At 51.6% G+C, this 69545-nt stretch overlaps 3 protein-coding genes across 6 annotated transcripts in view; 1 reads left to right on the top strand and 2 right to left on the bottom strand.

Moving 5' to 3' along the window:
• Window positions 1-38600: 38600 nt before the first annotated feature.
• PGAP2 (post-GPI attachment to proteins 2) lies at window positions 38601-52571 on the bottom strand. 4 transcript variants are annotated; one of them, XM_073661116.1, is made up of 6 exons: window positions 52437-52571; window positions 46098-46275; window positions 44159-44399; window positions 43982-44088; window positions 43144-43252; window positions 38601-40206 (listed from the first exon to the last, which is right to left on the bottom strand). In XM_073661116.1, exons 2-6 carry the CDS (start codon window positions 46266-46268, stop codon window positions 40076-40078), a joined length of 759 nt encoding a protein of 252 aa, XP_073517217.1. In that variant the 5' UTR covers window positions 46269-46275; window positions 52437-52571; the 3' UTR covers window positions 38601-40075. The 4 variants fall into 4 exon arrangements, with proteins under 4 accessions (XP_073517217.1, XP_073517214.1, XP_073517215.1 ...); XM_073661113.1 differs by lacking the exon at window positions 52437-52571 and adding an exon at window positions 49231-49385; XM_073661114.1 differs by lacking the exon at window positions 52437-52571 and adding an exon at window positions 49231-49385 and having other exon boundaries at window positions 43994-44088.
• TAF10 (TATA-box binding protein associated factor 10) lies at window positions 49377-60636 on the top strand. The gene is made up of 5 exons (XM_073661117.1): window positions 49377-49615; window positions 57529-57686; window positions 57893-57957; window positions 60127-60241; window positions 60343-60636. The coding sequence occupies exons 1-5, from the start codon at window positions 49435-49437 to the stop codon at window positions 60430-60432; spliced, it is 609 nt and encodes a 202-aa protein (XP_073517218.1). The 5' UTR covers window positions 49377-49434; the 3' UTR covers window positions 60433-60636.
• A 6348-nt stretch (window positions 60637-66984) lies between these two features.
• The window catches only part of LOC141248948 (uncharacterized), a 15033-nt gene continuing 12472 nt past the window's right edge, over window positions 66985-69545 (bottom strand). The window contains exons 7-9 of the mRNA XM_073669504.1: window positions 67803-67935; window positions 67634-67730; window positions 66985-67525 (exon numbers count right to left, since the gene is read on the bottom strand). Of these exons, the coding sequence (XP_073525605.1) occupies window positions 67479-67525; window positions 67634-67730; window positions 67803-67935 (277 nt within the window). The 3' untranslated portion in view covers window positions 66985-67478. The remainder of the gene's footprint in view (window positions 67526-67633; window positions 67731-67802; window positions 67936-69545) is intronic.

The raw sequence follows: 69545 nt of genomic DNA, 5'->3' as shown, positions 1-69545 counted from the left end.
TATATACTGCTCCTCCTGTACCTGAGTATATACTGCTCCTCCTGTACATGAGTATATACTGCTCCTCCTGTACCTGAGTATATACTGCTCCTCCTGTACATGAGTATATACTGCTCCTCCTGTACATGAGTATATACTGCTCCTCCTGTACCTGAGTATATACTGCTCCTCCTGTACATGAGTATATACTGCTCCTCCTGTACATGAGTATATACTGCTCGACCAGTACATGAGTATATACTGCTCCTCCTGTACATGAGTATATACTGCTCGACCAGTACATGAGTATATACTGCTCCTCCTGTACCTGAGTATATACTGCTCCTCCTGTACATGAGTATACACTGCTCCTCCTGTACATGAGTATATACTGCTCCTCCTGTACATGAGTATATACTGCTCCTCCTGTACATGAGTATATACTGCTCCTCCTGTACTTCAGTATATACTGCTCCTCCTGTACATCAGTATATACTGCTCCTCCTGTACATCAGTATATACTGCTCCTCCTGTACATGACTATATACTGCTCCTCCTGTACCTGAGTATATACTGCTCCTCCTGTACATGAGTATATACTGCTCCTCCTGTACCTGAGTATATACTGCTCCTCCTGTACATGAGTATATACTGCTCCTCCTGTACATGAGTATATACTGCTCCTCCTGTACATGAGTATATACTGCTCCTCCTGTACATCAGTATCTACTGCTCCTCCTGTACATCAGTATCTACTGCTCCTCCTGTACATGAGTATATACTGCTCCTCCTGTACCTGTGTATATACTGCTCCTCCTGTACATGAGTATACACTGCTCCTCCTGTACATGAGTATATACTTCTCCTCCTGTACATCAGTATCTACTGCTCCTCCTGTACATGAGTATATACTGCTCCTCCTGTACATGAGTATATACTGCTCCTCCTGTACATGAGTATATACTGCTCCTCCTGTACATGAGTATATACTGCTCCTCCTGTACATCAGTATATACTGCTCCTCCTGTACATCAGTATCTACTGCTCCTCCTGTACATGAGTATATACTGCTCCTCCTGTACATCAGTATATACTGCTCCTCCTGTACATCAGTATCTACTGCTCCTCCTGTACATGAGTATATACTGCTCCTCCTGTACATCAGTATATACTGCTCCTCCTGTACATCAGTATCTACTGCTCCTCCTGTACATGAGTATATACTGCTCCTCCTGTACATGAGTACACACTGCTCCTCCTGTACATGAGTATAAACTGCTCCTCCTGCACCTGAGTATATACTGCTCCTCCTGTACATGAGTATATACTGCTCCTCCTGTACATGAGTATATACTGCTCCTCCTGTACATGAGTATATACTACTCCTCTCCGATCGCCGGACAACGTGAGGCATCAGCAAGATGGTAGAAATCCACTGCTGTCCTTCACCCTGTATACCGCCGTCTCCCCGTATACCGCCATCTCTCCTTATTCTGCCATCTCCACTTATACTGCCATCTACCTGTATACTACACACTCTTCCTATACCACAGCCTCCCCGTATACCACAATTTACCCGTTTACCGCAGCCTCCCCGTATACCACCGTCTCCCCATATATCGCAGCCTCCTTGTATACCGCCTTCTCCCCGTATACCGTTGTCTCCCCGTCTCCTCGTATACTGCAGTCTCCCTGTATATTTCCATCTTCCCGTATACCGCCTCCTCCCCGTATACCGCAGCCTCCTCGCATACTGCCATCTCCCAGTATACTGCAGTCTCCCTGTATATTTCCATCTCCCCGTACACCGTAGCCTCCCCGTACACCGCAGCCTCCCCGTATACAGCAGCCTCCCCGGACACAGCAGCCTCCCCGGACACAGCAGCCTCCCCGAACACCGCAGTCTCCCCGTATACCGCAGCCTCCCCGGACACAGCAGCCTCCCCGGACACAGCAGCCTCCCCGAACACCGCAGTCTCCCCGTATACCGCAGCCTCCCCGGACACAGCAGCCTCCCCGTACACAGCAGCCTCCCCGAACACAGCAGCCTCCCCGAACACAGCAGCCTCCCCGTACACAGCAGCCTCCCCGAACACCGCAGTCTCCCCGTACACCGCAGCCTCCCCGTACACCGCAGCCTCCCCGTATACCGCAATCTCCCCGTATACCGCAGCCTCCCCGGACACAGCAGCCTCCCCGTACACCGCAGCCTCCCCGTATACCACCGTCTACCCATATATCGCAGCCTCCTTGTATACCGCCTTCTCCCCGTATACCGTTGTCTCCCCGTATACTGCAGTCTCCCTGTATATTTCCATCTCCCCGTACACCGCAGCCTCCCCGTACACAGCAGCCTCCCCGTATAACGCAACCTCCCCGTATACCGCAGCCTCCCCGAACACAGCAGCCTCCCCGGACACAGCAGCCTCCCCGGACACAGCAGCCTCCCCGGACACAGCAGCCTCCCCGAACACAGCAGCCTCCCCGAACACCGCAGTCTCCCCGTACACCGCAGCCTCACCGTACACCGCAGCCTCCCCGTACACCGCAGCCTCCCCGTACACCACAGCCTCCCCGTATACCGCAATCTCCCCGTATACCGCAGCCTCCCTGGACACAGCAGCCTCCCCGGACACAGCAGCCTCCCCGAACACCGCAGTCTCCCCGTACACCGCAGCCTCACCGTACACCGCAGCCTCACCGTACACCGCAGCCTCCCCGTACACCGCAGCCTCCCCGTACACCACAGCCTCCCCGTATACCGCAATCTCCCCGTATACCGCAGCTTCTCCGTATACCGCAGCCTCTCCGTATACCGCAATCTCCCCGTACACCGCAGCCTCCCCGTATACCGCAGCCTCCCCGTACACCGCAGCCTCCCCACATATTATTTATTTCACAGGTGCAGCATTTGGGATCTCGCAGGAGAAACCTGGTCCCCATGAAAGCGAAAATGAAACATCTCCTGTGCAGTCTCTCTCTCCTGTGCAGTCTACTCTTCAGCTCCTTCCTGTGCAGTCTCTCTTTCTTGTGCAGTCTACTCTTCTGCTCCTTCCTGTGCAGTCTCTTTCCTGTGCAGTCTACTCTTGTGCTCCTTCCTGTGCAGTCTACTCTTGTGCTCCTTCCTGTGCAGTCTACTCTTGTGCTCCTTCCTGTGCAGTCTCTCTCTCCTGTGCAGTCTACTCTTGTGCTCCTTCCTGTGCAGTCTCTCTCCTGTGCCGTCTACTCTTGTGCTCCTTCCTGTGCAGTCTCTCTCTCCTGTGCAGTCTACTCTTCAGCTCCTTCCTGTGCAGTCTCTCTCTCCTGTGCCGTCTACTCTTGTGCTCCTTCCTGTGCAGTCTCTCTCTCCTCTGCAGTCTACTCTTCTGCTCCTTCCTGTGCAGTCTCTCTCTCCGGTGCAGTCTACTCTTGTGCTCCTTCCGGTGCAGTCTCTCTCCTGTGCAGTCTACTCTTGTGCTCCTCCCTGTGCAGTCTCTCTCTCCTGTGCAGTCTCTCTCTTCTGTGCAGTCTACTCTTGTGCTCCTTCCTGTGCAGTCTCTCTCTCCTGTGCAGTCTACTCTTGTGCTCCTTCCTGTGCAGTCTCTCTCCTGTGCAGTCTACTCTTCTGCTCCTTCCAGTGCAGTCTCTCTCCTGTGCAGTCTACTCTTCTGCTCCTTCCAGTGCAGTCTCTCTCTCCTGTGCCGTCTACTCTTGTGCTCCTTCCTGTGCAGTCTCTCTCTCCTGTGCAGTCTACTCTTCTGCTCCTTCCTGTGCAGTCTCTTTCCTGTGCAGTCTACTCTTCTGCTCCTTCCTGTGCAGTCTCTCTCTCCTGTGCAGTCTACTCTTGTGCTCCTTCCTGTGCAGTCTCTCTCTCCTGTGCAGTCTACTCTTGTGCTCCTTCCTGTGCAGTCTCTCTCCTGTGCAGTCTACTCTTGTGCTCCTTCCTGTGCAGTCTCTCTCTCCTGTGCAGTCTACTCTTCAGCTCCTTCCTGTGCAGTCTCTCTCTCCTGTGCCGTCTACTCTTGTGCTCCTTCCTGTGCAGTCTCTCTCTCCTGTGCAGTCTACTCTTCTGCTCCTTCCTGTGCAGTCTCTCTCTCCTGTGCAGTCTACTCTTGTGCTCCTCCCTGTGCAGTCTCTCTCTCCTGTGCAGTCTCTCTCTTCTGTGCAGTCTACTCTTGTGCTCCTTCCTGTGCAGTCTCTCTCTCCTGTGCAGTCTCTCTCTTCTGTGCAGTCTACTCTTGTGCTCCTTCCTGTGCAGTCTACTCTTGTGCTCCTTCCTGTGCAGTCTCTCTCCTGTGCAGTCTACTCTTCTGTTCCTTCCAGTGCAGTCTCTCTCCTGTGCAGTCTACTCTTCTGCTCCTTCCAGTGCAGTCTCTCTCTCCTGTGCCGTCTACTCTTGTGCTCCTTCCTGTGCAGTCTCTCTCTCCTGTGCAGTCTACTCTTCTGCTCCTTCCTGTGCAGTCTCTTTCCTGTGCAGTCTACTCTTCTGCTCCTTCCTGTGCAGTCTCTCTCTCCTGTGCAGTCTACTCTTGTGCTCCTTCCTGTGCAGTCTCTCTCTCCTGTGCAGTCTACTCTTGTGCTCCTTCCTGTGCAGTCTACTCTTGTGCTCCTTCCTGTGCAGTCTCTCTCTCCTGTGCAGTCTACTCTTCAGCTCCTTCCTGTGCAGTCTCTCTCTCCTGTGCCGTCTACTCTTGTGCTCCTTCCTGTGCAGTCTCTCTCTCCTGTGCAGTCTACTCTTCTGCTCCTTCCTGTGCAGTCTCTCTCTCCTGTGCAGTCTACTCTTGTGCTCCTCCCTGTGCAGTCTCTCTCTCCTGTGCAGTCTCTCTCTTCTGTGCAGTCTACTCTTGTGCTCCTCCCTGTGCAGTCTCTCTCTCCTGTGCAGTCTCTCTCCTTTGCAGTTTACTCCTGTGCTCCTTCCTGTGCAGTCTCTCTCTCCTGTGCAGTCTACTCTTGTGCTCCTTCCTGTGCAGTCTACTCTTCTGCTCCTTCCTGTGCAGTCTCTCTCCTGTGCAGTCTACTCTTGTGCTCCTTCCTGTGCAGTCTCTCTCTCCTGTGCAGTCTACTCTTCAGCTCCTTCCTGTGCAGTCTCTCTCTCCTGTGCCGTCTACTCTTGTGCTCCTTCCTGTGCAGTCTCTCTCTCCTGTGCAGTCTACTCTTCTGCTCCTTCCTGTGCAGTCTCTCTCTCCTGTGCAGTCTACTCTTGTGCTCCTCCCTGTGCAGTCTCTCTCTCCTGTGCAGTCTCTCTCTTCTGTGCAGTCTACTCTTGTGCTCCTTCCTGTGCAGTCTCTCTCTCCTGTGCAGTCTACTCTTGTGCTCCTTCCTGTGCAGTCTACTCTTGTGCTCCTTCCTGTGCAGTCTCTCTCCTGTGCAGTCTACTCTTCTGCTCCTTCCAGTGCAGTCTCTCTCCTGTGCAGTCTACTCTTCTGCTCCTTCCAGTGCAGTCTCTCTCTCCTGTGCCGTCTACTCTTGTGCTCCTTCCTGTGCAGTCTCTCTCTCCTGTGCAGTCTACTCTTCTGCTCCTTCCTGTGCAGTCTCTTTCCTGTGCAGTCTACTCTTCTACTCCTTCCTGTGCAGTCTCTCTCGCTGCTGTGCAGTCTACTCTTCTGCTCCTTCCTGTGCAGTCTCTCTCCTGTGCAGTCTCTCTCTCCTGTGCAGTCTACTCTTCTGCTCCTTCCTGTGCAGTCTCTCCTTCCTGTGCAGTCTCTCTCTCCTGTGCAGTCTACTCTTGTGCTCCTTCCTGTGCAGTCTCTCTCTCCTGTGCAGTCTACTCTTCTGCTCCTTCCTGTGCAGTCTCTCTCCTGTGCAGTCTACTCTTCAGCTCCTTCCTGTGCAGTCTCTCTCTCCTGTGCAGTCTACTCTTCAGCTCCTTCCTGTGCAGTCTCTCTCTCCTGTGCCGTCTACTCTTGTGCTCCTTCCTGTGCAGTCACTCTCTTCTGTCCAGTCTACTCTTGTGCTCCTTCCTGTGCAGTCTCTCTCCTGTGCAGTCTACTCTTCAGCTCCTTCCTGTGCAGTCTCTCTCTCCTGTGCCGTCTACTCTTGTGCTCCTTCCTGTGCAGTCTCTCTCTCCTGTGCCGTCTACTCTTGTGCTCCTCCCTGTGCAGTCTCTCTCTCCTGTGCAGTCTCTCTCCTTTGCAGTTTACTCCTGTGCTCCTTCCTGTGCAGTCTCTCTCTCCTGTGCAGTCTACTCTTGTGCTCCTTCCTGTGCAGTCTACTCTTCTGCTCCTTCCTGTGCAGTCTCTCTCCTGTGCAGTCTACTCTTGTGCTCCTCCCTGTGCAGTCTCTCCTGTGCAGTCTCTCTCTCTTCTGTGCAGTCTACTCTTGTGCTCCTTCCTGTGCAGTCTACTCTTGTGCCCCTTGCTGTGCAGTCTCTCCTTCCTGTGCAGTCTACTCTTGTGCCCCTTGCTGTGCAGTCTCTCTCTCCTGTGCAGTCTACTCTTGTGCTCTTTCCTGTGCAGTCTTTTCTTCTGCTCCTTCCTGTGCAGTCTCTTTCCTGTGCAGTCTTTTCTTCTGCTCCTTCCTGTGCAGTCTCTCTCTCCTGTGCAGTCTACTCTTCTGCTCCTTCCTGTGCAGTCTCTCTTTCCTGTGCAGTCACTCTCTCCTGTGCAGTCTACTCTTGTGCTCCTTCCTGTGCAGTCTCTCTCTCCTGTGCAGTCTACTCTTCTGCTCCTTCCTGTACAGTCTCTCTCCTGTGCAGACTCCTCTTCTGCTCCTTCCTGTGCAGTCTCTCTCCTGTGCAGACTCCTCTTCTGCTCCTTCCTGTGCAGTCTCTCTATCTCCGGTGCAGTCTACTCTTGTGCTCCTCCCTGTGCAGTCTCTCTATCTCCGGTGCAGTCTACTCTTGTGCTCCTTCCTGTGCAGTCTCTCTTTCCTGTGCAGTCTACTCTTCTGCTCCTTCCTGTGCAGTCTCTTTCCTGTGCAGTCTACTCTTCTGCTCCTTCCTGTGCAGTCTCTCTCTCCGGTGCAGTCTACTCTTGTGCTCCTTCCTGTGCAGTCTCTCTCTCCTGTGCAGTCTACTCTTGTGCTCCTCCCTGTGCAGTCTCTCCTGTGCAGTCTCTCTCTCTTCTGTGCAGTCTACTCTTGTGCTCCTTTCTGTGCAGTCTACTCTTGTGCCCCTTGCTGTGCAGTCTCTCTCTCCTGTGCAGTCTACTCTTGTGCTCCTTGCTGTGCAGTCTCTCTCTCTCCTGTGCAGTCTACTCTTGTGCTCCTTCCTGTGCAGTCTCTCTCCTGTGCAGTCTCCTCTTGTGCTCCTTCCTGTGCAGTCTCTCTCTCCTGTGCAGTCTACTCTTGTGCTCCTTACTGTGCAGTCTCTCTCTCTCCTGTGCAGTCTACTCTTGTGCTTCTTCCTGTGCAGTCTACTCTCTCTCCTGTGCAGTCTACTCTTGTGCTTCTTCCTGTGCAGTCTACTCTTGTGCTCCTTCCTGTGCAGTCTACTCTTGTGCTCCTTCCTGTGCAGTCTCTTTCCTGTGCAGTCTCCTCTTCTGCTCCTTCCTGTACAGTCTCTCTCCTGTGCAGTCTTTTCTTCTGCTCCTTCCTGTGCTGTCTCCTTCCTGTGCAGTCTCCTTCCTGTGCAGTCTCTTTCCTGTGCAGTCACTCTCTCCTGTGCAGTCTACTCTTGTGCAGTCTCTTTCCTGTGCAGTCTACTCTTGTGCTCCTTCCTGTGCAGTCTCTCTCTCTCCGGTGCAGTCTACTCTTGTGCTCCTTCCTGTGCAGTCTCTCTCTCCTGTGCAGTCTACTCTTGTGCTCCTTCCTGTGCAGTCTCTCTCTCCGGTGCAGTCTGCTCTAGTGCTCCTCCCTGTGCAGTCTCTCTCTCGGGTGCAGTCTACTCTTGTGCTCCTTCCTGTGCAGTCTCTCTCTCTCCTGTGCAGTCTACTCTTCTACTCCTTCCTGTGCAGTCTCTCTCGCTGCTGTGCAGTCTACTCTTCTGCTCCTTCCTGTGCAGTCTCTCTCCTGTGCAGTCTACTCTTCAGCTCCTTCCTGTGCAGTCTCTTTCCTGTGCAGTCACTCTCTTCTGTGCAGTCTACTCTTGTGCTCCTCCCTGTGGAGTCTCTTTCTCCTGTGCAGTCTCTCTCTCCTGTGCAGTCTACTCTTCTGCTCCTTCCTGTGCAGTCTCTCTCCGGTGCAGTCTACTCTTGTGCTCCTTCCTGTGCAGTCTCTCTCTCCTGTGCAGTCTACTCTTGTGCTCCTTCCTGTGCAGTCTCTCTCTCCTGTGCAGTCTACTCTTCTGCTCCTTCCTGTGCAGTCTCTCTCTCCTGTGCAGTCTACTCTTCTGCTCCTTCCTGTGCAGTCTCTCTCCTGTGCAGTCTACTCTTCAGCTCCTTCCTGTGCAGTCTCTCTCTCCTGTGCAGTCTACTCTTCTGCTCCTTCCTGTGCAGTCTACTCTTCTGCTCCTTCCTGTGCAGTCTCTCTCCTGTGCCGTCTACTCTTGTGCTCCTTCCTGTGCAGTCTCTCTCTCCTGTGCCGTCTACTCTTGTGCTCCTCCCTGTGCAGTCTCTCTCTCCTGTGCAGTCTCTCTCCTTTGCAGTCTACTCCTGTGCTCCTTCCTGTGCAGTCTCTCTCTCCTGTGCAGTCTACTCTTGTGCTCCTTCCTGTGCAGTCTACTCTTCAGCTCCTTCCTGTGCAGTCTCTTTCCTGTGCAGTCTACTCTTGTGCTCCTTCCTGTGCAGTCTACTCTTCTGCTCCTTCCTGTGCAGTCTCTCTCCTTTGCAGTCTACTCCTGTGCTCCTTCCTGTGCAGTCTCTCTCTTCTGTGCAGTCTACTCTTGTGCTCCTCCCTGTGGAGTCTCTCTCTCCTGTGCAGTCTCTCTCTCCTGTGCAGTCTACTCTTCTGCTCCTTCCAGTGCAGTCTACTCTTGTGCTCCTTCCTGTGCAGTCTCTCTCTCCTGTGCAGTCTACTCTTGTGCTCCTTCTTGTGCAGTCTACTCTTCAGCTCCTTCCTGTGCAGTCTCTCTCTCCTGTGCAGTCTACTCTTCTGCTCCTTCCTGTGCAGTCTCTCTCCTGTGCAGTCTACTCTTCAGCTCCTTCTTGTGCAGTCTCTCTCTCCTGTGCCGTCTACTCTTGTGCTCCTTCCTGTGCAGTCTCTCTCTCCTGTGCAGTCTACTCTTGTGCTCCTTCCTGTGCAGTCTCTCTCCTGTGCAGTCTACTCTTCTGCTCCTTCCTGTGCAGTCTCTCTCCTGTGCAGTCTACTCTTCAGCTCCTTCCTGTGCAGTCTCTCTCTCCTGTGCCGTCTACTCTTGTGCTCCTTCCTGTGCAGTCTCTCTCTCCTGTGCCGTCTACTCTTGTGCTCCTCCCTGTGCAGTCTCTCTCTCCTGTGCAGTCTCTCCTTTGCAGTCTACTCCTGTGCTCCTTCCTGTGCAGTCTCTCTCTCCTGTGCAGTCTACTCTTGTGCTCCTTCCTGTGCAGTCTACTCTTCTGCTCCTTCCTGAGCAGTCTCTCTCCTGTGCAGTCTACTCTTCAGCTCCTTCCTGTGCAGTCTCTCTCTCCTGTGCAGTCTACTCTTCTGCTCCTTCCTGGGCAGTCTCTCTCCTGTGCAGTCTACTCTTCAGCTCCTTCCTGTGCAGTCTCTCTCTCCTGTGCCGTCTACTCTTGTGCTCCTTCCTGTGCAGTCTCTCCTGTGCTGTCTACTCTTGTGCTCCTTCCTGTGCAGTCACTCTCTCCTGTGCAGTCTACTCTTGTGCTCCTTCCTGTGCAGTCTACTCTTGTGCTCCTTCCTGTGCAGTCTACTCTTCTGCTCCTTCCTGTGCAGTCTCTCTCCTGTGCAGTCTACTCTTCAGCTCCTTCCTGTGCAGTCTCTCTCTCCTGTGCAGTCTACTCTTCTGCTCCTTCCTGTGCAGTCTCTCTCCTGTGCAGTCTACTCTTCTGCTTCTTCCTGTGCAGTCTCTCTCCGGTGCAGTCTACTCTTGTGCTCCTCCCTGTGCAGTCTCTCTCTCCGGTGCAGTCTACTCTTCTGCTCCTTCCTGTGCAGTCTACTCTTCAGCTCCTTCCTGTGCAGTCTCTCTCCTGTGCCGTCTACTCTTGTGCTCCTTCCTGTGCAGTCTACTCTTGTGCTCCTTCCTGTGCAGTCTCTCTCTCCTGTGCAGTCTACTCTTGTGCTCCTTCCTGTGCAGTCTCTCTCTCCTGTGCAGTCTACTCTTCTGCTCCTTCCTGTGCAGTCTCTCTCCTGTGCAGTCTACTCTTCAGCTCCTTCCTGTGTTGTCTCTCTCTCCTGTGCCGTCTACTCTTGTGCTCCTTCCTGTTCAGTCTCTCTCTCCTGTGCAGTCTACTCTTCTGCTCCTTCCTGTGCAGTCTCTCTCCTGTGCAGTCTACTCTTCAGCTCCTTCCTGTGTTGTCTCTCTCTCCTGTGCAGTCTACTCTTGTGCTCCTTCCTGTGCAGTCTCTCTCTCCTGTGCAGTCTACTCTTCTGCTCCTTCCTGTGCAGTCTCTCTCCTGTGCAGTCTACTCTTCAGCTCCTTCCTGTGTTGTCTCTCTCTCCTGTGCAGTCTACTCTTGTGCTCCTTCCTGTGCAGTCTACTCTTGTGCTCCTTCCTGTGCAGTCTCTCTCTCCTGTGCAGTCTACTCTTCTGCTCCTTCCTGTGCAGTCTCTCTCCTGCGCAGTCTACTCTTCTGCTCCTTCCTGTGCAGTCTCTCTCTCCTGTGCAGTCTACTCTTCTGCTCATTCCTGTGCAGTCTCTCTCCTGTGCCGTCTACTCTTGTGCTCCTTCCTGTGCAGTCTCTCTCTCCTGTGCAGTCTACTCTTGTGCTCCTTCCTGTGCAGTCTCTCTCTCCTGTGCAGTCTACTCTTCTGCTCCTTCCAGTGCAGTCTCTCTCCTGTGCAGTCTACTCTTCAGCTCCTTCCTGTGTTGTCTCTCTCTCCTGTGCCGTCTACTCTTGTGCTCCTTCCTGTGTTGTCTCTCTCTCCTGTGCCGTCTACTCTTGTGCTCCTTCCTGTGCAGTCTCTCTCTCCTGTGCCATCTACTCTTGTGCTCCTTCCTGTGCAGTCTACTCTTGTGCTCCTTCCTGTGCAGTCTCTCTCTCCTGTGCAGTCTACTCTTGTGCTCCTTCCTGTGCAGTCTACTCTTGTGCTCCTTCCTGTGCAGTCTCTCTCTCCTGTGCAGTCTACTCTTCTGCTCCTTCCTGTGCAGTCTCTCTCCTGTGCAGTCTACTCTTCAGCTCCTTCCTGTGCAGTCTCTCTCTCCTGTGCAGTCTACTCTTCTGCTCCTTCCTGTGCAGTCTCTCTCCTGTGCAGTCTACTCTTCTGCTTCTTCCTGTGCAGTCTCTCTCCGGTGCAGTCTACTCTTGTGCTCCTCCCTGTGCAGTCTCTCTCTCCGGTGCAGTCTACTCTTCTGCTCCTTCCTGTGCAGTCTCTTTCCTGTGCAGTCTACTCTTGTGCTCCTTCCTGTGCAGTCTCTCTCCTTTGCCGTCTACTCTTGTGCTCCTTCCTGTGCAGTCTCTCTCTCCTGTGCAGTCTACTCTTGTGCTCCTTCCTGTGCAGTCTACTCTTGTGCTCCTTCCTGTGCAGTCTCTCTCTCCTGTGCAGTCTACTCTTCTGCTCCTTCCTGTGCAGTCTCTCTCCTGTGCAGTCTACTCTTCAGCTCCTTCCTGTGCAGTCTCTCTCTCCTGTGCAGTCTACTCTTCTGCTCCTTCCTGTGCAGTCTCTCTCCTGTGCAGTCTACTCTTCTGCTCCTTCCTGTGCAGTCTCTCTCCTGTGCAGTCTACTCTTCTGCTTCTTCCTGTGCAGTCTCTCTCCGGTGCAGTCTACTCTTGTGCTCCTCCCTGTGCAGTCTCTCTCTCCGGTGCAGTCTACTCTTCAGCTCCTTCCTGTGCAGTCTCTTTCCTGTGCAGTCTACTCTTGTGCTCCTCCCTGTGCAGTCTCTCTCCTGTGCAGTCTACTCTTGTGCTCCTTCCTGTGCAGTCTCTCTCTCTGGTGCAGTCTACTCTTGTGCTCCTCCCTGTGCAGTCTACTCTTCTGCTCCTTCCTGTGTAGTCTCTCTCTCCTGTGCAGTCTACTCTTGTGCTCCTTCCTGTGCAGTCTCTCTCCGGTGCAGTCTACTCTTGTGCTCCTTCCTGTGCAGTCTCTCTCTCCTGTGCAGTCTACTCTTCTGCTCCTTCCTGTGTAGTCTCTCTCTCCTGTGCAGTCTACTCTTCTGCTCCTTCCTGTGCAGTCACTCTCTCCTGTGCAGTCTACTCTTCTGCTCCTTCCTGTGCAGTCTCTCTCCTGTGCAGTCTACTCTTCTGCTCCTTCCTGTGCAGTCTCTCTCTCCTGTGCAGTCTACTCTTCAGCTCCTTACTGTGCAGTCTCTCTCTCCTGTGCAGTCTACTCTTCTGCTTCTTCCTGTGCAGTCTCTCTCCTGTGCAGTCTCTCTCCTGTGTAGTCTACTCTTCAGCTCCTTCCTGTGCAGTCTCTCTCTTCTGTGCAGTCTACTCTTGTGCTCCTCCCTGTGCAGTCTCTCTCCTGTGCAGTCTACTCTTGTGCTCCTTCCTGTGCAGTCTCTCCTGTGCAGTCTACTCTTGTGCTCCTTCCTGTGCAGTCTCTCTCTCCTGTGCAGTCTACTCTTCTGCTTCTTCCTGTGCAGTCTCTCTCCTGTGCAGTCTACTCTTGTGCTCCTTCCTGTGCAGTCTCTCTCTTCTGTGCAGTCTACTCTTGTGCTCCTTCCTGTGCAGTCTCTCTCTTCTGTGCAGTCTACTCTTGTGCTCCTTCCTGTGCAGTCTCTCTCTTCTGTGCAGTCTACTCTTGTGCTCCTTCCTGTGCAGTCTCTCCTGTGCAGTCTACTCTTCTCCTTCCTGTGCAGTCTCTCTCTTCTGTGCAGTCTACTCTTGTGCTCCTCCCTGTGCAGTTTCTCTCCGGTGCAGTCTACTCTTGTGCTCCTTCCTGTGCAGTCTACTCTTGTGCTCCTTCCTGTGCAGTCTACTCTTCTGCTCCTTCCTGTGCAGTCTCTCTCTCCGGTGCAGTCTACTCTTCTGCTCCTTCCTGTGTAGTCTCTCTCTCCGGTGCAGTCTACTCTTCTGCTCCTTCCTGTGCAGTCTCTCTCCTGTGCAGTCTACTCTTCAGCTCCTTCCTGTGCAGTCTCTTTCCTGTGCAGTCTACTCTTGTGCTCCTCCCTGTGCAGTCTCTCTCCTGTGCAGTCTACTCTTGTGCTCCTTCCTGTGCAGTCTCTCTCCGGTGCAGTCTACTCTTGTGCTCCTTCCTGTGCAGTCTACTCTTGTGCTCCTTCCTGTGCAGTCTACTCTTGTGCTCCTTCCTGTGCAGTCTACTCTTGTGCTCCTTCCTGTGCAGTCTACTCTTGTGCTCCTTGCTGTGCAGTCTCTCTCTCTCTTGTGCAGTCTACTCTTGTGCTCCTTCCTGTGCAGTCTCTCTCCTGTGCAGTCTACTCTTGTGCTCCTTTCTGTGCAGTCTCTCTCTCCTGTGCAGTCTACTCTTGTGCTCCTTCCTGTGCAGTCTCTCTCTCCTGTGCAGTCTCTCTCCTGTGCAGTCTACTCTTGTGCTCCTTCCTGTGCAGTCTCTCCTGTGCAGTCTACTCTTGTGCTCCTTCCTGTGCAGTCTCTCTCTCCGGTGCAGTCTACTCTTGTGCTCCTTCCTGTGCAGTCTCTCACTCCGGTGCAGTCTACTCTTGTGCTCCTTCCTGTGCAGTCTCTCTCTCCTGTGCAGTCTACTCTTGTGCTCCTTCCTGTGCAGTCTCTCTCTCCTGTGCAGTCTACTCTTGTGCTCCTTCCTGTGCAGTCTCTCTCTCCTGTGCAGTCTACTCTTGTGCTCCTTCCGGTGCAGTCTCTCTCTGCTGTGCAGTCTACTCTTGTGCTCCTTCCTGTGCAGTCTACTCTTGTGCTCCTCCCTGTGCAGTCTACTCTTGTGCTCCTCCCTGTGCAGTCTACTCTTGTGCTCCTTCCTGTGCAGTCTCTCCTGTGCAGTCTACTCTTGTGCTCCTTCCTGTGCAGTCTCTCTCTCTCCGGTGCAGTCTACTCTTGTGCTCCTTCCTGTGCAGTCTCTCTATCTCCGGTGCAGTCTACTCTTGTGCTCCTTCCTGTGCAGTCTCTCTCTCCTGTGCAGTCTACTCTTGTGCTCCTTCCTGTGCAGTCTCTCTGCGGTGCAGTCTACTCTTATGCTCCTTACTGTGCCGTCTCTCTCTCCGGTGCAGTCTACTCTAGTGCTCCTCCCTGTGCAGTCTCTCTCTACAGTGCAGTCTACTCTAGTGCTCCTCCCTGTGCAGTCTCTCTCTACAGTGCAGTCTACTCTAGTGCTCCTCCCTGTGCAGTCTCTCTCTACAGTGCAGTCTACTCTAGTGCTCCTCCCTGTGCAGTCTCTCTCTACAGTGCAGTCTACTCTAGTGCTCCTCCCTGTGCAGTCTCTCTCTACAGTGCAGTCTACTCTAGTGCTCCTCCCTGTGCAGTCTCTCTACAGTGCAGTCTACTCTTCTGCTCCTTCCTGTGCAGTCTCTCTTTCCTGTGCAGTCACTCTCTCCTGTGCAGTCTCTTTCCTGTGCAGTCTACTCTTCTGCTCCTTCCTGTGCAGTCTCTCTCCTGTGCAGTCTCCTCTTCTGCTCCTCCCTGTGCAGTCTCTTTCCTGTGCAGTCTATTCTTCTGCTCCTCCCTGTGCAGTCTCTCTCTACAGTGCAGTCTACTCTTATGCTCCTTCCTGTGCAGTCTCTCTCTCCGGTGCAGTCTACTCTAGTGCTCCTCCCTGTGCAGTCTCTCTCTACAGTGCAGTCTACTCTTGTGCTCCTCCCTGTGCAGTCTCTCTCTCTCCGGTGCAGTCTACTCTTGTGCTCCTTCCTATGCAGTCTCTCTCTCTCTCCGGTGCAGTCTACTCTTGTGCTCCTCCCTGTGCAGTCTCTCTCTCTCTCCGGTGCAGTCTACTCTTGTGCTCCTTCCTGTGCAGTCTCTCTCCTGTGCAGTCTACTCTTGTGCTCCTTCCTGTGCAGTCACTCTTTCCTGTGCAGTCTACTCTTCTGCTCCTTCCTGTGCAGTCACTCTCTCCTGTGCAGTCTACTCTTGTGCTCCTCCCTGTGCAGTCTCTCTCCTGTGCAGTCTACTCTTGTGCTCCTTCCTGTGCAGTCACTCTTTCCTGTGCAGTCTACTCTTGTGCTCCTCCCTGTGCAGTCTCTCTCCTGTGCAGTCTACTCTTGTGCTCCTTCCTGTGCAGTCACTCTTTCCTGTGCAGTCTACTCTTCTGCTCCTTCCTGTGCAGTCACTCTCTCCTGTGCAGTCTACTCTTGTGCTCCTTCCTGTGCAGTCTCTCTCTCTCCTGTGCAGTCTACTCTTGTGCTCCTTCCTGTGCAGTCTCTCTCTCCTGTGCAGTCTCTCTCTCTCCTGTGCAGTCTACTCTTGTGCTCCTTCCTGTGCAGTCTCTCTCTCCTGTGCAGTCTACTCTTGTGCTCCTTCCTGTGCAGTCTCTCTCTCCTGTGCAGTCTACTCTTGTGCTCCTTCCTGTGCAGTCTCTCTCTCCTGTGCAGTCTACTCTTCTCCTTCCTGTGCAGTCTCTCTCTCTCCTGTGCAGTCTACTCTTGTGCTCCTCCCTGTGCAGTCTCTCTCTCTCTCCTGTGCAGTCTACTCTTGTGCTCCTTCCTGTGCAGTCTCTCTCCTGTGCAGTCTCCTCTTGTGCTCCTTCCTGTGCAGTCTCTCTCTCCTGTGCAGTCTACTCTTCTCCTTCCTGTGCAGTCTCTCTCTCTCCTGTGCAGTCACTGTGGTAAATCTATTTCTATCTTGTATTTTCCGTCAAGTCTCTTCTACCTGTGCAGTCTCTTCATCCTGGGCAGTTGCTGTGTGCAGTCTCTTCTTCTGCGCAAGTCACCATGAGCAGTGTCTTCTCATGCTGTCTCTTCCTCCTGTGTGGTCCCTTAAGTCTCTTTCTTGTGCACTCTCTTCTATGTGTGCAGTCTTTCTCCTAAACTTTCCGTGTGGGAACTCTATTTCTCCTCTGCATTCTCTGTAAGTAGTTTATTCCTCCTTCTGTTCAGATACTACAGGCACTCTCTTTTCCTGTGAAGTCACTTTCACCTTTACAGTTGCTATGTGGTCTCTCCTTCTGTGCAGTGACTATGTGCAGTCTGTTCCACCTGCGCAGTCACTTTCTGCTGTCTCTTCTTCCTGTGCATTCACTGTGCATACTTTCCCCCCCCTGTGCAGTCTACTCTTGTGCTCCTTCCTGTGCAGTGTCTTCCTCTTTTTGTGCAGTCTCTATGTGCGGTCTCTGCCTCCTGTGCAGTGTCTTCCTCTTTTTGTGCAGTCACTATGTGCGGTCTCTGCCTCCTGTGCAGTGTCTTCCTCTTTTTGTGCAGTCTCTATGTGCGGTCTCTGCCTCCTGTGCAGTGTCTTCCTCTTTTTGTGCAGTCACTATGTGCGGTCTCTGCCTCCTGTGCAGTGTCTTCCTCTTTTTGTGCAGTACCTATGTGCGGTCTCTGCCTCCTGTGCAGTGTCTTCCTCTTTCTGTGCAGTCGCTATGTGCGGTCTCTGCCTCCTGTGCAGTGTTTTCCTCTTTCTGTGCAGTCGCTATGTGCGGTCTCTGCCTCCTGTGCAGTGTCTTCCTCTTTTTGTGCAGTCACTATGTGCGGTCTCTGCCTCCTGTGCAGTGTCTTCCTCTTTTTGTGCAGTCTCTATGTGCGGTCTCTGCCTCCTGTGCAGTGTCTTCCTCTTTTTGTGCAGTCACTATGTGCGGTCTCTGCCTCCTGTGCAGTGTCTTCCTCTTTTTGTGCAGTCGCTATGTGCGGTCTCTGCCTCCTGTGCAGTGTTTTCCTCTTTCTGTGCAGTCGCTATGTGCGGTCTCTGCCTCCTGTGCAGTGTCTTCCTCTTTCTGTGCAGTCGCTATGTGCGGTCTCTGCCTCCTGTGCAGTGTTTTCCTCTTTCTGTGCAGTCGCTATGTGCGGTCTCTGCCTCCTGTGCAGTGTTTTCCTCTTTCTGTGCAGTCACTATGTGCGGTCTCTGCCTCCTGTGCAGTGTTTTCCTCTTTCTGTGCAGTCGCTATGTGCGGTCTCTGCCTCCTGTGCAGTGTCTTCCTCTTTTTGTGCAGCCACTATGTGCGGTCTCTGCCTCCTGTGCAGTCTCTTCCTCTTTCTGTGCAGTCACTATGTGCAGTCTCTGCCTCCTGTGCAGTGTCTTCCTCTTTTTGTGCAGTCGCTATGTGCGGTCTCTGCCTCCTGTGCAGTGTCTTCCTCTTTCTGTGCAGTACCTATGTGCGGTCTCTGCCTCCTGTGCAGTGTCTTCCTCTTTCTGCACAGTCGCTATGTGCGGTCTCTGCCTCCTGTGCAGTGTCTTCCTCTTTCTGCACAGTCGCTATGTGCGGTCTCTGCCTCCTGTGCAGTGTCTTCCTCTTTCTGCGCAGTCACTATGTGCGGTCTCTGCCTCCTGTGCAGTGTCTTCCTCTTTCTGCGCAGTCGCTATGTGCGGTCTCTGCCTCCTGTGCAGTCTCTTCCTCTTTCTGTGCAGTCACTATGTGCGGTCTCTGCCTCCTGTGCAGTGTCTTCCTCTTTTTGTGCAGTCACTATGTGCGGTCTCTGCCTCCTGTGCAGTCACTATGTGCGGTCTCTGCCTCCTGTGCAGTGTCTTCCTCTTTTTGTGCAGTCACTATGTGCGGTCTCTGCCTCCTGTGCAGTGTCTTCCTCTTTTTGTGCAGTCACTATGTGCGGTCTCTCCCTCCTGTGCAGTGTCTTCCTCTTTTTGTGCAGTCACTATGTGCGGTCTCTGCCTACTGTGCAGTGTCTTGCTCTTTCTGCGCAGTCACTATGTGCGGTCTCTGCCTCCTGTGCAGTGTCTTCCTCTTTCTGCGCAGTCACTATGTGCGGTCTCTGCCTCCTGTGCAGTCTCTTCCTCTTTCTGTGCAGTCACTATGTGCAGTCTCTGCCTCCTGTGCAGTGTCTTCCTCTTTCTGTGCAGTACCTATGTGCGGTCTCTGCCTCCTGTGCAGTGTCTTCCTCTTTCTGCACAGTCGCTATGTGCGGTCTCTGCCTCCTGTGCAGTGTCTTCCTCTTTCTGCACAGTCGCTATGTGCGGTCTCTGCCTCCTGTGCAGTGTCTTCCTCTTTCTGCGCAGTCACTATGTGCGGTCTCTGCCTCCTGTGCAGTGTCTTCCTCTTTCTGCGCAGTCGCTATGTGCGGTCTTCCTCTTTCTGCACAGTCGCTATGTGCGGTCTCTGCCTCCTGTGCAGTCTCTTCCTCTTTCTGTGCAGTCACTATGTGCGGTCTCTGCCTCCTGTGCAGTGTCTTCCTCTTTTTGTGCAGTCACTATGTGCGGTCTCTGCCTCCTGTGCAGTGTCTTCCTCTTTTTGTGCAGTCACTATGTGCGGTCTCTGCCTCCTGTGCAGTGTCTTCCTCTTTTTGTGCAGTCACTATGTGCGGTCTCTGCCTACTGTGCAGTGTCTTCCTCTTTCTGCGCAGTCACTATGTGCGGTCTCTGCCTCCTGTGCAGTGTCTTCCTCTTTCTGCGCAGTCACTATGTGCGGTCTCTGCCTCCTGTGCAGTCTCTCCCTCTTTCTGTGCAGTCACTATGTGCAGTCTCTGCCTCCTGTGCAGTGTCTTCCTCTTTCTGTGCAGTACCTATGTGCGGTCTCTGCCTCCTGTGCAGTGTCTTCCTCTTTCTGCACAGTCGCTATGTGCGGTCTCTGCCTCCTGTGCAGTGTCTTCCTCTTTCTGCACAGTCGCTATGTGCGGTCTCTGCCTCCTGTGCAGTGTCTTCCTCTTTCTGCGCAGTCACTATGTGCGGTCTCTGCCTCCTGTGCAGTGTCTTCCTCTTTCTGCGCAGTCACTATGTGCGGTCTCTGCCTCCTGTGCAGTGTCTTCCTCTTTCTGCGCAGTCGCTATGTGCGGTCTTCCTCTTTCTGCACAGTCGCTATGTGCGGTCTCTGCCTCCTGTGCAGTCTCTTCCTCTTTCTGTGCAGTCACTATGTGCGGTCTCTGCCTCCTGTGCAGTGTCTTCCTCTTTTTGTGCAGTCACTATGTGCGGTCTCTGCCTCCTGTGCAGTGTCTTCCTCTTTTTGTGCAGTCACTATGTGCGGTCTCTGCCTCCTGTGCAGTGTCTTCCTCTTTTTGTGCAGTCACTATGTGCGGTCTCTGCCTACTGTGCAGTGTCTTCCTCTTTCTGCGCAGTCACTATGTGCGGTCTCTGCCTCCTGTGCAGTGTCTTCCTCTTTCTGCGCAGTCACTATGTGCGGTCTCTGCCTCCTGTGCAGTGTCTTCCTCTTTCTGCGCAGTCACTATGTGCGGTCTCTGCCTCCTGTGCAGTGTCTTCCTCTTTCTGCACAGTCGCTATGTGCGGTCTCTGCCTCCTGTGCAGTGTCTTCCTCTTTCTGCACAGTCGCTATGTGCGGTCTCTGCCTCCTGTGCAGTGTCTTCTTCTTTCTGTGCAGTACCTATGTGAGGTCTCTGCCTCCTGTGCAGTGTCTTCTTCTTTCTGCACAGTCGCTATGTGCGGTCTCTGCCTCCTGTGCAGTGTCTTCTTCTTTCTGCACAGTCGCTATGTGCGGTCTCTGCCTCCTGTGCAGTGTCTTCCTCTTTCTGCGCAGTCGCTATGTGCGGTCTCTGCCTCCTGTGCAGTGTCTTCCTCTTTCTGCGCAGTCACTATGTGCGGTCTCTGCCTCCTGTGCAGTGTCTTCCTCTTTCTGCACAGTCGCTATGTGCGGTCTCTGCCTCCTGTGCAGTGTCTTCCTCTTTCTGCGCAGTCACTATGTGCGGTCTCTGCCTCCTGTGCAGTGTCTTCCTCTTTCTGCGCAGTCGCTATGTGCGGTCTCTGCCTCCTGTGCAGTCTCTTCCTCTTTCTGTGCAGTCACTATGTGCGGTCTCTGCCTCCTGTGCAGTGTCTTCCTCTTTTTGTGCAGTCACTATGTGCGGTCTCTGCCTCCTGTGCAGTGTCTTCCTCTTTTTGTGCAGTCACTATGTGCGGTCTCTGCCTACTGTGCAGTGTCTTCCTCTTTCTGCGCAGTCACTATGTGCGGTCTCTGCCTCCTGTGCAGTGTCTTCCTCTTTCTGCGCAGTCACTATGTGCGGTCTCTGCCTCCTGTGCAGTCTCTTCCTCTTTCTGTGCAGTCACTATGTGCAGTCTCTGCCTCCTGTGCAGTGTCTTCCTCTTTCTGTGCAGTACCTATGTGCGGTCTCTGCCTCCTGTGCAGTGTCTTCCTCTTTCTGCACAGTCGCTATGTGCGGTCTCTGCCTCCTGTGCAGTGTCTTCCTCTTTCTGCACAGTCGCTATGTGCGGTCTCTGCCTCCTGTGCAGTGTCTTCCTCTTTCTGCGCAGTCACTATGTGCGGTCTCTGCCTCCTGTGCAGTGTCTTCCTCTTTCTGCGCAGTCGCTATGTGCGGTCTTCCTCTTTCTGCACAGTCGCTATGTGCGGTTTCTGCCTCCTGTGCAGTCTCTTCCTCTTTCTGCACAGTCGCTATGTGCGGTCTCTGCCTCCTGTGCAGTGTCTTCCTCTTTTTGTGCAGTCACTATGTGCGGTCTCTGCCTCCTGTGCAGTGTCTTCCTCTTTTTGTGCAGTCACTATGTGCGGTCTCTGCCTCCTGTGCAGTGTCTTCCTCTTTTTGCGCAGTCACTATGTGCGGTCTCTGCCTACTGTGCAGTGTCTTCCTCTTTCTGCGCAGTCACTATGTGCGGTCTCTGCCTCCTGTGCAGTGTCTTCCTCTTTCTGCGCAGTCACTATGTGCGGTCTCTGCCTCCTGTGCAGTCTCTTCCTCTTTCTGTGCAGTCACTATGTGCAGTCTCTGCCTCCTGTGCAGTGTCTTCCTCTTTTTGTGCAGTAGTTATGTGCGGTCTCTGCCTCCTGTGCAGTGTCTTCCTCTTTCTGCGCAGTACCTATGTGCGGTCTCTGCCTCCTGTGCAGTGTCTTCCTCTTTCTGCACAGTTGCTATGTGTGGTCTCTGCCTCCTGTGCAGTGTCTTCCTCTTTCTGCACAGTCGCTATGTGCGGTCTCTGCCTCCTGTGCAGTGTCTTCTTCTTTCTGTGCAGTACCTATGTGCGGTCTCTGCCTCCTGTGCAGTGTCTTCCTCTTTCTGCACAGTCGCTATGTGCGGTCTCTGCCTCCTGTGCAGTGTCTTCCTCTTTCTGCACAGTCGCTATGTGCGGTCTCTGCCTCCTGTGCAGTGTCTTCCTCTTTCTGCACAGTCGCTATGTGCGGTCTCTGCCTCCTGTGCAGTGTCTTTCTCTTTCTGCACAGTCGCTATGTGCGGTCTCTGCCTCCTGTGCAGTGTCTTCCTCTTTCTGCGCAGTCACTATGTGCGGTCTCTGCCTCCTGTGCAGTGTCTTCCTCTTTTTGTGCAGTCACTATGTGCGGTCTCTGCCTCCTGTGCAGTCACTATGTGCGGTCTCTGCCTCCTGTGCAGTGTCTTCCTCTTTTTGTGCAGTCACTATGTGCGGTCTCTGCCTCCTGTGCAGTGTCTTCCTCTTTTTGTGCAGTCACTATGTGCGGTCTCTGCCTACTGTGCAGTGTCTTCCTCTTTCTGCGCAGTCACTATGTGCGGTCTCTGCCTCCTGTGCAGTGTCTTCCTCTTTCTGCGCAGTCACTATGTGCGGTCTCTGCCTCCTGTGCAGTGTCTTCCTCTTTCTGCGCAGTCACTATGTGCGGTCTCTGCCTCCTGTGCAGTCTCTTCCTCTTTCTGTGCAGTCACTATGTGCGGTCTCTGCCTCCTGTGCAGTGTCTTCCTCTTTCTGTGCAGTACCTATGTGCGGTCTCTGCCTCCTGTGCAGTGTCTTCCTCTTTCTGCACAGTCGCTATGTGCGGTCTCTGCCTCCTGTGCAGTGTCTTCCTCTTTCTGCACAGTCGCTATGTGCGGTCTCTGCCTCCTGTGCAGTGTCTTCCTCTTTCTGCGCAGTCACTATGTGCGGTCTCTGCCTCCTGTGCAGTGTCTTCCTCTTTCTGCGCAGTCGCTATGTGCGGTCTTCCTCTTTCTGCACAGTCGCTATGTGCGGTTTCTGCCTCCTGTGCAGTCTCTTCCTCTTTCTGCACAGTCGCTATGTGCGGTCTCTGCCTCCTGTGCAGTGTCTTCCTCTTTTTGTGCAGTCACTATGTGCGGTCTCTGCCTCCTGTGCAGTGTCTTCCTCTTTTTGTGCAGTCACTATGTGCGGTCTCTGCCTCCTGTGCAGTGTCTTCCTCTTTTTGCGCAGTCACTATGTGCGGTCTCTGCCTACTGTGCAGTGTCTTCCTCTTTCTGCGCAGTCACTATGTGCGGTCTCTGCCTCCTGTGCAGTGTCTTCCTCTTTCTGCGCAGTCACTATGTGCGGTCTCTGCCTCCTGTGCAGTCTCTTCCTCTTTCTGTGCAGTCACTATGTGCAGTCTCTGCCTCCTGTGCAGTGTCTTCCTCTTTTTGTGCAGTAGTTATGTGCGGTCTCTGCCTCCTGTGCAGTGTCTTCCTCTTTCTGCGCAGTACCTATGTGCGGTCTCTGCCTCCTGTGCAGTGTCTTCCTCTTTCTGCACAGTCGCTATGTGCGGTCTCTGCCTCCTGTGCAGTGTCTTCTTCTTTCTGTGCAGTACCTATGTGCGGTCTCTGCCTCCTGTGCAGTGTCTTCCTCTTTCTGCACAGTCGCTATGTGCGGTCTCTGCCTCCTGTGCAGTGTCTTCCTCTTTCTGCACAGTCGCTATGTGCGGTCTCTGCCTCCTGTGCAGTGTCTTCCTCTTTCTGCACAGTCGCTATGTGCGGTCTCTGCCTCCTGTGCAGTGTCTTCCTCTTTCTGCACAGTCGCTATGTGCGGTCTCTGCCTCCTGTGCAGTGTCTTTCTCTTTCTGCACAGTCGCTATGTGCGGTCTCTGCCTCCTGTGCAGTGTCTTCCTCTTTCTGCGCAGTCACTATGTGCGGTCTCTGCCTCCTGTGCAGTGTCTTCCTCTTTCTGCGCAGTCTCTATGTGCGGTCTCTGCCTCCTGTGCAGTGTCTTCTTCTTTCTGTGCAGTCACTATGTGCGGTCTCTGCCTCCTGTGCAGTGTCTTCTTCTTTCTGTGCAGTCACTATGTGCGGTCTCTGCCTCCTGTGCAGTGTCTTCTTCTTTCTGTGCAGTCACTATGTGCGGTCTCTGCCTCCTGTGCAGTGTCTTCCTCTTTCTGTGCAGTCACTATGTGCGGTCTCTGCCTCCTGTGCAGTCTCTTCCTCTTTCTGTGCAGTCACTATGTGCGGTCTCTGCCTCCTGTGCAGTCTCTTCCTCTTTCTGTGCAGTCACTATGTGCGGTCTCTGCCTCCTGTGCAGTCTCTTCCTCTTTCTGTGCAGTCACTATGTGCGGTCTCTGCCTCCTGTGCAGTCTCTTCCTCTTTCTGTGCAGTCACTATGTGCGGTCTCTGCCTCCTGTGCAGTGTCTTCCTCTTTCTGTGCAGTCACTATGTGCGGTCTCTTCCTCTTTTTGTGCAGTCACTATGTGCGGTCTCTTCCTCCGGTGCAGTCTCTTGCCCCATCAGTTTCCTGGCCAGGAAGCAGCTGTCTGATATCCCTCGTTGCCGCCATATTGGATGTTTCCCCATCACCCGCTCTCGCCCATTTCTGAATGATACATTGGGGTGAGCTTGTCGCGTCAGCGCACCAGTAACGAGCCGCGATCGACTACACACAAGTCGTTTACCTGTTCCATAGTTACGTAGGTTGAATAAAGACCTCGGTCCATCGAGCTCAACCTTCCTCCTTCACTTGTACATTTTGTCTAATTTAACCAGTAGCCGATGACCGATGATGGGGACAGACTATGGACAATAATATGGACCTGTCCCCATCGGCATTACGTCTGCCCTGATCCTCACTTTCTATCCATCCTCCGGTGTCTTCTCCAAGCCCCATAATTATATCCATCCTCCGACATCTCTCCAAATCTTCAACCTTTTGTCCATGTTTAGACATCTCCCCTAACCACCATCTTTTTGTCCATTCTCAGTCGTCTTCCATCTTTATCATCCAGTCTATAATCAGACGTCTTTACTTGATACCATCTTCTCATCTATCCTGATCTTCATCAACCCATCATTGCTCTAGGTGATGATTTTCATCGTCCCGTCCACCATTAGGTGTTTCCGCTAAGTCTTTCCATTCATCATCAGATGACTCTCCTGCCCCCCATCCATCTTAAGACGGCGCCTCTGTTCCTCATCTTGCTCAAATATTTCTACAGATTTTCATCATGAAGTCAAAAATCCCATAATCATCTTTATCCTGTTCATCTTCCATCCCTTATGCTCATATGTATCCTCCGTCTCCACTGATCCTCATCTTCCTATCCATCCTCACACGTTTCCCGATTATCATCTTCCCATTGATCCTCATCTTCCTATCCATCCTCACACATTTCCCCTGATTATCATCTTCCCATTGATCCTCATCTTCCTATCCATCCTCACACGTTTCCCGATTATCATCTTCCCATTGATCCTCATCTTCCTATCCATCCTCACACATTTCCCCTGATTATCATCTTCCCATTGATCCTCATCTTCCTATCCATCCTCACACGTTTCCCGATTATCATCTTCCCATTGATCCTCAGACTTCTCCCATGTCCTCATCTGCCGTCTTCAGATATCCTCTATTCAGTTGTCTACCCTGATCTTTCTCTTCCCATCCATCCTCAGACATCTCTTGATCTTTCTTTTAACATCCAATTTTAGTCGTCTCTTGACCCTTTTTAACATCCATCTTCAGTTGTCTCAATCCTTATTCTCCCATCAATCCTCAGACATATCTCGATCCTTCTCTTGCTATCCATCCTTAGACATCTTCCTTGATCCTTCGAATTGTCGGGGTAAAAGAGAATATATATTTTTGTAACTTTTATACGCTTTTTTGCTAATGTACTAACCACCATTTTGTGTCTTATAACAATAAGCTTTCCTTGCTACGTATTACTCAAATCGAAATTTAAACTAAGACAGTTCCAGTGTTGCCAAGACTTATTTCAGAGAAACGAAACAAGATTATAAGCTGACGGCTGCAATATCTGCCCAGAGACTGAGATAAGGAGATGTGGACCAATCAGGAGTGGTCAGACACTGGACTTTCATGGCTTACCCCGCTCCGGACAACCCCTATCCCCTCCCATTATGTAGTGTATTTAGGTTTGTGCATGTAAAAATAAACACAGAACATTGCTGAGAACGTTGTCTGTAGTAGTCTTTTGAGCGTGCTCTGAGTTTGAACCAGCTTGTTGTCTGACTCATTCTTTGAATGGTTGACCCATGCTCATAGCCTTAATTTGGAGTGACTGGAGGACGAGTGGAATGTCATCACGACCCCCACAAATGGCGCTCAACGTGCGGCGTGGCTAGCGGTACGCCGCCCTCCCGGACCCATATCGCTGATTTCCCTGGTGGTGACCGCGGTGGCTGAATTTGAGGCCTGATCAACCTCCATCGAACACGGTAAGTTGAGATGTATTTTATATGTCTCACTTGCCTGTGTGTCAGCCGCAGCGGTTCCTGTTGGGTTGTCAGGTTGGATCTGGGTGGGTGATCGGTCGAGTGGTGAGACCTCAGGCATCCCGCACCACGTCCTGAACCAGCAAGTGTTAAAACGAGTGACGTCGCATGCCTGCGCGTGCTCGTGTGAACACCATCTCCTCCTCCTCCTCCGGTCCCTGAACTCTCTTTAGATAGCTGCCTCCCGTAACTGATAGTCGAGGTTTCAAAGCATTCCTGAATTGTAGTGTAAGGGAGAAAGAATCTGTGACGAATTGAGGTGTACTCTTCGTCTTATACAGAGAAACCTCATAAGGAGGTGTTGTGCTGTCAGAATCTGTGACGAATTGAGGAGTGCTCTTCGTCTAACACAGAGACTGCTGTAAAGTCAAGGTTAGGAAACAGTGTATTGAGGTGTCTCTACACTGTCGGGTGGTGCCGTGGTAGGAAAGGAGATAGATTGAGGTGTCTCTCTATCTCATCAGTGTATTGAGGTGTCTCTACACTGTCGGGTGGTGCCGTGGTAGGAAAGGAGATAGATTGAGGTGTCTCTACACTGTTGGGTGGTGCCGTGGTAGGAAAGGAGATAGATTGAGGTGTCTCTCTATCTCATCAGTGTATTGAGGTGTCTCTACACTGACGGGTGGTGACCTGTAGTCAGGGTGCCGTGGTGAGTTGCACTGTAAAGTCGCCATTCAAGGCTAGGAAAGGAGTTAGATTGAGGTGTCTCTCTATCTCATCAGTGTATTGAGGTGTGCTCTACACTGAGGAGTGGCGACCTGTGGACTGCACCAGTGATCTGAGTCGCGACAGATCATTGCATTCTATAAGAAAATGTTGCGTATATTCAAATTTGAAAGATCTCGTAAGTTGCGGAATGCTGCTGTGGGAGTTAAGCCAATTAGTGGAGTTACGGGAAGGCAAGAAGAATGTTAGGAATTTGTATAACATGATAAGCTTATCCAGTACAGGCAGGCTTTAGTTTTCAGTGTAGAAAGAATATGTTACACAGAAATTGGGAAAGCTGGGTGAGGACTTCTGCACCAGGCTCAAGCACATCTTAGAGTAGCGAGTGATTTGAAGTCTGAAGGCTGGAAAGAGGTAGATGGTGTGGGGGGGGGACAAAGAATGCCGAGCCTTTGTTCGGATACATGAAAGCTGCAGACTGTGATTTGTTATGTGCCCCCAAAATGGCTGTTGCACCTTTGATGCCTGTCACTACACCGAGCCTTCAGCCACCGCCCTATAATGGTGCCAACAACAAATCACCGGAGAGGTGGACGTGTCAGGTGTGTGGAGAGCAAAACCCACCCTGGGCGGAGTTCTGCTGTGTCTGTGGGGCGGGCCGCCCATGGCACGATGCCCAGCCTGCCTCCAAGAACAATTCCACTCTAACTCCTCCCTCCAACGGCCATCTTGCTACACCTCTTACTTGTTGTGGGAGGCCCGGAAAGCCCCAATCCGGCCTATATCCACTACTAGATCCGTCCGGTGCATATTACCAGCCACCAGCACAGGTGGAAAAGCCCGCAGTCCCAGAGCACCCATCTGAAACTAATGTGACACCCTCTGCTCCAGTCCACGATGCTGAGACGCTTCCCCTGTTTCCTATGGGAGTCACTCACAACCCTGGGGATATCCTCCTCAACTCCCCAGAATTTCAGGCCAGACTGCTCTCCCTCCGCCAACATACTGTTACTCAAGACGATACGGAGCCAGATGAGGGATGGGCTCAAGATACTCCAGCCCCCCCTCCTTTACCCCATACGTCTCCTATGGCATCCTCCACCCCACATCCATTACCCGTACTCCGGCCCTTGCTCCAAGCAACTGCTGAAAGAACACCACCCCCCAGCCTCTCAGAAGTTTGGGACCCCTGCCGCTCCCGTAATCTAGTAGACCCATCAGGACGCCCTGTCACTCTGTCAATAGGCTATGGTGACATCCTTACACATCGGGTGGGGGCCATAGTCAACCCTGCAAACACCTGTATGAGCCATGTTGGAGGATTGGCTCGCAAAATTTCCCTTGCTGCTGGTTCTACTCTGGCTGCAGAATGCCAGGCTCACTTAGCCGAAAACGGAGAGCTTTCACAAGGCCAGACCTTAGTCACCCGTGCGGGTAGACTGCCCGCTGATGTCATCATACATGCAGTGGGTCCTATTTATGACTCCCGGAACCCTGAAGAGTCACGTTCCACTCTCGCATCTACCATCCGTTCAGTACTCCTTCATGCAGGAAAATTGAGTCATCAGGATATGCCCAGACGCACTTTAGCGATACCACTCATATCTTCTGGAATTTTCGGCTACCCACTCGGGCCGTGCATGGAGGAACACGTACTGGCCCTCAAGGAAGGCATAGAGACCCTCCCTCATGGATTGGACTCGATACGCATTGTCTGTGTCCGTAGTCCAGCAGTTCATGTTGCTATGCCTTTGGCCCTTGAGCTACTAGTGGCAACCTCCTCCCCGACACCGATTCCCAATGCGGTTCTGTTGCCTGAAGAATCCTCCCTAGCGGCCACCCCAAACACCACCAAGGAACAAGCGACGCTGCCCGGTCCTCAACAAGTTCCTGGACCTTTAGGGATGATTAAATATCAACCCTTTACCCCAGTACAAGTAGACACTCTGGTCTCAAAGCTTCCTGATCCCGATAAATCTCCCATGCAGTATGCTAGACGCTTGGACACAACCAGAGCCATTTATGGTGCAACCGGGGCTGATTTGGCAGGTATCACATCTGTGAAGGCCAAGGAATATTTCTTGCCTATCGAAAAGGCCATGGATTCCACAAAAGCAGGATCTCTTAGTACGTATGAATCCGGCCTAGAATACATGAAACAGTTAAAGGCCTGGGCTCAGGATCGCTTGTCAGATCAAGCTGGGTCTGTACAAGATGTTCAACAAGACCCTGATGAATCTGTGGAAAGATATGCTGCAAGACTCAGCATGCATTTTGAGGATCTCGGATACAGTCCTCACGTCAAGACGCAGGCCGCCCTGTTGGTTCAGGCCCTAGTAGATGGCCTACAAGACGCTCTCAGAGATGAAGTCCTGAGAGTACGGCCCGAGATTCGTTCTTCTTCTTTCAACGACGCGGTGGACATCGTTAAAGCTTTCCAAAAATCAATGCTAAAAATGGAAAAGGATACTAAGCCAAAGAAGAAAACCGCTCCTGCCATGGTATATCAAGCTCAAGAAAGCTACCCACCCCCTGGCAACCAACATGGAATCAAGTGGGTAATGGTTAAAGGCACAGGTGATGATACTCCTCCCACATATAGAAAACAAGACAGAAGAGATGACAAGGGACCATCTAGAAACAGAAGACAATCTCGTGATTCTGGAGGACGAATGTTGTGTTGGGAGTGTGGTAGCCTTGACCACATCCTCAGAGACTGTCCAACCCGCAGACAGTACCATGACCGGTCGTTCCGTGACGGTCCACACAACCATGGACCTTCCCGTGAACCATCTCATCCACGCCAATGACGGCTCGGTCAACCAGTGTCCACTTTCCCGGCTACGCATCTCACGGCCGCCTGTGGGACTGTCACTTTACAGGTGGACCATCAACCACTGGAGTTCCTGGTGGACACTGGGGCGGCCACATCTGTCATTTCCTCTGCACAGCTCCCTCCTTCTGTATCCCTATCACCGGATACCCTCACCTGTGTTGGGGTGGAAGGCCAACATATTTCCTCTCCACTCACAGTCCCTGTGTCTGCAGGACCGTTCACCGGAGTACTCACAAGATTCTTGGTCTCTGAAACTTGCTCTGTCAATCTGTTGGGAGCCGATCTCTTAGAGCGGATGAAGGCAACAATTACCTTCGGAAACCATGGTATGGAGCTTCTTTTGCGGGACCCTCATTCCGAACAAGGGACTGAAGACCGCTGTGTTCTTAAAGCCTTCCCTCTCATGATGATGATCATACAACCTCACAGTTCCCTCATTCTCTGTGGTCCAGAGGACGTCTGCCTCCTGCAGGTTCCCCCGGTCCGAGTACACCTCAAGCCTGGACACAGGTACCCACGGTTGCCACAATACCTCCTCAAGGCTGCACAAGAACAAAGCTTGGGTACCCAAATCGCTTCCCTCCTGGAATCAGGAGTCCTTGTCAGATGTGTATCTCCATGCAATACACCCCTCTTTCCTGTAAAAAAGAAAACCGCTCCGGGAGAGCCTCCAAGATACCGGTTGGTTCAGGATCTCAGAGCCGTCAATGCAGCTACCATTTTAGAAACTCCAGTGGTACCCAACCCAAACACCCTCTTGTCTCAGGTGCCTCCAACGGCAACTTATTTACGGTGTTAGATCTGGCCAACGCCTTCTTCAGTATACCCTTACATGAAGATTCGTGGTTTCTTTCTGCCTTTACCTTTCAAGGAGCACAGCTTACATGGACCAGGACTCCGCAAAGAGCCCAGAACTCTCCTAACCAATTCACTCATTCTATGAAGTCTATTCTGGAGCCATGGGTTCAAGAGAACCCTCAGGTCACCCTTCTACAGTATGTGGATGATCTTTTACTCTGTGGCACTGAAGAAAATTTGCCAGAGATGTCAGCATCCCTTCTCTGGTTTCTTCACTCAGCTAACTGTAAAGTCTCGAAAGGCGAAGTCCAATGGTGTCTGCCCAAGGTCATTTTCCTCGGACATTGTATATCACAAGGTGCTAGACATCTGACTGAAGAAAGAAAACAAGCCATCATGGATATCACCTTCCCAACCACCTACTCCGCTATGCAGACTTTCCTTGGCCTCATCACTTACTGCAGGCAATGGATCCCTGATGCCTCAAAGCTCATGCAACCTCTGTACGACTGTCTCAAGAATGAATGCTCAGTTTGGCTTCATGCTGAAGATCCACGTGTTTCTCATCAACACAGACTATGTTTTGACCGTCTTAAACAGGCTGTTGTCTCTGCCCCGGCCTTGGGCTTACCAGACTATACTCAGCCATTTCACCTTTTTGTCTCGGAATCGGAAGGTCATGCCTCTGGAGTTCTAGCATAACGCTATGATCTTAAGTATCGGCCTTTGGGCTAGTACTCAGCCCGCCTGGACCCTGTCGCCTGAACTGCCCCCACGTGCCTTAAGGCGGTCCACGCTGCTCACATCCTCCTTGACAAGTCAGCTGATATCATCCTTGGACATGATCTAGTTATACAGGCCGACCATGATCTCTCAGCTGTTCTGCAACAAACATCTCCGAAACATCTCACCAACCAAAGACACCTGCGGCTGCAGTGTTCCCTATTGTTGCCCTCCAATATAACATTTACCAGATGTCTGACTATCAATCCTGCCACTTTGCTTCCACCTTCTAGGGGGGGAAGGTGAAGAGGGTGAAGGTCCATTGGTGGAACCTCATGATTGTATAAAAATTTTGCAGGAAGAGACTTCTGCTCCAGAGAATATGGTGGCACATCCGCTCGCAGACCCTCAAGGGAAGTTCCACACGGGATATGCTGTCACAACGGACCTAACAGTCCTCAAGGCTGAAGCTCTACCACCATACATGTCTGCACAAGAAGCTGAACTTGTGGCTCTCACAGAGGCCTGCCACCTGGCAGCAGGAACAAAGGCGAATATATATATACCGATTCCAGGTATGGACATGGAATTTGCAATGATTCTGGACTCTTGTGGAAGTCTAGAGGATTCATCACAGCTGCAGGTACACCAGTGAAACATGTCTCATGGATTAAGGCCCTAATGAAGGCCCTGGAACTACCCATTCAGGTTGCTGTTATCAAGGTCAAGGCTCATGGAAGACTAGAATCCAGAGAAGCCAGGGGCAACCACCTAGCTGACCAAGTAGCCAAGACTGCAGCAGTGGAGAATGTGTCATCAAAGTGGCAGGAAAAGGAAGAAGAGATGGGGGAGACCCTGCAAACCGTAGCTGTGGCGCTCACTAGAGCAAGAGCCAAAGAACAGCCGGCGGAAGACCATACAAGTCCAGCGGAGACACGAGTGGAATCCAGGGGGGTCAGGATGCCTGAAGAAAAATTGTGTGAGGAACAAAGGAAGACCCCCCACTGAAGAAGTCAAGCAATGGAAAGCGGCAGGAGCTGTGCTGGCAGGTCGCAAAGATTCAAAGGTCAACTCGACTCTTTACCAAGTGGATGGGAAGCCTTGCTTGCCTAGACGCATGTACTCAGCTGTGGCAGCATGGGCTCACGGGCCTACACACAGAGGAAAGAATCAAGCCTTGGCATGTATCAAGAAACTGTACTTTGTACCCGGAATCTCTTCCACTGTGACTGCATACTCAAAATCCTGCTCTGTCTGCGCTACCTGCAACCCAACGTGTACGGCACGGGTCCCTCTCCAACACCTGGCTAAACCAGACTACCCTTGGCAGAGAATACAAGTCGACCATATCCAAATGCCTAAAGCAGGAAAATAGGAGTACGTTTTGGTAGCCGTGGATATGTTCTCAGCCTGGCCCGAGGCCTACCCGGTTGTCAACATGACTGCTAAAGTCACAGCCAAGAAACTGATCACCGAAATTGCCTGCAGATTTGGAGTTCCCCAAGTCATAGAATCGGATCAAGGACCAGCTTTCACAGCAAATATCTACGAAGAACTCTGGAACATGTTGGGAACAGATTTGGGCCTCCACACTCCATACCATCCTGCCAGTTCAGGCAAAGTGGAGAGAATGAATTCCACACTCAAGACCCAGCTCTTGAAAATGACCTAAGATCATCCCCTCCCCTGGCCCGACCTACTCCCCATAGTATTGTATCACATCACACACACTCCTCAGGCCAAACATGGGCTGACTCCCTATAAAATTTTGTTTGGGACCCCACCCAAGATAGGAGAGATTAGGCCCCAAGAGTTGTCTGAAACACATGATAGAGTGGTAAAATTTGTGATTGCCTTGTCTAGAGAATTGACTAACACCCGCTCTCCAGTATCTGCTTCTCTCCCAGAATCTACAGGTGATGCAGTACATGATTTCATCCCAGGCGATCTAGTGTATGTGAAGAAGTTTGTCCGGAAAGACTGCCTCCAGCCGCGGTTCGAGGGACCGTACACTGTGCTTCTCACCACCCCGACGGCTCTGAAGCTTGAGGGCAAGAGCACCTGGATTCACGCCTCCCACTGCAAGAGAGACAGAACGAGTCTATAAAAGATGACTACCTTCTTCTATATCCTTTCCATATGCTTACTGTCTGTCCCAGGGTGGACAGCTACCACACAGGGGTAGATACCTCCTTCTTTTCAGGTTGGTTGGGAGGGCTCAAGGGATTCCTCCAACAAGTTTGTCTAGTAATGGGAGGTCTACTAGTATTCGGCCTGGTGGTCCTGTGCTGCATAGTCCCCTTATACAGGAAAAATATAACCAATGCTGTCCCAACCTCCGGGACCTTTCTGAATCAAGAGAAGATATGGAGAAATACACTCCTTTGAACAAGCCTGACCAGCCCCCCCATGACAAAGTTCAATTGAGAGATTTAGTTTAAGGACAGTTGGGAGAACTCCATGTGTCACCCAGGATAGGGCTCGATTGTCTGGGGGCGTCCCATAAGGGGGCAGCTTCTAAGATGATTGGGTGAAGAAATCCACCTCCCCTCTCCCCACACATGGACAGTCTCAAAGGCCCTGAAGCAAGGGAAAGCTTAGTGTTTAGGGGGGAATGTCGGGGTAAAAGAGAATATATATTTTTGTAACTTTTATACTTTTGTAACTTTTATACGCTTTTTTGCTAATGCACTAACCACCATTTTGTGTCTTATAACAATAAGCTTTCCTTGCTACGTATTACTCAAATCGAAATTTAAACTAAGACAGTTCCAGTGTTGCCAAGACTTATTTCAGAGAAACGAAACAAGATTATAAGCTGACGGCTGCAATATCTGCCCAGAGACTGAGATAAGGAGATGTGAACCAATCAGGAGTGGCCAGACACTGGACTTTCATGGCTTACCCCGCCCCGGACAACCCCTTTCCCCTCCCCATTATGTAGTGTATTTAGGTTTGTGTATGTAGGAATAAACACAGAACATTGCTGAGAACGTTGTCTGTAGTAGTCTTTTGAGCGTGCTCTGAGTTTGAACCAGCTTGTTGTCTGACTCATTCTTTGAATGGTTGACCCATGCTCATAGCCTTAATTTGGAGTGACTGGAGGACGAGTGGAATGTCATCACGACCCCCACAGAATCTCGTGCATCCTCAGCTGTCTCCCCTGAGCTTTCTCTTCCTATCCATCTTCAGACATCTCTTGATCCTTCTTTGAATGTGTTACGCCGGCCACTCACACGTCTTCTAAGCACTGCGCTATTCACCATGAGTTTCGCTCGGTTCCACCCAATACCTGACCATCGCTCTGACCTGCCTGGTGTATCTCTTCAGCTCGGCCGTTTGTGAGTCATAGGGGGACGCAGCTGAACTCTTCAGGAATTTGCATCCATTCTATCCTGCAAAGATCTGCTTCCCCAACCTATCATCCTCTTTTGTCTCTCCTGTTATCGACCCAGCTTGCCTTCTTCTTGTTTATCCTGATCTCTCCGCTCCTGACCTTGGCTAGTAACTCTGAACCTGTGCTGCCTGCCCCGACCTAGGACCGTCTGACCTCACTTTTGTCTCGCCCACCTGTACCCCCTACCCAAGTCTTTGACCCTCTGGTCAGCTACTGCAGTCCCGGGAACTGCTCTGGAGTGGTACCTGGTGTCTACCAGCGGCGTAGCTTATCCTCATCATCAGAGGCTCCAGTGAATACCCGACAAACACTTAGTCACGTGCCTCCAGGGTAAGCTCGGCACGTGGCGCAGTGGGTCCACACCCTCCACCATTACAACATCCATCATCAGTCGTCTTTCGATCCTTTTTTTTTTTCCGTCCATCTTCAGACATCTTTTGATCCCTCTCCTCCTATCCATCCTCAGACATTTCTCAATCATCCTTCTCTTGCCATCCATCCTATCATCTTCTTGTCCATCCTCAGACATCTCTCGATCCTTCTTTTCCCATCCATCTCTCGATCCTTCTTTTCCCATCCATCCTCAGACATCTGTCGATCCTTCTTTTCCCGCCCATCCTCGGACATCTGTCGATCCTTCTTTTCCCACCCATCCTCAGACATCTCTCGATGCTTCTTTTCCCACCCATCCTCAGACATCTCTCGATGCTTCTTTTCCCACCCATCCTCAGACATCTCTCGATGCTTCTTTTCCCACCCATCCTCAGACATCTCTCGATGCTTCTTTTCCCACCCATCCTCAGACATCTCTCGATGCTTCTTTTCCCACCCATCCTCAGACATCTCTCGATCCTTCTTTTCCCGCCCATCCTCGGGCATCTCTCGATCCTTCTTTTCCCGCCCATCCTCGGGCATCTCTCGATCCTTCTTTTCCCGCCCATCCTCGGACATCTCTCGATCCTTCTTTTCCCGCCCATCCTCGGGCATCTCTCGATGCTTCTTTTCCCACCCATCCTCGGACATCTCTCGATGCTTCTTTTCCCACCCATCCTCGGGCATCTCTCGATCCTTCTTTTCCCGCCTATCCTCGGACATCTCTCGATCCTTCTTTTCCCACCCATCCTCGGACATCTCTCGATCCTTCTTTTCCCACCCATCCTCGGACATCTCTCGATCCTTCTTTTCCCACCCATCCTCGGACATCTCTCGATCCTTCTTTTCCCGCCCATCCTCGGGCATCTCTCCTTGATTCTTCTCTTCTTTGACCCCTTAAGGATGCAACCTCATTCTCAAGAACACTTTTTAATTTCTTTTCACCTCATCATTTTTATTTTTATACCTGTCTATGGGGGATTGATTTTGGAAATTGATTAACGTGGAACTTATTGTCTATCTTATTTTAGTGGGGTAAGGTGGGGGGCAGAAATTCCTCTGTTCTTTTACTATATTGTTACATTTTGTTATTCTATGGGTTGTTACATGTCTCATTTTAGATGCATCTTTTTATATTACATTTTTATGAGAAGGGACTAGTTGTATTTCTATAGGTACCATACTGGGGCACACCAAACCCAATTTTTTTTTTAAATCTGACCAGTGTCACTTTATGTAGAAATAACTCTGGAATTCTTCAACATATCCCATTGATTTTGAGACTGTTTTTTTTTTTTTTTGTGACACATGATACTTTATAATATGGTTCATTTAGGTTGATATGTTTTGCATTTATTTATAAAAATATCAGAAATTTGACAAATTTTTTTTTGCAATTTTCAAACTTTTCATGACTATCCCTGTAATCCCAATACTCATACCACACAAAAACATTAAGAAATAACACTTCCCTCGTGTCGGCTTTACATCAGCACCATTTGTAAAATGTTCTTTTATTTTATTAGCATTTTAGAAGGTTTAAAAATGGAGCAGTCATTTTTCTTTTTTTTTTTTCAAGGAAATTTACAAAAATTATTTTTTATAATAAAGGACCTGTTCAGTTTTGAAGTGACTTTGGGGGGTCCTATATGTTGGAAAACACCCAAAAGTGATACCATTTTAAAAACTACACCCTTCAACGTATTTAAAACCGCTTTCAGGTAGTTCATTAACCCTTCAGGTGCTTTTCAGGAAGTAATGGAAAGTGGCATGATAAGAATGAAAAAGTTTTTTTTCTACCACCTAAATTTTGAGAACTTCTGAACAGGCCGCTATAGCCCGTAGTGCCCCCCGTTATCTGCCATGGCAAACATCAGGACCACACAATCAAGATCTCAGGGTGCCCATGAGGTTAAAGAGGAAGCCCCCCCACACTCTGTTAACTATTTAGATTCTGTAGTCACTATTGACAGCAGAATCTAAGGGGTTAAATGGGAGCATTGGTGGGAGAAAGGCTGAATTGTCATACAGAAGGCATGGAGGGGTTAATCGCCTCCCTCATTGTCATCTGTGTATCCTCCGCTCCTTATCAGACGCCATTACACTTAGGATTTCTTATACTTTATGGTTTATAAAATACACGAGGAACGTCTCGCCCCCCACCCCCACCCCCCGGTATCACCCGGGACTGGAGGACATTTTCACTGGACGCGGGGAGGATATGGCTGAGCTGCCACCTTGTGGCTGGTAGTGAGGAGGACAGGAATACAAGATCTACCAGCGCAGGGGCTCATTCACACTAGAATATGATGATCGGAGATGGAGGCAGACGTTATCTCTGCAAATACAAGACGTCTCGGCTCTTCCTTCAGCACTAGGAGTCTGATAACTGGTGATGAGCGAGCGTGCTCGGGTACTCGCCGAGGAGTTTCCGCGTGCTCTGCCTTTCAGTGTCAGCCGCCGCGGCTGCATGTGTCACGGCTGTTTGTCAGGCATTCCCTAAATGCGTAACAGCTGCGGCAGCTGAAACTGAAATGCCAAGCACGCCGAAACTACTCGGCGAGTACCCGAGCACGCCGAAACTACTCGGCGAGTACCCGAGCGTGCTCGTTTAAAAGGGTTAAACAAGCACGCTCGCTCATCACTAGTGATAACCACATAATCCAGTGAATATATACTGTATACTCCACTATATAACTGTGGGACGGAGCCGACCTATAACAGCAGCGACTAGAGCCAGCTCTGATCACAGCTATTTAACCATTTAAATTCTACTTTCACGCTCTGACAGTGGCATTATAGTGGCGTAATCATTCTGGCACCCACAACGGCTTACTGTGGCAACTCAAATTCTTTGGCTCCTGTTGCTGGATCTTGGTTCTCCTATGACACTTGTGGGCATCATAAGAAATCAGTAGTTTATTAAATACAGCAATATTAAAGTATAAAGTACAAGCGACCAAAAAAGTCCTCCAGGGTAATTAAAATATAAAGGTAAAATAAAAAAATAAATATATAATAACATAAAAATTATATAATTTTATATTTGAATCCCCTCCTACCTTTCAAAAAAAAAAATCAATCATGTTTAGTGATACCGTACATATAAAGATCTGATCTATCAAAAATTAACTAAACCATGTGATAAAAGCCAAAAAGATTAAAAATCAGACGTGATGACTGACTGTAGCACACTAGATAATATACTATATACTCAATGTAATGCTCAGTGAGCGCACGGATCCTGTCCTGATGGGGATCAAACACTTTGTGCATTTGGAAGCAGCAGTTCGTCGGTCGACGTCAGGGTCAGCAGGTACTGAGCGCGCTCAGAAGCAAAGCAGTGCAGGCAGCAATCAGAGCCAGCTCCGGCTGCTGCTGTTTTAACCATGTAGATGCTGCAAGCCATCAATATCAGCGGCATGCAAACGGTTTGGTTGTTGGTACACACCTGAGCACGTGCAGATTACAGGCTCAAGGACCCTAGAAAAAGACTAAGTAATATATTAAAAACCTTTAGTCTTCACTGTATGTAAGAAATAAAGCTTTGAATCCCCTCTATACCACAGCAAAATTTTCGAAGATGACGGTCATCCCGGTCAGTGGAGAGTCGCTTTCGCCCTCTGCAGCTTTGTTGTCCCCAATGTCTGCCGTCTTCAAAATTCTAAGGATGGAGGCAACATGACGCTCCCTGTATCCCTCCGCTAGTAAAGCCAGAAATAAACTTTTTCATTCTTATCATGCCGTATTCATCAGGAGAACAAGGTCAATAAAAACTTAAAACAGAAAAACATTGGAAAAATTGTGTGTTTTTCTCAATGGAATTTTTTTTAGTAGAGTAAAGCGCCTGGTATCATTCAGAACTGTTAGATATCAAACCGCAAAGTACAAATCCTTGTAGGGCGATGTCAACAAAAAAAGAAAAGTTCTGGATCTAGAAGCAAAAGGAGAAAAAAAAAAAACCATCCTAAAAGTGCAAAAATGAAAATGGTCTTGAAAGGGTCATGAGCTGGCAATTCTGTACTGTATTGTCCCCTTCCGGTTCCTGCAATCCACCATCTTTCCTCACTTCTCTTCTTATGTGAACTCATCTGTCACAGCTAACAGCCGAGGGGGGGGTCACACAGATCCCACCAGTTTGTCAGGGGAACACAACTCCGCTGACTCCAAGGACAATGACGCAATTTTTCTGACGAGTGATGGACGAGGCAGCAGCTGGTTCCACTACTAGGCCGGTTATTGGGGAACTAACAGTGAGCGTATGGTATATACACCTCCATTTCCAACGCATGCAATATGAAAATAAAATATATATATATATATATATATATACACACACACACACACACACACACACACACACACATATATATACACTCCGATAAGGTCACTGCCAGCTCCACAATAACAAAGAACCACTACTAGCTGCCAGCACCAGTCGTTTATACAGGCCGATTGGACGCCCGTCACAGGTAGCATATGGCTTCAGGGCAGCGGTTCACAGAGCAAGAGGAACAGGGATATTAAATTATATGTATTTAATCCAGAAAGATAGGCAGCATTTACAAGAAATATACGAAGATGATACAAAATGGGAACAATACAATATATACAATTACATAAAATAAAAAAAAAATAAAGAAATGATTACTAAACGTGATGTCAGGGAAACGGCTCAGAGATAAGCGAAGGGAGGTACTCCGATTGGGAAAACAGTCCAAACCCACAACTGACAAATGACTTGGACCCAAATACTGCTTTTTGTTAGCTCACAATTTCGCCCACACACCTCCCTTTGATGACCTTCGTAGGGGTGGACTGTGGGATGTGCTGGGTCTGTTAGAATTTTATGAGATCCCCACCTTAAGGGATATCTTTGTCCCTGAAGGCTCTAGCCAGTAGATATTGATGCCATATTTATTATCATGATTTTACTGTTACATAGAGATCATGGATAGCATCATCTATCTGACCGTTAAGTTGGCGGGACTGTAGTGGCCACACGGCGATGTGAGTGAATGCGTCACGTCCATCCCTTCACTACAAGACCAAAAATCTATATTCCATGAATATCGGATCAATGCAAACCCCCCAATATTCATATCTGTCCACTGGTACCGGCCAGGCTGCGAGAGATATCTCCTCCTGTGCACAAACAGATCTAAGAGCTTACTGTCTTTTCCCCCACCAGAAATCCTGTGTTAATTACCTGTCCACAGCAGGACGTCTCTGCTTCAAAGGTAGTTTTGATTAGTTTCTCTCTCCCTTCCCAAATGTTCAATGTGAGGCCTACGCAAAAGGAGTTAGGTGTCCATACTGTTCCCAGATGTCGTGCATCTTGTGTAATCGATCAGTTAGTAGAAATTGCCGGGATTTTTCCAATATGTCGTGATGCGACTCTGGAGAACGGGTCGGTCAGCGATCCCTTCGATCCATTGATCGCATCGGTTACATGAAGCCATTGCTCTCGAGTTTCCCCATCTTCAACCATCAAATATTACAGATCCAGATTAATAACGGAGCGATGACAATAAATAATTATTTAATAAAGTTATCAAAAATATAGAAATCTGCATTAATAACAGTCATCCACGATTGTCAGCACTGTACTCCACTCACTGCAGTGTAAAGAGAAGGACAGAGGAATCCTCAGAATCGGCAACCGCACCGCCACAGCCCACCCGATGTGTGGGGTAATTACACAGTGATGCCCCCCGGAGGCTGCGGAAAACATTACACCTCATAATGTGCAGGTATATACCCTCCACTAGGGGGCGGTGCTGTATTTTACAAAAAAAGTCTCATGATAAATCCCAGGAACCAAATCACCACAAGCACCAAACCGAAACCAGGCAGCAGAGTGACGGGCGATCCCTGTCTCCGGAGAGGAGGAGGACGGACATTTTGTCTAATTCACAGATCAGGTCTCAGTCCTGACATCACAGCGATGGTCGCCCTCATAATGCATCACCGATCAGTAAGGTGGTGTCAGGACCCCTCAGATACGCTTGTCCTCCTCCAGGGAGCAGATCACAAGCTCCTTACTGCCGAAGTCGAACCAAGCCGTCATGTGAAAGCCCATATTAGACAGGACGACCAGATACTCAAAGAACGCGAAGGCGGAATAAACTGCAGGAGAAGACGCCATAGAGCCAAGATGGGGAGAGAGGAGAAAAGCATTATAGCAGTTATATACCTGTACATAGGGGGCAGTATTATAGTAGTTATATTCTTGTACATAGGAGGCAGTATTATAGTAGTTATATTCTTGTACATAGGGGGCAGTATTATAGTAGTTATATTCTTGTACATAGGAGCAGTATTATAGTAGTTATATTCTTGTACATAGGGGGCAGTATTATAGTAGTTATATTCTTGTACATAGGGGGCAGTATTATAGTAGTTATATTCCTGTATATAGGGAGCAGTATTATAGCAGTTATATACCTGTACATAGGGGGCAGTATTATAGTAGTTATATTCTTGTACATAGGGGGCAGTATTATAGTAGTTATATTCTTATATATAGGGGCAATATTATAGTAGTTATATTCTTATATATAGGGGCAGTATTATCGTAGTTATATTCTTGTACATAGGGAGCAGTATTATAGTAGTTATATTCTTGTACATAGGGAGCAGTATTATAGTAGTTATATTCTTGTACATAGGGGGCAGTATTTTAGTAGTTATATTCTTGTACATAGGAGCAGTATTATAGTAGTTATATTCTTGTACATAGGGGCAGTATTATAGTAGTTATATTCTTGTACATAGGGGGCAGTATTATAGTAGTTATATTCTTGTACATAGGGGGCAGTATTATAGTAGTTATATTCTTGTACATAGGGAGCAGTATTATAGTAGTTATATTCTTGTACATAGGAACATTATTATAGTAGTTATATTCTTGTACATAGGGGGCAGTATTTTAGTAGTTATATTCTTGTACATAGGAGCAGTATTATAGTAGTTATATTCTTGTACATAGGGGCAGTATTATAGTAGTTATATTCTTGTACATAGGGGGCAGTATTATAGTAGTTATATTCTTGTACATAGGAGCAGTATTATAGTAGTTATATTCTTGTACATAGGGGCAGTATTATAGTAGTTATATTCTTGTACATAGGGGGCAGTATTATAGTAGTTATATTCTTGTACATAGGGGGCAGTATTATAGTAGTTATATTCTTGTACATAGGGAGCAGTATTATAGTAGTTATATTCTTGTACATAGGAACATTATTATAGTAGTTATATTCTTGTACATAGGGGGCAGTATTATAGTAGTTATATTCCTGTACATAGGGGCAGTATTATAGTAGTTATATTCTTGTACATAGGGGCAGTATTATAGTAGTTATATTCTTGTACATAGGGGGCAGTATTATAGTAGTTATATTCTTGTACATAGGGGCAGTATTATAGTAGTTATATTCTTGTACATAGGGGGCAGTATTATAGTAGTTATATTCTTGTACATAGGGGGCAGTATTATAGTAGTTATATTCTTGTACATAGGGAGCAGTATTATAGTAGTTATATTCTTGTACATAGGAACATTATTATAGTAGTTATATTCTTGTACATAGGGGGCATTATTTTAGTAGTTATATTCTTGTACATAGGAGCAGTATTATAGTAGTTATATTCTTGTACATAGGGGCAGTATTATAGTAGTTATATTCTTGTACATAGGGGGCAGTATTATAGTAGTTATATTCTTGTACATAGGGAGCAGTATTATAGTAGTTATATTCTTGTACATAGGAGCAGTATTATAGTAGTTATATTCTTGTACATAGGGGGCAGTATTTTAGTAGTTATATTCTTGTACATAGGAGCAGTATTATAGTAGTTATATTCTTGTACATAGGGGGCAGTATTATAGTAGTTATATTCTTGTACATAGGGAGCAGTATTATAGTAGTTATATTCTTGTACATAGGGAGCAGTATTATAGTAGTTATATTCTTGTACATAGGAGCAGTATTATAGTAGTTATATTCTTGTACATAGGGGGCAGTATTATAGTAGTTATATTCTTGTACATAGGAGCAGTATTATAGTAGTTATATTCTTGTACATAGGGGGCAGTATTTTAGTAGTTATATTCTTGTACATAGGAGCAGTATTATAGTAGTTATATTCTTGTACATAGGGGCAGTATTATAGTAGTTATATTCTTGTACATAGGGGGCAGTATTATAGTAGTTATATTCTTGTACATAGGGAGCAGTATTATAGTAGTTATATTCTTGTACATAGGGAGCAGTATTATAGTAGTTATATTCTTGTACATAGGAACATTATTATAGTAGTTATATTCTTGTACATAGGAACATTATTATAGTAGTTATATTCTTGTACATAGGGGGCATTATTTTAGTAGTTATATTCTTGTACATAGGAGCAGTATTATAGTAGTTATATTCTTGTATATAGGAGCAGTATTATAGTAGTTATATTCTTGTACATAGGGGCAGTATTATAGTAGTTATATTCTTGTACATAGGGGCAGTATTATAGTATTTATATTCTTGTACATAGGAGCAGTATTATAGTAGTTATATTCTTGTACATAGGGGGCAGTATTATAGTAGTTATATTCTTGTACATAGGGGGCAGTATTATAGTAGTTATATTCTTGTACATAGGAGGCAGTATTATAGTAGTTATATTCTTGTACATAGGGGGCAGTATTATAGTAGTTATATTCTTGGACATAGGGGGCAGTATTATAGTAGTTATATTCTTGTACATAGGAGCAGTATTATAGTAGTTATATTCTTGTACATAGGGGGCAGTATTATAGTAGTTATATTCTTGGACATAGGGGGCAGTATTATAGTAGTTATATTCTTGTACATAGGAGCAGTATTATAGTAGTTATATTCTTGTACATAGGGGGCAGTATTATAGTAGTTATATTCTTGTACATAGGAGCAGTATTATAGTAGTTATATTCTTGTACATAGGGGCAGTATTATAGTAGTTATATTCTCATACATAGGGGGCAGTATTATAGTAGTTATATTTTTGGACCCAGCCCCCTTCCCTTACCTCCTGGTTTGCAGGTCGTGTTATGGTGATAGTAAAACACCAGGGAGATCAGGAATGACAGGAGGTTGAGCAGGAGCAGACATTGCTTATATCTGTAGGATTTCCGTTCCTAGGGCAGAAGGAAGCTCCATTATATTTATTATATTAGTGGTGTAATCTAACCCCAGACAGATAATTGGTTATTGCTGCGTCCCCCTGCGGGGTCCAGGGCTCTGCCACCTTCTGGCTGGAGCTCAGGTTGGACACTTCCCTGCCGCTCATGGTCTGTGTCGGCCGGACCCTCTGATCCCCGCGCTCCCCGCGTCCAGCTCGGTGCACACAGCAGAGGACGGATCTGTCGTCTTCTTACCTTACTAATCCCAGGTGTGACACAGAGAACAAGCCCCCCCGTCCCCAGACCCTCCTGTACCGGCACAGGACATCTCCTGTGACATCTGTGCTCTGTTGCCCCCGTGTTTCTGATTTCGGGGTACACGTCCGCTCTCTGCTCCATTATTATTATTCTGGCTTCATCTCCTGAGTTCTCACTTTTCTGCTTTCGATGTCGTCCCTTTAACAATCCGCGGCGATCACTAAGTGCAGGTGACCACCTCCTCCTGGAGAGGGCGCCAGCGCTGCACCTGACTCCTTGGTGGCTGAACCTTGACCATCAGGAGTTATACTCCAGTCACATCCAGAGCTGCATTCACTACAAGGGTGTACAGCGCAGGCCTTATCTACCCACAAGGACTTCTGAATCTTCCACCACAGCAGTGCATTGTGGGAGCGGTGAGCGCAGCTCTGGAGGTGACTGGAGCAGAGGGCGTCTTCTCCCGTGTGTCCAGTGTGGACTTCTTACCTCGGCACTTACAGAGTATTTCCTCGACAGGCTCCATATCCTGATGGTGACTATCATGTGCCCGAGGGAGAAGACCATGAAGAAGATGAAGGCCAGCTGGTGGATCCCTGCAGAGAGAGGAGGGGTGAGAGCAGGGCAGGACGGGATTATTGGGGTCCGGGGGAGCGGGGGTCTCACCGTGGTTCTCGTTGGAGGACACGTAGGTCAGGAGCAGCAGGCTGAGGATCTCACACACGTTCAGCAGGAAGTTGATGTGACATCTCCAGTACGAGCCGCCCGCTGCCATGTAGGAGTTCAGGTACGCCACCGCCACCAGCAGGCGGGGGGCCGAGTGCAGGCCGACGCAGAGCCGCCAGACGTAGCGCTGCGGGGTCACCCCCCCGATGGCCGCGCTGATGGACGGCAGGAAGTTATCCACCTGGAGGAAGGAAACCAGAGACGTCAGCGGGGTCCGACCAACTGCGGCCGCATCACAGCACCGCCACGCGGGGCGCCGCACCGACACCTGCCGCATCACAGCACCGCCACGCGGGGCGCCGCACCGACACCTGCCGCATCACAGCACCGCCACGCGGGGCGCCGCACCGCCACCTGCCGCATCACAGCACCGCCACGCGGGGCGCCGCACCGCCACCTGCCGCATCACAGCACCGCCACCTGCCGCATCACAGCACCGCCACGCGGGGCGCCGCACCGCCACCTGCCGCATCACAGCACCGCCACCTGCCGCATCACAGCACCGCCACGCGGGGCGCCACACCGCCACCTGCCGCATCACAGCACCGCCACGCGGGGCGCCGCACCGCCACCTGCCGCATCACAGCACCGCCACGTGGGGCGCCGCACCGCCACCTGCCGCATCACAGCACCGCCACGTGGGGCGCCGCACCACCACCTGCCGCATCACAGCACCGCCACGTGGGGCGCCGCACCGCCACCTGCCGCATCGCCACACGGGGCGCCGCACCGCCACCTGCCGCATCACAGCACCGACACACGGGGCGCCGCACCGCCACCTGCCGCATCACAGCACCGACACACGGGGCGCCGCACCGACACCTGCCGCATCACAGCACCGCCACACGGGGCGCCGCACCGACACCTGCCGCATCACAGCACCGCCACACGGGGCGCCGCAGTGACAACAGGACGCGCGGCTCCTGCATCATCATAGCACCGCCACATGGGGCATTGCACTGCCACATAGGGCACTGCACAGACACCTGCTGCATCATAGCACCGCCACATGGGGCGCTGCACTGACACCAGGACGCGCTGCTCCTGCATCATCATAGCACCACCACATGGGGCACTGCAGTGACACCTGCGGCATCATAGCACCGCCCCATGGGGCACCGCAGTGACACCTGCGGCATCATAGCACCGCCCCATGGGGCACCGCAGTGACACCAGGTCACGCCTCCTGCTGCATCATAGTACCGCCACATGGGGCGCCGCAGTGACACCAGAACGCGCGGCTCCTGCTGCATCAAAGTACCGCCACATGGGGCGCCGCAGTGACACCAGAACGCGCGGCTCCTGCTGCATCAAAGTACCGCCACATGGGGCGCCGCAGTGACACCAGAACGCGCGGCTCCTGCTGCATCACAGCACCGCCACATACGAGGGTCGCAACAGCAACACCAGGACACGCTGCTCCTGCATCATAGCCCCGGCCCATGGGGCGCCGCAGTGACACCAGGACGCGCTGATCCTGCTGCATCATAGCACCGCCACATGGGGCACCGCAGCAACAACAGGACACGCTGCTCTAGCTGCATCATAGCACCGCCACATGGGGCACCGCAGCGACACCAGGACACGCTGCTCCTGCATCATAGCACCGCCACATGGGGTGCTGCAGTGACACCAGGACATGCTGCTCCTGCATCATAGCACCGCCACATGGGGCGCTGCAGTGACACCAGGACACGCTGCTCCTGCATCATAGCCCTGGCCCATGGGGCGCCGCAGTGACACCAGGACGCGCTGATCCTGCTGCATCATAGCACCGCCACATGGGGCACCGCAGCGACACCAGGACACGCTGCTCCTGCATCATAGCACCGCCACATGGGGAACCACAGTGACACCACGCCGCACGGCTCCTGCTCACCCCACAGTGTGTGGCTGTTGTCTCTGTTAAGTTAAATTTCAGCGACCAAGCGATGCAGAAGAAAAAACCGCAGAGCGGCAAAGAGACCGTGCCCACCGCCAGCGTGGTGAACTTCAGGCTGAAGAGGGCGCCGGCGCGCTCAGGGGGCATCGACAGCGGGAGGTGAGGCATCCTGAGCCTGCAAAGATGGAGGGAGAAAGGTGAGAAACACATCTCTGCCCACCCACAACCAGCCCCGGGAAACGGAGGGGGGCCGACGGTGGACACCGAGGAGGAGGGGGGGGGGGTGGGCCGACGGCGGACACCGAGGAGGAGGGGGGACGGCGGACACCGAGGAGGAGGGGGGACGGCGGACACCGAGGAGGAGGGGGGACGGCGGACACCGAGGAGGAGGGGGGACGGCGGACACCGAGGAGGAGGGGGGACGGCGGACACCGAGGAGGAGGGGGGACGGCGGACACCGAGGAGGAGGGGGGACGGCGGACACCGAGGAGGAGGGGGGGGGTGGGGGGACGGCGGACAGCGAGGAGGAGGAGGGGGGGGGGGGCCGACGGCGGACACCGAGGAGGAGGGGGGACGGGGGGATGGCGGACACCGAGGAGGAGGGGGGACGGGGGGATGGCGGACACCGAGGAGGAGGGGGGACGGGGGGACGGCGGACACCGAGGAGGAGGGGGGACGGCGGACACCGAGGAGGAGGAGGGGGGGGTGGGCCGACGGCGGACACCGAGGAGGAGGAGGGGGGGTGGGCCGACGGCGGACACCGAGGAGGAGGAGGGGGGGGGGGTGGGCCGACGGCGGACACCGAGGAGGAGGAGGGGGGGGGGTGGGCCGACGGCGGACACCGAGGAGGAGGAGGGGGGGGGGGTGGGCCGACGGCGGACACCGAAGAGGAGGGGGGGGTGGGCCGACGGCGGACACCGAGGAGGAGGGGGGACGGCGGACACCGAGGAGGAGGGGGGACGGCGGACACCGAGGAGGAGGGGGGACGGCGGACACCGAGGAGGAGGGGGGACGGCGGACACCGAGGAGGAGGGGGGACGGCGGACACCGAGGAGGAGGGGGGACGGCGGACACCGAGGAGGAGGGGGGACGGCGGACACCGAGGAGGAGGGGGGACGGCGGACACCGAGGAGGAGGGGGGACGGCGGACACCGAGGAGGAGGGGGGACGGCGGACACCGAGGAGGAGGGGGGACGGCGGACACCGAGGAGGAGGGGGGACGGGGGGACGGCGGACACCGAGGAGGAGGGGGGACGGGAGGACGGCGGACACCGAGGAGGAGGGGGGGGGGACGGCAGACACCGAGGAGGAGGGGGGGGGGACGGCGGACACCGAGGAGGAGGGGGGGGGGACGGCGGACACCGAGGAGGAGGGGGGGGGACGGCGGACACCGAGGAGGAGGGGGGGGGGACGGCGGACACCGAGGAGGGGGGGGGACGGCGGACACCAAGGAGGGGGGGGGACGGCGGACACCGAGGGGGGGGGGCGGCGGACACCGAGGGGGGGGGGGCGGCGGACACCGAGGGGGGTGGGCCGACGGCGGACACCGAGGGGGGTGGGCCGACGGCGGACACCGAGGGGGGTGGGCCGACGGCGGACACCGAGGAGGAGGGGGGACGGCGGACACCGAGGAGGAGGGGGGACGGCGGACACCGAGGAGGAGGGGGGACGGCGGACACCGAGGAGGAGGGGGGACGGCGGACACCGAGGAGGAGGGGGGACGGCGGACACCGAGGAGGAGGGGGGACGGCGGACACCGAGGAGGAGGGGGGACGGCGGACACCGAGGAGGAGGGGGGACGGCGGACACCGAGGAGGAGGGGGGACGGCGGACACCGAGGAGGAGGGGGGACGGCGGACACCGAGGAGGAGGGGGGACGGCGGACACCGAGGAGGAGGGGGGACGGCGGACACCGAGGAGGAGGGGGGACGGCGGACACCGAGGAGGAGGGGGGACGGCGGACACCGAGGAGGAGGGGGGACGGCGGACACCGAGGAGGAGGGGGGACGGCGGACACCGAGGAGGAGGGGGGACGGCGGACACCGAGGAGGAGGGGGGACGGCGGACACCGAGGAGGAGGGGGGACGGCGGACACCGAGGAGGAGGGGGGACGGCGGACACCGAGGAGGAGGAGGGGGGGGTGGGCCGACGGTGGACACCGAGGAGGAGGGGGGACGGGGGGATGGCGGACACCGAGGAGGAGGGGGGACGGGGGGACGGCGGACACCGAGGAGGAGGGGGGACGGCGGACACCGAGGAGGAGGAGGGGGGGGGTGGGCCGACGGCGGACACCGAGGAGGAGGAGGGGGGGTGGGCCGACGGCGGACACCGAAGAGGAGGGGGGGGGGTGGGCCGACGGCGGACACCGAGGAGGAGGGGGGACGGCGGACACCGAGGAGGAGGGGGGACGGCGGACACCGAGGAGGAGGGGGGACGGCGGACACCGAGGAGGAGGGGGGACGGCGGACACCGAGGAGGAGGGGGGACGGCGGACACCGAGGAGGAGGGGGGACGGCGGACACCGAGGAGGAGGGGGGACGGCGGACACCGAGGAGGAGGGGGGACGGCGGACACCGAGGAGGAGGGGGGACGGCGGACACCGAGGAGGAGGGGGGACGGGAGGACGGCGGACACCGAGGAGGAGGGGGGGGGGACGGCAGACACCGAGGAGGAGGGGGGGGGACGGCGGACACCGAGGAGGGGGGGGGGGGGGACGGCGGACACCGAGGAGGGGGGGGGGGGGGACGGCGGACACCGAGGAGGGGGGGGGACGGCGGACACCGAGGAGGGGGGGGGGCGGCGGACACCGAGGGGGGGGGGCGGCGGACACCGAGGAGGAGGGGGGGGGACGGCGGACACCGAGGAGGAGGGGGGGGGAATGGCGGACACCGAGGAGGAGGGGGGGGGGGGACGGCGGACACCGAGGAGGAGGGGGGGGGACGGCAGACACCGGGGAGGAGGGGGGGGGGGACGGCGGACATATCCAGTACACGGGGCTGCTCTGTGGCAGGACGAGGCTCCCCCAGGTCCCGTACACCGGGAATGGCGGGTTATGAGCAGTAAATGTCAGACAGCGGAGAAGCTCAGAGGACCCATTGTAGGGATCCGGGACCGGAGGAGCCGCCGTTACCTCGCGCAGATGAGTCCGCCTCTCTGCAGATATCACCGACTCCGCCACTTCCCGGTGCAGCAATAAGGCGGAAAAAATAACTTTATTAACAGCAAAAAAAAAAGTCTCAGATATTTTACGTGCCCTACGTCATGACGTCATTACTTTCCCATCATCACGTGTTTGCAGCAGTTCCGTTTTAGACCGGAAGTTGACAGTGAAAAGATGAGCGCAGCAGAACCGGTGCAGGAGAATGCGGTGTCTACACAACCGGCGCCGCTCGGTGCTGGGACCGAAAACAAACCGAGCCCGGCCAATATCCCCAAACCTGGGCCTACTGCCACCACAGCCGCCGGCACCGGAGCCGGTATACCCGGGAGAGATCCGGGGGAGCGACGGGCGAGCGGTGAGAAGAACGGGGAAGAGGGGAACAGAGACCGGGGGTGTGGGGAGAATAGTGAGTGCAGCTCTGGAGGATAATACAGGATGTAACTCAGGATCAGTAATGTAATGTATGTACACAGTGACTGCACCAGCAGAATAGTGAGTGCAGCTCTGGAGTATAATACAGGATGTAACTCAGGAGCAGTAATGTAATGTATGTACACAGTGACCGCACCAGCAGAATAGTGAGTGCAGCTCTGGGGTATAATACAGGATGTAACTCAGGATCAGTAATGTAATGTATGTACAAAGTGACTGCTCCAGCAGAATAGTGAGTGCAGCTCTTGGGTATAATACAGGAGGTAACTCCGGATCAGTAATGTATGTACACAGTGACTGCACCAGCAGAATAGTGAGTGCAGCTCTGGAGTATAATACAGGTGTAACTCAGGATCAGTAATATAATGTATGTACACAGTGACTGCACCAGCAGAATAGTGAGGGCAGCTCTGGAGTATAATACAGGATGTAACTCAGGATCAGTAATGTAATGTATGTACAAAGTGACTGCACCAGCAGAATAGTGAGTGCAGCTCTGGAGTATAATACAGGTGTAACTCAGGATCAGTAATGTAATGTATGTACACAGTGACTGCACCAGCAGAATAGTGAGTGCAGCTCTGGGGTATAATACAGGAGGTAACTCAGGATCAGTAATGTATGTACACAGTGACTGCACCAGCAGAATAGTGAGTGCAGCTCTGGAGTATAATACAGGATGTAACTCAGGATCAGTAATGTATGTACACAGTGACTGCACCAGCAGAATAGTGAGTGCAGCTCTGGAGGATAATACAGGATGTAACTCAGGATCAGTAATATAATGTATGTACACAGTGACTGCACCAGCAGAATAGTGAGTGCAGCTCTGGAGTATAATACAGGTGTAACTCAGGATCAGTAATGTAATGTATGTACACAGTGACTGCACCAGCAGAATAGTGAGTGCAGCTCTGGAGTATAATACAGGATGTAACTCAGAATCAGTAATGTAATGTATGTACACAGTGACTGCACCAGCAGAATAGTGAGTGCAGCTCTGGAGTATAATACAGGATGTAACTCAGGATCAGTAATGTATGTACACAGTGACTGCACCAGCAGAATAGTGAGTGCAGCTCTGGAGTATAATACAGGATGTAACTCAGGATCAGTAATGTATGTACACAGTGACTGCACCAGCAGAATAGTGAGTGCAGCTCTGGAGTATAATACAGGTGTAACTCAGGATCAGTAATGTAATGTATGAACACAGTGACTGCACCAGCAGAATAGTGAGTGCAGCTCTGGAGTATAATACAGGATGTAACTCAGGATCAGTAATGTATGTACACAGTGACTGCACCAGCAGAATAGTGAGTGCAGCTCTGGGGTATAATACAGGAGGTAACTCAGGATCTGTAATGTAATGTATGTACACAGTGACTGCACCAGCAGAATAGCGAGTGCAGCTCTGCAGTATAATACAGGATGTAACTCAGGATCAGTAATGTAATGTATGTACACAGTGACTGCACCAGCAGAATAGTGAGTGCAGCTCTGGAGTATAATACAGGATGTAACTCAGGATCAGTAATGTAATGTATGTACACAGTGACTGCACCAGCAGAATAGTGAGTGCAGCTCTGGAGTATAATACAGGATGTAACTCAGGATCAGTAATGTATGTACACAGTGACTGCACCAGCAGAATAGTGAGTGCAGCTCTGGAGTATAATACAGGATGTAACTCAGGATCAGTAATGTATGTACACAGTGACTGCACCAGCAGAATAGTGAGTGCAGCTCTGGAGTATAATACAGGTGTAACTCAGGATCAGTAATGTAATGTATGAACACAGTGACTGCACCAGCAGAATAGTGAGTGCAGCTCTGGAGTATAATACAGGATGTAACTCAGGATCAGTAATGTATGTACACAGTGACTGCACCAGCAGAATAGTGAGTGCAGCTCTGGGGTATAATACAGGAGGTAACTCAGGATCTGTAATGTAATGTATGTACACAGTGACTGCACCAGCAGAATAGCGAGTGCAGCTCTGCAGTATAATACAGGATGTAACTCAGGATCAGTAATGTAATGTATGTACACAGTGACTGCACCAGCAGAATAATGAGTGCAGCTCTGGGGTATAATACAGGAGGTAACTCAGGATCAGTAATGTAATGTATGTACACAGTGACTGCACCAGCAGAATAGTGATTGCAGCTCTGGGGTATAATACAGGATGTAACTCAGGATCAGTAATGTATGTACACAGTGACTGCACCAGCAGAATAGTGAGTGCAGCTCTGGAGTATAATACAGGATGTAATTCAGGATCAGTAATGTATGTACACAGTGACTGCACCAGCAGAATAGTGAGTGCAGCTCTGGAGTATAATACAGGATGTAACTCAGGATCAGTAATGTAATGTATGAACACAGTGACTGCACCAGCAGAATAGTGAGTGCAGCTCTGGAGTATAATACAGGATGTAACTCAGGATCAGTAATGTATGTACACAGTGACTGCACCAGCAGAATAGTGAGTGCAGCTCTGGGGTATAATACAGGATGTGACTCAGGATCAGTAATGTAATGTATGTACACAGTGACTGCACCAGCAGAATAGTGAGGGCAGCTCTGGAGTATAATACAGGATGTAACTCAGGATCAGTAATGTAATGTATGTACACAGTGACTGCACCAGCAGAATAGAGAGTGCAGCTCTGCAGTATAATACAGGATGTAACTCAGGATCAGTAATGTAATGTATGTACACAGTGACTGTGTAACATACCTGGCGGCGTCCTTGCATAGTGGTCCCACTGTGCAAGAGCGCGCACTTGATCTCCTGTCCAGAATGTCTCTCTGGCTTCCCTCCTTGCTGTCTGTTTGTCTGTTTTGGCTGCATAGGGCGACGCCTGCTGAACTTCCTGTTTCTTGTACCTGCTGCGGACACGCCCCTGTTGCACCTTCAGCCTATTGCTGGCCATCTTTGGGTATTTATACCACCTTCTTCCTCAAGATGGCGCCTGAGCATTGTGTCCTGTCAGTTGGCTTTTTTTTGTCTCTGACATGCCAGGTCCTATCCTGTTTTCCTGCCTGTTCTCCAGTTCTGTGTCTGAACTGTGGTCTGTTCTTGTGAACACGCTTCTAGCCTGTTCTTTCGCCTTCTAGGGGCTGTATTCCTAGATCTGCCTGTCTGTGCCTTGCGGTATCTGTTCCCGTCTGAACAGAGTCCTGTTTGTGTCCCAGCCTTGCTGTCTCTGTTCCCGTTCCTCTGTTCCCTGTTGTCTGTGCCTCGTTTCTACTTTTGCCTTTTCTCCCTTTTCCCTCTTTGTCTGTTTTCTGCGTCATTCTGCAGAGTCTGAACTTGCTCCTAAATTCCTTCTCGTCGTCTCTGTACCTCTGTTGTGAATTTAGTGTACGCTCGCTACTTCTTTGTAAGTACTGTGTGTGCTTCTGGTTCTGCCTTTCCTTCTCCGTCTGTTCTTTGTGAACAGAGTCCTATCCCCCTGCCTTGTTTGCCGCTCTGCGGTTTCCGCTCCGCTCCTGCCTTGTTTGCCGCTCTGCGGTTTCCGCTCCGCTCCTGCCTTGTTTACCGCTCTGCGGTTTCCGCTCCGCTCCTGCCTTGTTTACCGCTCTGCGGTTTCCGCTCCGCTCCTGCCTTGTTTACCGCTCTTGCGGTTTCCGCTCCGCTCCTGCCTTGTTTACCGCTCTTGCGGTTTCCGCTCCGCTCCTGCCTTGTTTACCGCTCTTGCGGTTTCCGCTCTGCTCCTGCCTTGTTTACCGCTCTTGCGGTTTCCGCTCTGCTCCTGCCTTGTTTACCGCTCTTGCGGTTTCCGCTCTGCTCCTGCCTTGTTTACCGCTCTTGCGGTTTCCGCTCTGCTCCTGCCTTGTTTACCGCTCTTGCGGTTTCCGCTCTGCTCCTGCCTTGTTTACCGCTCTTGCGGTTTCCGCTCTGCTCCTGCCTTGTTTACCGCTCTTGCGGTTTCCGCTCTGCTCCTGCCTTGTTTACCGCTCTTGCGGTTTCCGCTCTGCTCCTGCCTTGTTTACCGCTCTTGCGGTTTCCGCTCTGCTCCTGCCTTGTTTACCGCTCTTGCGGTTTCCGCTCTGCTCCTGCCTTGTTTACCGCTCTTGCGGTTTCCGCTCTGCTCCTGCCTTGTTTACCGCTCTTGCGGTTTCCGCTCTGCTCCTGCCTTGTTTACCGCTCTTGCGGTTTCCGCTCTGCTCCTGCCTTGTTTACCGCTCTTGCGGTTTCCGCTCTGCTCCTGCCTTGTTTACCGCTCTTGCGGTTTCCGCTCTGCTCCTGCCTTGTTTACCGCTCTTGCGGTTTCCGCTCTGCTCCTGCCTTGTTTACCGCTCTTGCGGTTTCCGCTCTGCTCCTGCCTTGTTTACCGCTCTTGCGGTTTCCGCTCTGCTCCTGCCTTGTTTACCGCTCTTGCGGTTTCCGCTCTGCTCCTGCCTTGTTTACCGCTCTTGCGGTTTCCGCTCTGCTCCTGCCTTGTTTACCGCTCTTGCGGTTTCCGCTCTGCTCCTGCCTTGTTTACCGCTCTTGCGGTTTCCGCTCTGCTCCTGCCTTGTTTACCGCTCTTGCGGTTTCCGCTCTGCTCCTGCCTTGTTTACCGCTCTTGCGGTTTCCGCTCTGCTCCTGCCTTGTTTACCGCTCTTGCGGTTTCCGCTCTGCTCCTGCCTTGTTTACCGCTCTTGCGGTTTCCGCTCTGCTCCTGCCTTGTTTACCGCTCTTGCGGTTTCCGCTCTGCTCCTGCCTTGTTTACCGCTCTTGCGGTTTCCGCTCTGCTCCTGCCTTGTTTACCGCTCTTGCGGTTTCCGCTCTGCTCCTGCCTTGTTTACCGCTCTTGCGGTTTCCGCTCTGCTCCTGCCTTGTTTACCGCTCTTGCGGTTTCCGCTCTGCTCCTGCCTTGTTTACCGCTCTTGCGGTTTCCGCTCTGCTCCTGCCTTGTTTACCGCTCTTGCGGTTTCCGCTCTGCTCCTGCCTTGTTTACCGCTCTTGCGGTTTCCGCTCTGCTCCTGCCTTGTTTACCGCTCTTGCGGTTTCCGCTCTGCTCCTGCCTTGTTTACCGCTCTTGCGGTTTCCGCTCTGCTCCTGCCTTGTTTACCGCTCTTGCGGTTTCCGCTCTGCTCCTGCCTTGTTTACCGCTCTTGCGGTTTCCGCTCTGCTCCTGCCTTGTTTACCGCTCTTGCGGTTTCCGCTCTGCTCCTGCCTTGTTTACCGCTCTTGCGGTTTCCGCTCTGCTCCTGCCTTGTTTACCGCTCTTGCGGTTTCCGCTCTGCTCCTGCCTTGTTTACCGCTCTTGCGGTTTCCGCTCTGCTCCTGCCTTGTTTACCGCTCTTGCGGTTTCCGCTCTGCTCCTGCCTTGTTTACCGCTCTTGCGGTTTCCGCTCTGCTCCTGCCTTGTTTACCGCTCTTGCGGTTTCCGCTCTGCTCCTGCCTTGTTTACCGCTCTTGCGGTTTCCGCTCTGCTCCTGCCTTGTTTACCGCTCTTGCGGTTTCCGCTCTGCTCCTGCCTTGTTTACCGCTCTTGCGGTTTCCGCTCTGCTCCTGCCTTGTTTACCGCTCTTGCGGTTTCCGCTCTGCTCCTGCCTTGTTTACCGCTCTTGCGGTTTCCGCTCTGCTCCTGCCTTGTTTACCGCTCTTGCGGTTTCCGCTCTGCTCCTGCCTTGTTTACCGCTCTTGCGGTTTCCGCTCTGCTCCTGCCTTGTTTACCGCTCTTGCGGTTTCCGCTCTGCTCCTGCCTTGTTTACCGCTCTTGCGGTTTCCGCTCTGCTCCTGCCTTGTTTACCGCTCTTGCGGTTTCCGCTCTGCTCCTGCCTTGTTTACCGCTCTTGCGGTTTCCGCTCTGCTCCTGCCTTGTTTACCGCTCTTGCGGTTTCCGCTCTGCTCCTGCCTTGTTTACCGCTCTTGCGGTTTCCGCTCTGCTCCTGCCTTGTTTACCGCTCTTGCGGTTTCCGCTCTGCTCCTGCCTTGTTTACCGCTCTTGCGGTTTCCGCTCTGCTCCTGCCTTGTTTACCGCTCTTGCGGTTTCCGCTCTGCTCCTGCCTTGTTTACCGCTCTTGCGGTTTCCGCTCTGCTCCTGCCTTGTTTACCGCTCTTGCGGTTTCCGCTCTGCTCCTGCCTTGTTTACCGCTCTTGCGGTTTCCGCTCTGCTCCTGCCTTGTTTACCGCTCTTGCGGTTTCCGCTCTGCTCCTGCCTTGTTTACCGCTCTTGCGGTTTCCGCTCTGCTCCTGCCTTGTTTACCGCTCTTGCGGTTTCCGCTCTGCTCCTGCCTTGTTTACCGCTCTTGCGGTTTCCGCTCTGCTCCTGCCTTGTTTACCGCTCTTGCGGTTTCCGCTCTGCTCCTGCCTTGTTTACCGCTCTTGCGGTTTCCGCTCTGCTCCTGCCTTGTTTACCGCTCTTGCGGTTTCCGCTCTGCATCTGCTCGCTGCTCCGGCAGCCCCGTCCTGCTCTGCATCTGCTCGCTGCTCCGGCAGCCCCGTCCTGCTCTGCATCTGCTCGCTGCTCCGGCAGCCCCGTCCTGCTCTGCATCTGCTCGCTGCTCCGGCAGTCCCGTCCTGCTCTGCTCTTGCCCGCTGCTCCGGCAGTCCCGTCCTGCTCTGCTCTTGCCCACCGCTTCGGGCGTTCCCTCTCTGCTGTGTTTGGCTACCGCATCTGCGGTTCTATTTCTGTGACCCAGTCTGTACTGGGTCTTGTCCTCTCTGTGCTCCAGCCCGTCCTTTCGGCCAGTACCTCCCTGCCTGCATATTCGCCTGTATCCACCCGTCTGCATACTTGCCGTGTTCGCTTATATCCACCAGTGTGTGCCAGCCTAACCTGCCTGTTCCAGTAATCCCTGTGTGGGTCAACCCCCGTGTCCGGAGTTTGACCTGGAGTAGCACCTGGTCCCTCTGCCCGGTTTCTCCCTGGTGCACTGGCGTCGTATGCCGTCGTGCCATCTTGGTCGGATCGGCCAGATACTTAGTCACGCCCCTCCAGGCACTCTCCGGTTCATGGTCCAGTGGAACCACTTCTCCCGCACACGCCAGTCAGTCCGGGCGTGTGCATAACAGCCTGCACCAGCAGAATAGTGAGTGCAGCTCTGGAGTATAATACAGGATGTAACTCAGGATCAGTAATGTAATGTATGTACACAGTGACTGCACCAGCAGAATAGTGAGTGCAGCTCTGGAGTATAATACAGGAGGTAACTCCGGATCAGTAATGTATGTACACAGTGACTGCACCAGCAGAATAGTGAGTGCAGCTCTGCAGTATAATACAGGATATAACTCAGGATCAGTAATGTAATGTATGTGCACAGTGACTGCACCAGCAGAATAGTGAGTGCAGCTCTGCAGTATAATACAGGATATAACTCAGGATCAGTAATGTAATGTATGTGCACAGTGACTGCACCAGCAGAATAGTGAGTGCAGCTCTGCAGTATAATACAGGATATAACTCAGGATCAGTAATGTAATGTATGTGCACAGTGACTGCACCAGCAGAATAGTGAGCGCAGCTCTGGAGTATAATACAGGATGTAACTCAGGATCAGTAATGTAATGTATGTACACAGTGACTGCACCAGCAGAATAGTGAGTGCAGCTCTGGAGCATAATACAGGATGTAACTCAGGATCAGTAATGTAATGTATGTACACAGTGACTGCACCAGCAGAATAGTGAGTGCAGCTCTGGAGTATAATACAGGATGTAACTCAGGATCAGTAATGTAATGTATGTACACAGTGACTGCACCAGCAGAATAGTGAGTGCAGCTCTGGGGTATAATACAGGATGTCTCTCAGGCCCGGTGCAGGACTCCTTTCGTCCTCGGCCTGTCTGTCCTCTTTTAGTCTCTGATCTCCGGTCGCTTTCGTCTCCTTAGTTCCAGTATCTGCGGCCTCGGCGACGGCTCCTGCTGAGAGTTCCCTTTCCAATGGGGTGTACCTGCCGCCGGGTGCGATCAATGGAGACATTAAGCCGGTGATCTCCAGCACTCCGCTTGTGGATTTCCTGATGCAGCTTGAGGATTATACACCGACGGTAGGTGACGTTCTGTTACATGTAGTTCTTCTCGTCTCCTCCCAGCAGTGTAATGTAATGTAGCTGCAGAGATCACAGTTATCAGAAGCTTCTTATATACAAAATGCTGAATTGTGAACATTGCTCTGAAGGAACAGATCTCGATCTCCGGAGAGACCGCTGCAGCCGCTCGTCACATGTATTAAATCTTTCTTCATCTCTATCAGATTCCGGATGCCGTCACTGGATATTATCTGAACCGGGCGGGATTCGAGGCATCAGACCCCAGGATGTGAGTATAACAGTACAGTGATATAAGAGGAGCGGTGATATCACATCTTATTACAGTACAGGAGATATAAGAGGAGCGGTGATATCACATCTTATTACAGTACAGGGAGATATAAGAGGAGCGGTGATATCACATCTTATTACAGTACAGGGGATATAAGAGGAGCGGTGATATCACATCTTATTACAGTACAGGGTGATATAAGAGGAGCGGTGATATCACATCTTATTACAGTACAGGGTGATATAAGAGGAGCGGTGATATCACATCTTATTACAGTACAGGGTGATATAAGAGGAGCGGTGATATCACATCTTATTACAGTACAGGAGATATAAGAGGAGCGGTGATATCACATCTTATTACAGTACAGGAGATAGAAGAGGAGCGGTGATATCACATCTTATTACAGTACAGGGGATAGAAGAGGAGCGGTGATACCACATCTTATTACAGTACAGGAGATATAAGAGGAGCGGTGATATCACATCTTATTACAGTACAGGAGATATAAGAGGAGCGGTGATATCACATCTTATTACAGTACAGGGAGATATAAGAGGAGCGGTGATATCACATCTTATTACAGTACAGAGAGATATAAGAGGAGCGGTGATATCACATCTTATTACAGTACAGGGAGATATAAGAGGAGCGGTGATATCACATCTTATTACAGTACAGGGTGATATAAGAGGAGCGATGATATCACATCTTATTACAGTACAGGGTGATATAAGAGGAGCGATGATATCACATCTTATTACAGTACAGGGTGATATAAGAGGAGCGATGATATCACATCTTATTACAGTACAGGGTGATATAAGAGGAGCGATGATATCACATCTTATTACAGTACAGGGTGATATAAGAGGAGTGGTGATATCACATCTTATTACAGTACAGGGTGATATAAGGAGCGGTGATATCACATCTTATTACAGTACAGGTGATATAAGAGGAGCGGTGATATCACATCTTATTACAGTACAGGGGATATAAGAGGAGCGGTGATATCACATCTTATTACAGTACAGGGTGATATAAGAGGAGCGGTGATATCACATCTTATTACAGTACAGGGTGATATAAGAGGAGCGGTGATATCACATCTTATTACAGTACAGGGAGATATAGGAGGAGCGGTGATATCACATCTTATTACAGTACAGGTGATATAAGAGGAGCGGTGATATCACATCTTATTACAGTACAGGGAGATATCAAAGGAGCGGTGATATCACATCTTATTACAGTACAGGTGATAAGAGGAGCGGTAATATCACATCTTATTACAGTACAGGGGGATATAAAAGGAGCGGTAATATCACATCTTATTACAGTACAGGAGATATAAGAGGAGCGGTGATATCACATCTTATTACAGTACAGGGGATATAAGAGGAGCGGTGATATCACATCTTATTACAGTACAGGTGATATAAGAGGAGCGGTGATATCACATCTTATTACAGTACAGGGAGATATAAGAGGAGCCGTGATATCACATCTTATTACTGTACAGTGATATAAGAGGAGCGGTGATATCACATCTTATTACAGTACAGGAGATATAGGAGGAGCGGTGATATCACATCTTATTACAGTACAGGAGATATAAGAGGAGCGGTGATATCACATCTTATTACTGTACAGGGGATATAAGAGGAGCGGTGATATCACATCTTATTACAGTACAGGGGATATAAGAGGAGCGGTGATATCACATCTTATTACAGTACAGGAGATATAAGAGGAGCGGTGATATCACATCTTATTACAGTACAGGAGATATAAGAGGAGCGGTGATATCACATCTTATTACAGTACAGGGGATATAAGAGGAGCGGTGATATCACATCTTATTACAGTACAGGAGATATAAGAGGAGCGGTGATATCACATCTTATTACAGTACAGGAGATATAAGAGGAGCGGTGATATCACATCTTATTACTGTACAGGAGATATAAGAGGAGCGCTGATATCACATCTTATTACAGTGCAGGAGATATAAGAGGAGCGGTGATATCACATCTTATTACTGTACAGGAGATATAAGAGGAGCGGTGATATCACATGTTATTACAGTGCAGGTGATATATTAGGGGCGGTCGGGGTCTCGGGGGGTATTATACTGTTGTCTGACCCTCCGTCTCCCCTCAGTATCCGGCTCATCTCCTTGGCGGCCCAGAAGTTTATCTCGGACATCGCTAATGACGCCCTTCAGCACTGTAAGATGAAGGGGACGGCGTCCGGGAGTTCCCGCAGTAAGAGCAAGGTGGGTGATGGTTCTCCTGCCTTCCACCACATGGGGGCGCTCTGTGTGATGTGCGGCGTCCCCTCTGTGTCTCTGGTGTGATATTTCTGCCTCCTCTGCAGGATAAGAAGTACACGCTGACCATGGAGGACCTGACCCCGGCGCTGGCAGAATACGGCGTGAACGTGAAGAAGCCGCATTACTTCACATAGTTCGGCCCGTGGACTCCTCCTCGTTCTGGCCACGTGCCCTCTGGTGTCATGTGACCTGTGTATATATTGGGGGGCTTTGATTGGTGGACGTCTCCCTGTGACTGTTTCGGAGTAGTTTCCCTCTTTGAGGTCCGTGCTCCGTTTCTGCTCCCGGCTGCCATGTTTTGGGGGGGCTGCGCTGTATATTGCACCTTTTTTTTTTGGGGGGGGGGGGTTGTTTTGTCTTCTGTAGTGGATGTAAATGAAGAAATAGAGACGTGGATTTCATGAATGTTCACGGTGCGATTTATTATTCACTACTCCGAGAGCAACATTATTTATATATTTGTAAATATTAGACAAAGAAAACACAAGTAACCACCAAATTCAGTTTATAAATGAAGACCTTTATTATTAATGGAAAAAGAAATCCAAACCTACAGGGTCCTGTGTAATAGTGATTGCCCCCCAAACCTAATAACTGGTTGGGCCTTTACCAGCAACAACTGCAACCAAGCGTTTGCGATAACGGCAATGAGTCTACAACGGTCTGGAGGGATTTCTGCCGCTCATCTTTGCAGAGTCGTTGTAGTTCAGCCACATCGGAGGTTTCTGCCTTTAAGGTCCGGCCACAGCATCTCAATCAGATTAAGGTCAGGACTTTGACTAGGCCGCTCCAAAGTCTTCATTTTTTTTTTTTTCTTAAGCCATTCAGAGGTGGACTTGGTGGTGTGTTTTGGATCATTGTCCTGCTGCGTAACTCAAGTGCGCTTCAGCTTGAGGTCATGGACAGATGGCCGGATATTCTCCTTCAGGATTTTTTGGTAGACAGGAGAATTCATGGCTCCATTTACCACAGCAAGTCTTCCAGGTCCTGAAGCAGCAAAACAGCCCCAGACCATCACATTACCGCCAACATGTTTTACTGTTGGTATGATGTTCCTTTCCCGAAATGTTGTTACTTCTATGCCACATGTAATGGGACGTACACCTTCCAAAAAGTTAAACTTTTGTCTTGTCAGTCCACAGAGTATTCTCCCAAAAGTCTTGGCGATCATCAAGATGTTTTCTGGCAAAACTGAGACGAGCCTTCATGTTCTTTTTGCTCAGCAGTGGTTTTCTTCTTGGAACTCTGCTCTGCTGCCACTTCTGCCCAGTCTCTTTCTTATGGTGGAGTCATGAACACTGACCTTAACTGAGGCCTGCAGTTCTTTGGATGTCGTTGTGGGGTCTTTTGTGATCTCTTGGATGAGTCGTCACTGCGCTCTTGGGGGTAATTTTGGTCGGCCGACCACTCCTTGGAACCTTCACCACTGCTCCATGTTTTCGCCATTTGTGGGTAATGGCTCTCATTGTAGTTCGCTGCAGTCCCAAATCTTTGAAAAGGAAAAGGTTGTAAAGCCATTTCTAATTACTTTTTCTTATTTGTTCCTGAATTTCTTTGGCTCGCAGCATGATGTCTAGCTTTTGAGGATCTTTTGGTTTGCTTCACTTTGTCAGGCAGTTCCTATTTAAGTGATTTCTTGATTGAGAACAGGTGTGGCAGTAATCAGGCCTGTGTGTGGCTAGGGAAATTGAACTCAGCTTCCCAAAGATGTGATAAAGCACAGTTAATTTATGATTTAAGGGGGGGGGGGGGGGGTCGCTTTCTCACACAGGACCCTGTAGGTTTGGATTTCTTTTTCCCTTAATAATAAAGACCTTCATTTATAAACTGCATTTTGTGGTCACTTGTGTTATCTTCGTCTAATGTTTACATTTGTTTTGTGATCTGAAACATTTATGGTATGTGCCCACGATGCAGAAATGAAGCAGAAAATTTCTGCATCATTTCTGCATCTCCCTGGCAGAAAAAACGCATGCAGATTGTGCATGCAGATTGTACATGCGTTTTTCCTGCAGAATACATGCGGATTCACATGCGTTTCCGCATGCAGATTGACAAGCGCTTTCCAGGCGATAGCATCACTTGCAAAGTGCTTGACAACTAGATCACACTGTATAAATCCATGCAAACAGCATGGATTTATATAGTGTGACCCGAGAGAGTGTATATACTTACCTCCGATGACCCGCGCTGTCCTGCTCAATCTGTTCTCCCTCGCCGGCAACTTTGAATTGAAAGACCTGCCGATGTCAGCGTCACGTGACCCGTCACATGACTCTGACGTCAGATCAGGTCCTACAACTCACTGCAAGTGCCGGGAACCAAGCGGGAGCGCTGCGCGGGCCGACAGATGGTAAGCATACATTTATTTTTTATTTTATTCTTTTTTTTACAGCTTTTTTAATGGTACCTGGGTGTGGATGAGACTCTCCTCTTCTCCACACCCGGGTACCATCCGCATATTAGAACGCGCCAATAACGCAAGTACAAATGCTGTCTTGCGGAATTGGCGCGTTCTAATGCAAGTCAATGGCGGCGAAATCGCCGCGTTTCCGCAAAATTAATTGACATACTGCGGATTTTTGACCGCAGCGTTAACGCTGCGGAAAAATCCGCATCATGGGCACAGCACATGCGGATTTCCATTGGGGAACATTGCTGCCCTTCTACCATGCGTTTTTCATGCGTTTCCGCAACTGCAAAAATGCTGCGGAAACGCATGAAATACGCATCGTGTGAACTCAGCCTTAGGCGACAAACATGGAAATGAATAAGAAATCAGGAAGGGGGCAAATACTTATACAGTGGTGTGATAAAGATGTACAAATATCACTGGGCCTTGTTCACACATCAGGTATTTTGTACGTACACTAAGTGCATGTTATGTGTTCGGACATCCATGCTTTGGCCGTGGTGAGGTTGAGAAGCCGGGACACAAGTGGCCGCACGATGCAACCATCATGGACATTGTGTATATGAAAAACATGGGCGCTGGCCTGTACGCCAGGGTTGATAAAAGTATGTACACCCCCCACTTGTCTTCCAGTATTTGCCATTGATCACTCTGACCGCATAGGCTGAACATCCCAAAAGATCTGGTCAGTGAGCGCGCCATGGTTGCTGAGGGGCGCTGCACTCAATGCCAGGTGTCTGCTGCACAGCTCTGCTTCAGCTTTGTCTGGTACCGGAGGACATGAGGGTCTCTGGTATGTGACGTCACAGCGCTGTATCGGGGCCTCACTTCTCTGCATCTGTGATTAGGGGGCAGCTGTAATAAGGCCGAGTTCATTCGTCCATGTCTCAGGTGAGTACAGACAGCCGGCCGCCTGCCCCCAACTCGTCTCATGGGTTTATACGAGGCCCGTCCTCTGACTATGGAAAGGGTTAACCCCACAGCCCAATCTCATGACGGAGCTGCACCCCCAGAACAGCGCAGCAAAGAGGCAACGGGGCAAATCCTGGGGGGGATCAGAAGGCCGTCAGGCAGGAGCTTGTGTTACCTAAAAACCCAAAACCTGCCACAATCAAGTGTTAAGAAAAAGAAATCTTCTATGATCACACTGGGTGTCAGGACCTGTGCACACTAACACTAAATATTGCTTCATAACTGACACAAGTCCATGAGCCACGATGATCAGAGCGTGTGCAGGAGGAGGAGCAGGTGAGCTGTGACATAATCCAGGATCCACCATTCACAATAGGTGATCTGCTGTATATAGACGTGTTATCAGTCATTGTAGAGGAGGAGGAGGTGAGCTGTGACATAACCCAGGATCTACCATTCACAATAGGTGATCTGCTGTGCATACTTGGCTTTTTGAGGGTTTGCACCAGTTCCTGTAGAGAACGTGCCGACAACTGTGAACATTTTGTTTTCTTTTTATCGTGAAGCAAAAAAACAAATAGGACAAAATAACTGAAATCTTCAGTGTGCATAACTATTCACCCCCTAAAGTCAGTACTTTGTGAAGCCTCCTTTTCCGGCAATTACAGCTGCAGTCGCTTTGGATAAGTCTCTATGAGCTTTCCACGTCTGGCCACTGGGATTTCTGCCAGTTCCTCAAGACAAAACTGCTCCAGCTCCTTCAGGTCCGATGTTTCCTCTGGTGAACAGCGATCTTCACGTCTGACCACAGATTTTCCATAGGATTAAGGTCTGGGCTGTGACTCGGCCGCTCCAGAACATTTACACGTTTCCCCTTACACCACTCCAGTGTTGCTTTAGCAGTAGCTTTCGGTTATTATCTTGTTGGAAGGTGAACCTTCGTCCCAGTTTCACATCACTGACAAACAGGTTTTGCGTAAGAATATTCCTGTATTTCGCACCATCGATCTTCCACTCGACTCGGCCCATTCTCCCTGTCCCCGCTGCCGAAAAACATCCCCACATCAGGATGTTGCCACCACCATGTTTTACTGTGGGGATGGTGTTCTTGGGGTGATGAGCTATGTTGGTTTGGCACCAGACATAGTGTTTACCTTGATGGCCAAAAAGTTCAGTTTTGGTCTTCTGACCACATCACCTTCCTCCATACATTTGAGGTTCACATGTCTTTTGGCAAACTCTAAATGAGCTTTATAATTTTTGTGTGTAGGCTTTTTTCTGCCCACTCTTCCATAAAGGCCACCTCTATGGAGTGTACGGCTTGTTGTGGTCGTATGGATAGATACTCCACTCTCTGCTGGGAACTCTGCTGCTCCTTCAGAGATACCTTAGGTCTCTGTGCTGTCTCTCTGATTAATGCCCTCTTTGTCCGGGCTGAGTTTTGGTGGCGCCCTCTCTTGGCAGGTTTGTTGTGGTACCATGTTCTTTCCACCCTCTGTCTGCGCGGTGTTTGGTTGGAAATCCCCTCGGTCTGCGCGGTGTTTGGCTGGAGATCCCCTCGGTCTGCGCGGTGTTTGGCTGGAGATCCCCTCGGTCTGCGCGGTGTTTGGTTAGTGGAGATCCCCCTCGGTCTGCGCGGTGTTTGGTTAGTGGAGATCCCCCTCGGTCTGCGCGGTGTTTGGTGGCTGGAGATCCCCTCCGGTCTGTGCGCTGTTTAGTTAGTGGAGATCCCCTCTGGTCTGCGCGCTGTTTGGTTGTCTGAGATCCCCTTCCGCTCTGCGCGCCCCTTGGTTGGAGGAGATCCCCCTCGGTCTGCGCGCCGCTTGGTTGGAGGAGATCCCCTTCCGGTCTGCGCGCCGCTTGGTTGGAGGAGATCCCCTTCCGGTCTGCGCGCCGTTTGGTTGGAGGAGATCCCCTTCCGGTCAGCGCGCACAGCTTGGTTGTCGGAGATCCCCTTCCGGTCTGCGTGCCGTTTGGTTGTCGGAGATCCCCCTCGGTCTGTGCGCCGTTTGGTTGTCGGAGATCCCCCTCGGTCGGCGCGCCGTTTGGTTGTCGGACATCCCCCTCGGTCTGCGCGCCGTTTGGTTGTCGGACATCCCCCTCGGTCTGCGCGCCGTTTGGTTGTCGGACATCCCCCTCGGTCTGCGCGCCGTTTGGTTGGAGGAGATCCCCTTCCGGTCTGCGCGCCGTTTGGTTGGAGGAGATCCCCTTCCGGTCTGCGCGCCGTTTGGTTGGAGGAGATCCCCCTCGGTCTGCGCGCCGCTTGGTTGGAGGAGATCCCCTTCCGGTCTGCGCGCCGTTTGGTTGGAGGAGATCCCCTTCCGGTCAGCGCGCGCAGCTTGGTTGTCGGAGATCCCCTTCCGGTCTGCGCGCCGTTTGGTTGTCGGAGATCCCCCTCGGTCTGCGCGCCGTTTGGTTGTCGGAGATCCCCCTCGGTCTTTGCGCCGTTTGGTTGTCGGAGATCCCCCTCGGTCTGCGTGCCGTTTGGTTGTCGGAGATCCCCCTCGGTCTGCGCGCCGTTTGGTTGTCGGAGATCCCCCTCGGTCTGTGCGCCGTTTGGTTGTCGGAGATCCCCCTCGGTCTGTGCGCCGTTTGGTTGTCGGAGATCCCCCTCGGTCTGCGCGCCGTTTGGTTGTCGGAGATCCCCCTCGGTCTGCGCGCCGTTTGGTTGTCGGAGATCCCCCTCGGTCTGCGCGCCGTTTGGTTGTCGGAGATCCCCCTCGGTCTGCGCACCGCTTGGTTAGCGGAGCCTCTTGTTAATGGTGTTGCAGCCCCGGTGGCCTTTCAGTAAAGTGTATACAGATTGCACACAGTCCTGCCACTAAGCTTGGGACTAATGGAGGGAATTGTTTGCACCAGAAAGGTTTAGGAAAGGGGTGAATAGATAAGCACAGGCCCATGTGTAGTTATTGATCCTGGTAATTTATGCTGATATTTTTCACGTTTTCACCTTTGACCATTTAGCGCTGATGCAGCACACATCAGATTACAGGAATATCTACACAGGTTGTAATGTAACAAGGCGCGGGGGGGGTGAATACTTTTGTATGCCACTGTATATTCAGCTGATAACACAGGATCCACCATTCACAATAGGTGATGTCACAGCTCACCTCCTCCTCCTCCTGTACAAGAACTAATTTATACTGTATATGTGTTATCAGTCATTGTACAGGAGGAGGAGGAGGTGAGCTGTGACATCACCTATTGTGAATGGTGGATCCTGTGTGTAATAAAAAAAAATAAATAAATAAAACTCCCGCAGAGATCAGTGTGAAAAAAAAAAAAATCACAGGATTATTAATTTTGTTTTTTTAATAATAAAAAAAAAGCTATTTTTTTTTTCTAAACAATTGGTCAGTCCCTGTTCACATTCCCTTTTAACACATGCAGATAGTGAGATGGAGCCGTGATTAATAGCTGCAGCTGAAAAATCTGCTGGTGTGAACACAGGTTAAGGATTCCAGCTTTAATATACAACTGATCAGTGATTATAGATCTACAGATGAAAGGAGCGGTGCGGAGGGTCTGGGGGTTACCAGGGCCCGGGGTGCACCAGATGACGGTGGTTGATTACAAAGTCCAAATATTTAAAAACTAACGTTACCATAAACGCTCATGTAACAAGAACCGAATCATGGCAGTGTGACATCCCGGCACCGGGCCGTGGCGCTCTCGGGTGACATCCCGGGGCCTGGCCGTGGCGCTCTCGGGTGACATCCCGGCGCCGGGCCGTGGCGCTCTCGGGTGACATCCCGGGGCCGGGCCGTGGCGCTCTCGGGTGACATCCCGGCGCCGGGCCGTGGCGCTCTCGGGTGACATCCCGGCGCCGGGCCGTGGCGCTCTCGGGTGACATCACAGCGGTCTATGCAGATTCTCCATAAACTTTGTATAGAACTTTTCTGAAAAGCAGAAGAAACTTCTTATTATCTAATGTCCCACGCCAGGGGAGGGCCGGTATGAGCAGCCCAGCACCCACCCTACAGCCCAGCCCCCACGTGGTTAGTCACCTGTATCCGGCTGAATGTGTCCGTTCCGCATGAGAAAATCCAGGACAACCAGAGCGCAGTTGGGTTTGAACTCCTGGGTGGCGATGGCGTCTGTCACCTGCGGGGGCGACATGACCGGTCAGATGGGCACAGTCCACGCTCTGACACGGAGGGGCCATCGTGTACCCACCTTGTCCAGGGGCCACAGATAGAACTCCTGCACCTCTCCGTCCCCTACACGAGGCTGGAAGGACTCGGGAACCTCCAGATCAAACACAAACTGGCACTCCAGGTACAGGGCATCGTCCTGCTGATAGGCATAGCTGTGCGGGCAGAGCCACAGTCAATCACATGGTGACCACACACGCTACAGTCATACCCGGAGGGAATCAGGCCCTAGAAATAGTGTACATATGATGGCACATAGTGCAGGGAGGGGGATGTGCCAAGATTAATGCGGACCACCTAGGTCGGAAACGGTAAGTCAAACATCCCGTGACTACGACCAGCATAAAAAAGACAAAAAACAACTGAGCTGTGGGCACCGCCATGGGGACGGGCGTCTATAGCTGGAGTATGTGGGCACCGCCATGGGGACGGGCGTCTGGAGCTGCAGTACGTGTGCACTGCCGTGGGGACGGGCGTCTATAGCTGCAGTATGTGGGCACTGCCGTGGGGACGGGCGTCTATAGCTGCAGTATGTGGGCACTGCCGTGGGGACGGGCGTCTATAGCTGCAGTATGTGGGCACCGCCGTGGGGACGGGCGTCTATAGCTGCAGTATGTGGGCACCACCATGGGGACGGGCGTCTATAGCTGCAGTATGTGGGCACCGCCGTGGGGACGGGCGTCTATAGCTGCAGTATGTGGGCACTGCCGTGGGGACGGGCGTCTATAGCTGCAGTATGTGGGCACTGCCGTGGGGACGGGCGTCTGGAGCTGCAGTATGTGGGCACTGTCATGGGGAAGGGCGTCTATAGCAGCAGTATGTGGGCACTGCCGTGGGGACGGGCGTCTGGAGCTGCAGTACGTGTGCACTGCCGTGGGGACGGGCGTCTGGAGCTGCAGTATGTGGGCACTGCCGTGGGGACGGGCGTCTGTAGCTGCAGTATGTGGGCACTGCCGTGGGGACGGGCGTCTGTAGCTGCAGTATGTGGGCACTGCCGTGGGGACGGGCGTCTGTAGCTGCAGTATGTGGGCACTGCCGTGGGGACGGGCGTCTGTAGCTGCAGTATGTGGGCACTGCCGTGGGGACGGGCGTCTGTAGCTGCAGTACGTGTGCACTGCCGTGGGGACGGGCGTCTGTAGCTGCAGTATGTGGGCACTGCCGTGGGGACGGGAGTCTATAGCTGCACTATGTGGGCACTGCCGTGGGGACGGGCGTCTATAGCGGCAGTATGTGGGCACTGCCGTGGGGACGGGCGTCTGGAGCTGCAGTACGTGGGCACTGCCGTGGGGACGGGCGTCTGGAGCTGCAGTATGTGGGCACTGCCATGGGGAAGGGCGTCTATAGCAGCAGTATGTGGGCACTGCCGTGGGGACGGGCGTCTGGAGCTGCAGTACGTGGGCACTGCTGTGGGGACGGGCGTCTGGAGCTGCAGTACGTGGGCACTGCCGTGGGGACGGGCGTCTGGAGCTGCAGTATGTGGGCACTGCCGTGGGGACGGGCGTCTATAGCTGCAGTATGTGGGCACTGCCGTGGGGACGGGAGTCTATAGCTGCAGTATGTGGGCACTGCCGTGGGGACGGGCGTCTGGAGCTGCAGTATGTGGGCACTGCCATGGGGAAGGGCGTCTATAGCAGCAGTATGTGGGCACTGCCGTGGGGACGGGCGTCTGGAGCTGCAGTACGTGTGCACTGCCGTGGGGACGGGCGTCTGTAGCTGCAGTATGTGGGCACTGCCGTGGGGACGGGCGTCTGGAGCTGCAGTACGT

This window comes from Phyllobates terribilis, unplaced genomic scaffold (assembly GCF_046119375.1).
Source record: "Phyllobates terribilis strain yellow unplaced genomic scaffold, ASM4611937v1 Scaffold_2__4_contigs__length_985480577, whole genome shotgun sequence".
NCBI classification, from domain to species: domain Eukaryota; kingdom Metazoa; phylum Chordata; class Amphibia; order Anura; family Dendrobatidae; genus Phyllobates; species Phyllobates terribilis.
This window is presented reverse-complemented; position numbering and strand designations above follow the sequence as displayed.

Bases quoted from the DNA above. Each gene is read 5' to 3' on its own strand.
- PGAP2 (XM_073661116.1), bottom strand. From the start codon at position 46,268: ATGCCTCACCTCCCGCTGTCGATGCCCCCTGAGCGCGCCGGCGCCCTC. The intron at 44,400-46,097 runs GTGAGCAGGAGC...TCCTTCCTCCAG, and splicing joins CAACAGCCACACACTGTGGG to GTGGATAACTTCCTGCCGTC. The intron at 40,207-43,143 runs GTAAGGGAAGGG...CTTCTCCTGCAG, and splicing joins CACGACCTGCAAACCAGGAG to TTTATTCCGCCTTCGCGTTC.
- TAF10 (XM_073661117.1), top strand. From the start codon at position 49,435: ATGAGCGCAGCAGAACCGGTGCAGGAGAATGCGGTGTCTACACAACCG. The intron at 57,687-57,892 runs GTAGGTGACGTT...CATCTCTATCAG, and splicing joins TTGAGGATTATACACCGACG to ATTCCGGATGCCGTCACTGG. The intron at 60,242-60,342 runs GTGGGTGATGGT...CCTCCTCTGCAG, and splicing joins GTTCCCGCAGTAAGAGCAAG to GATAAGAAGTACACGCTGAC.